Source organism: Erigeron canadensis, chromosome 1 (genome assembly GCF_010389155.1).
Source record: "Erigeron canadensis isolate Cc75 chromosome 1, C_canadensis_v1, whole genome shotgun sequence".
In the NCBI taxonomy this organism is placed as follows: domain Eukaryota; kingdom Viridiplantae; phylum Streptophyta; class Magnoliopsida; order Asterales; family Asteraceae; genus Erigeron; species Erigeron canadensis.
Window position 1 is genome coordinate 7,274,927 of NC_057761.1, and position 72,089 is coordinate 7,347,015.

The window sequence follows — 72,089 nt, forward strand, 5'->3', positions numbered from 1 at the left end:
TGAATTGTTTCAATTCTATAACCTAGGTCTGCTTCGATGGCTGCTGAAGGTGAGAATGGTTCTGGTCCAAATGAATCTAATCCTAATATTGCTACTCCTTTAAATACTAACCCTCCTCCTCCTCCTCCTACTCCTGGAGCTAACCACGTTCATGTACATTACTCCAACTCTCCTGTTCCCAAATTCGATGGGAATGGTGAGACATTTGGTACATGGAAGGCTAGAATGCTCTTGCATTTTGGTGGGATAGAGAGGTATATGTTGAAAATCCTTAAGGATGGGCCATATACACCCATGTCCAGTGGTGTTAGCCCTCTTCTCGACCCCACTGGGAGAAGAGGCACCAGGGAAAAATCTGAGGAACATTGGTCAGATGAGGATCGCAGATTGGTTGATCTTGATACCAAACTGAAAAACATGATTCTTTCTGCTATACCTGAGGAACTAATTCCTACTCTTGTGCTATTTCCAAGTGCAAAATCTATGTGGGATGAATTAGTTCTCCAGTTTGAAGGAGGAAATGACACCATTGTCACTAGAAAGGTTGCTCTCAACAAGAAGTATGAATCCTTCTTTGCTCTTCCCAATGAAAGTTTAACTGGTACTTATACCAGATTTACTGGCCTAATTAATCAACTTAGAGGCTTGGGAGTGGAGAAGGATAAGGATATTCTTCTTGAAAAATTCTGTGATGTTTTGCCATCCAAATGGGCACACATGGTTCTTGTCTTAAGACAAGGAAAGACCTTGCATAGCCATACTCTTGCCTCTCTTTATGGAGCCTTCAGATTTACTGAAGATAATGATGCAGCAAGATTACTCGCTGAACAAGATGCTTTAAACCATGCTCAGAGTTCCAAGGCTGCCAACTTTTCTGGGCAACCTTGTGCTGCTTTAATATCTACTGAGAATGTCCAGTCACATTCTATGAAGGAAATGTTAAACAACTTTTTGAACTCTGGTCTAACCACTAATCTCAGTGATGGTTGTGAGGAAACTGACGATGATGATCTGGTTGCCATGATTGCTAAAACCTTTAATAGGTTTAAGCATAAATCTAATCGATTTAATGGGTCCAATAATGCTTCCAATTCAATCTCAATGGATAAGGCTAATCTTACCTGCTATAAATGTGGTAAGAAAGGCCATTTCATGAAGGAATGCAGATCTAGTCAGATGAACTACCAAACTGGTCCTATTGTCCCAAACTTTGTTAAAACTGATGATTATAAGGCCAAATACAAGAAACTTAAGGCCCAGATTGCTCTCATGTCTCTTGAACAAAATAATGAGAAAGAAAAGAACAAGTGCATGATGGCTCAAACTGAAGGGAAATGGGAACTCTCTGATGATTCATCTGATGATGAAGAAGAGATTAGAGATATGTGTTTCATGGCATTGGAGAGTCAACAACCAGTGGTGAAGGATGATGTTGTATCTGGAAGATGGGTTGATATCATTTTAAAGAAGGTAAGGGATTATGATATCGAAATTGATTCAGAACTGAAATTGGATATTGCTGAATCATTGAATGATGACTTGTTATTTGTTGAAACCATGAGAACTGACTGTGAAAGATATTTAGAAACAGTTTTGGTTGAATTAAACAACATGAAAAGTCAAGTAAATGATTTGCAAAGTGTCCAGTTGGCTCTTAAAGAGTCAGATTTGAAAAACGAGGCATTGGAAAGAGATAACCAAAAACTGAAATTTGATCTTGAAAAAGAACATATGGTTATTAATTCTTGGGTTCAAGCATCTGGTAAAAATTATGACGCTTTTTCTAAAACCATTGATGCTCAAAAAACTGCCTGGAAATCTGGTGATCTTCAGATGGCAGCTGTTTTACCCACAATTCACCAATTGCCAGAATCTGTTAAAATTGAAACACCTTATGATTCCTCTGGCACAATCAAATCTGAATCCACTAAGACCAACCCTGTTGAGGTCAAAACTGGAGCCAAGAAGGCTAAAGCTCCAGTTAAAAAGGAATATGGTGACAATCCTTTACCTCATAAGTCAAGTGAGTCCTCAACTCTAAAGACTAAAACCCCCGCTGAGCCAAAGTCCAAAGGCCAGCAGCCTGAAGAAAAAAACATTTTGGTAAGAATGGAAAATCAAATCCAAAATTTGTCAAGGCAGGTACAAAGTTGTACTGCCAGAATTAAGAATTTGGAAGGAGGTGCATCCTCTTCTGTTGAAAAACAAATTGTCAAAACTCCTCCTCAAAAACAAAAGATAAAACAATCTGCTCAGAAAGGAGCATACATCGAAAAGAAAAAGGAGGTCAATGTTCCACTGAAACCAATTGTTTTTATTCCAGAAACTGGAGAGAACCCTCCAGTTTCCTCATCCAGTTCAACACCTAGTCAAGCACATGGGACTTCTCAGAAGAAGTCCAGTGGACCCATCAAGAAAAGATGGGTTCACAAAAATAACTGATCACTAACTTGGGTGTGCAGGGCGATCGAAACAAAAATATTTGGTATCTGGACAGCGCAGCTGGCCGGACTATGACCGGATGTAAGCCCCTGCTGGAAGAGTTCACTGCATGTGATGGACCTGCAGTGACATTTGGTAATGATGGAAGTGGGAAAACTGAAGGATATGGTGTTGTTGACAATGGGCAGATTCAATTCACTAAGGTTGCATTTGTAAATGGTTTGAAATATAACCTGATAAGTGTCAGTCAACTTTGTGATGATGGATATAGGGTACTGTTCGACATTGCTCAAGGCACTGTTTTTAACAAGGATTGGAAGGTAGTAATGATTGCACCAAGAAAAGGGAATGTGTACATCATGAACATGGAGCCTACTCCAAAAGAGCATTGTTTCTATGTCAAGGCTGATGAGGACACCAACTGGCTGTGGCATAAACGGTTATCCCATCTTAACTTCAAAAACATTAACAAGTTGTCAAGAAAGCAACTAGTTGATGGGATACCTTTGTTTTCCTTTAAAAGGGAGAAGCCATGTCCAGGGTGTGAAATGGGCAAAAAGAAAAGAGCCAGTTTCAAGACCAAACAGAATTTCAGCATCACTGAACCTCTTCACATGCTTCATATGGACCTTTTTGGTCCAGTGAATGTTCAAACTAAAGCTGGTAAAAGGTACACTTTGGTTGTGGTCGATGAATACACCAGATTTTGTTGGGTGATATTTATCAGATCAAAGAGTGATGCATCTGGTGAAATTATCTCTCTCATCAAGCGAATTGAGCTCAAGTTTACCAAGAAAGTTTGTCAGTTGCGAAGTGATAACGGTACAGAATTCATGAATAAAGAATTGGAGACATTTTGCACTGACACTGGCGTTTCTCAAAACTTCTCGTCAGCTCGTTCTCCAGAACAAAATGGTGTGGTTGAAAGGAAGAATCGCACATTGATTGAAGCTGCCAGAAGTATGTTATCTGAATCTGGTCTTCCCACCTGTTTTTGGGCTGAAGCTGTAGCAACTGCGTGTCACACCCAAAACCGGTCAGTTTATGTCAAGAGACATAGGAAGACTGCCTATGAAGTCCTCAGGAATCGTAAGCCAAATGTTGGATATTTCCATGTATTTGGCTGTCCAGTTTACATTTTAAACGATTCCAGTCAGTTGGGAAAATTTGATGCAAAAGCTGACGAAGGTGTCTTTGTGGGGTATTCAAATATTAGAAAAGCCTATAGAGTTTATAATTATAGACTCCAAAAGGTACATGAGACAATTCATGTCACGTTCGATGAATCAAATGAAGCAATCAACAAAAGACCAACCCTTGATTTATCTTCAGTTGTCCCAGTTGATTTTGGTGTATCTGATCAGGTTCATCAATCAGTTAGTACACCAGAAAATGTTTCCAAACACCAAGTCTTGGAACCAGTTAAGGTAAAGAAGAACTTCTGTGACACCTCATTCTATCCTTCTATCAGTTTTAACCTACCTGAAAAACTGGTAATTGGATCTGATGTGCGTGCCACAACAACATCAGAACCAGTTCAAGCTTCTCCAGTTCTTCAAGAGATACCTTTGTTTGAAGATAATCATGTTAACTCTTCAGTTGACAATAATGATGAAGTTGAAGTAGTTTGGACTGATTCTCCTCCTGTTGCTGCAACAGTTGGAGATCGTCAGGTGTCTTGCACTGATGTTGTATTACACCAACCTAGTCAATACACTAAATGGACTGCTGCTCATCCCATTGAGCAGATTATTGGCAATCCAGATAGTGGGGTTCAGACTAGAAGAGCCACAAGTGATCAATGCTTGAACGTCACCTTCTTATCACTAATTGAACCGAAGAAGATTGACGAGGCTATGGCAGATCCAAGCTGGGTTGAAGCTATGCAAGAAGAACTCAACCAGTTCGAAAGGAACAATGTTTGGGAGCTTGTTCCTTGTCCTCCAGGGTTAAAGAGAGAACCCATTGGAACGAGGTGGGTCTACCGGAACAAGATGGATGAAGATGGCAACGTTGTCAGAAACAAAGCTAGATTAGTTGCCAAGGGTTATTGTCAAGCAGAAGGTGTTGATTTCGATGAAACTTTTGCTCCAGTTGCAAGACTTGAAGCCATCAGAATTTTCTTGGCTTATGCTGCTCACTTACAATTCAAGGTTTTCCAGATGGATGTAAAAAGTGCGTTTCTGAATGGCACATTGGAAGAAGAAGTGTATGTTACGCAGACTCCAGGCTTCATAAATGAAAAGCATCCACATTGGGTATATAGACTGAACAAAGCTTTATATGGTCTTCGACAAGCCCCAAGAGCCTGGTATGATACTCTAACTAAACATCTTCTCAAAAATGGTTTTCAAAGAGGTGCAATAGATAATACCTTGTTCATCTTGAAAGAAAAAGGTGATATCTTGCTGGTACAAATTTATGTTGATGATATTATATTTGGGTCAACTGATGATGGAATGTGTAAAAGGTTTTCAAAAATTATGTCTCAAGAATATGAGATGAGTTTAATGGGTGAATTAACATTTTTCTTAGGTTTACAAATTAAACAAACCATGGATGGTATTTTTATTAACCAAGAAAAATATGTCAGAGATTTGTTGAGAAAATACAAATTTGATTCAATCCCATCAAAAACCACACCTATTTCAGCTCCATTAAATTTGGACTCTGACCCAAATGGAAAACCAGTGGACCAAAAAGAATATCGTGGAATGGTTGGTTCACTGATGTATCTAACTGCCAGTCGACCAGATATAATGTTTGCAACATGTTTATGTGCCAGATTTCAGGCAAATCCAAAAGAATCACACTTGCATGCTGTTAAACGCATTTTCAGGTACCTGAAAGGGTGCCCTAGCCTTGGTCTTTGGTATCCCAAAGGCTCAGGGTTAGATCTAATGGGTTATTCAGATTCAGATCATGCAGGTTGTAAGATTGATAGAAAATCCACAACTGGTGGATGTCATTTCCTAGGGGGAAAACTGGTGAGTTGGACAAGTAAGAAGCAGACTTCAGTCTCAATGTCTACTGCTGAGGCAGAATACATTTCTGCGGCCAGTTGCTGTGCCCAGATTCTCTGGATCAAAAACCAGTTACTTGATTATGGCATGAAATTTACAAGAACCCCAATCTTTTGTGACAACACCAGTGCTATTGCTATATCTCACAACCCAGTGATGCACTCAAAGACAAAGCATATTGATATCAGGTATCACTTCATTCGTGATCATGTTATGAAAGGAGATATTGAAATACATTTCATCCCCACTGATAAACAGTTAGCTGATGTTTTTACAAAACCTCTTGATGAAAAGACTTTTAAACATCTCATCAGTGAACTGGGTATGTTAAATCCTCATTAAACTGAAGAGGCCCTTCAGTTGAGGATGGTCCAGGTGATCCTTGATTGGTTGGAGATTGAACGCCTTGATGTACTCAAAGACTAGTCATTGATCAAATGGATCACATTTTTAGGGGGAAAAAGACTCAAAATATTTTTCAAATAAATTATTGAAAAATGCAACTGAAGGTCATCAGTTGAAACTGGCATCTAAATTTTCTTTTGGTTGCTAGTTTGGTCTTGTCTCAAAATGGTGGTCAGCCAGATTTCATAACGTTGTGTTTTACTTGGTGGATACTTGTGACACGTGATGTTACTCGAGTACTAACCTCGCACTCACGAACGTCACCTGACATGTCTTACGTGTCAAGACTTTTGCTGAAATGTACTGCACTTTTTATGGGTATTGGTGAAGTTAGTGGGTAAGTGGGAATACCAGCCGTCGTAGCATTAAATGCTTGATGGGAAGTATTAAATATTTTTGAATTCTCAAAATTTTGGAAAATAACTTTTTACAAATTATTTCAAACTTTTGGAGACTAAAATATCTTTTCGTATATATTTTGGCAATATTTTTACTGCCTATATATACCCCCCACCAATATATCCGTCTCATTTACTTCTCTCAAAATTCCTTCATTTACTCTTTCAATCATTCACAATTCGAGATCCTTTTCTCTCTTTCTTCTTTAAGTCCAAAACCCTAAATCTAAATTCACAAATGGCTCCTAAATCTTCTTCTTCTTCATCTCGTTCTCGTGATGTGAATCTACTCACTGCTGAGTACATTCCATCACAAAATGTTATTCGTGCCACTGGTGCTCCCATAAGCTCTAAGCTTATTAAACTAAATCCAAATAATCCAATGGCATCTCTTCAAGGGCTCCAGGCCGCTGACTCTCTTATCGGGAGAATCCAATCCTTTCTTCGGATTTCTCCCCTCAGCGATGCCTTCTCTTTGAATCCACACAAGCTATTCCATGATTACTTGTGTGAGTTCTGGTACACTGCCTCTCTTTCTGAGGACTGCTCATCCATCTCCTTTTCTCTAAAGGATGGGTCAGTCCCGTGTACCATCACCACTGGAACGTTGAGGGAAGCCCTTAACCTCAACTACTGGAGACATAATGAAACTCCAGTGGTGATTTCCTCCAATATCAATTTCCGCCAGGTCTTCCTTGATATGGGAAATAAGGAGATGGTGGAGGGGGATGTGTTGAAGACCAAGGGGTCCATTACAATGAAGGGGCTTTCACCATCCTGGAAGTTCTTTATGGTCCACTTGGTGGAAAGTTTGGGAGGGAGTTCTGGTGGATTGGACCAGATAAACTCCTTCCAGGCAGAAATGGCGTACTGCCTTTGGAATGGGCTGAGGGTGGATTTTGCAGGCATTTTGTTCAGAAGCCTGGTATTCAAGTTGAAGGGTAACAGGGGTCCTTGTGTTCCCTTTTCAAGGTTTCTGTCCCTTTGTTTTATTCAGATTCTGGGCAGAGACGAGTACAACAACACGCAATCCTCGTTCTCTGTGCCAGAACTGTTGAGGAATCTGGACAACCTGGTGTCCACTTCTGATGAAGTCCAGATGTCCCCGAGAATGATTTTTGCATTCTCTAAAACTGATGCACCACAATCTGGTGAATCAGAAAGGCAACTGGGCGGGCCTCAAAATAATGAGGGACCCACCGGTTCGTCTACTGAAGTAGTAACTGTGGCAGAAGCAGGAGTCCAGGCAGTTCCTAAAGCAAGAAGATCCTCTAAAAGCAGGAGATCAAGATCTGGACTTGCTGCACCTGACCAGTCACAATCTGTGATAGTGGTCTCTGAAGCCGCTGCCGATGATATTGCAACTGAGGATAGAGCAGTTGTGGTTGAGGCACCAGTCACCTCTGTCCAGGGAGAAGATGCTTCGGCAACGGATCCTCAAACTGATGATACCATTGAGGCAACTCAAACTGGTCATCAGGAGTCTGAACAACTTGTTCAGCCACCCCCAACATTTATGGATCTTGGCATAAATGAGGGTGTGTTTCAGCTTGAGTCTTCGGACTCATCTGAGACAGAATCTGACCAGGAGATGGCTGATGCAACTATACTTGATCAGCTCCCTTCTCTCCTTGGTCAACCCCAAGAACCACATGTTTCAGTTTCCCCAACTCATGTACAAAGCTTAGAAATACCTCCAATATTCACCTCTCGCCAATCACCTTCTTCTATGGGTGTGCCTAGAAATAGACACATCCTAACCCCACCGTCGCCGTCGTTCACACCTGAGCATTCTCAGCATGAACGACACATTGAATCTCTTCCTTTCATTTCTACAACCCCTCCTCTTCTATCTACTGATGCTACTGCAACTGGAGAACCAGATATTGTCATACCTCGTCCAGTTGCACCTGTAGCTTTTTCAGCTGGTCCAGTGACACCTTCTCCTCCGTCATTGGACAGCCAGTTCGTGTCTTTTCAAACCGATCTCTCGAACCTTCTTGCGAGGGTGGAAGAGATTCAAAAGACACTGGAGAAGAACACCAAGTCCCTCTCCAGGTACCACAAGGATCATCTGCAAAATATTAAAGTGGTTGACCTGGGGATTAACAAGTTCTCTGCTAATGAGGACTTGGTGTTTGGCAAGCTGAACGAGTTAGTGGAATCCTCCAATCAATTGGCAATATCTTTAAGGGAGGCATTCGCACTGACTCAATCTGGAGTCACATCCTCAATATCCAACCTGCTGAACAATACTGTCAGATCTTCAGAGGTTGATATTAAGAATCTGGAAAGGCAGGTGCAAGAGCTGTGTAGCAAACCTGGCCTAGATGTGACAGAGCTTGGGAGTCGGTTGGCCTCTTCAGTGGGTCTCAAGATCGAAGAAACTTTGGCTGCCAGTGAGAGTAACTTGATAGAAAAGGTGATATCTGAGATCACCAAGATTGCAGTGCCCCAGGTCGATCTCACTCCAATTACATCTGAGATTGATCGGTTGAGGTGCAGTCTGGATACGCTGGCTAGCAAAGTGTCTGAACATTCAACTGCCATATCTGATCTGACCACTGAAGTTGGCAAAGGAAGGGCGGTTGAGCCTGACAGTGCTCAGGAAGTCCCTGCAACTGGGCTCTCTTCAGATGATCTCTCCATTCTCAAACAAATTTTAAAGAGTCAAGAGCAGACAAGTGGAAATGTAATGACTCAGTCTCAAGAGATAAATCATCTTTGGAGGACAGTTCGCATGCTTTGTGGAGTCTTCAAAGAGTGTAAGACAATGCAATCATGGCAGCCTCTAGATCGCCTGCCCTCTAGTCATGCTGATTTTGAAGCCATCAGGCAGGGACTAGATGCTGCCAAGGGGGAAAGGTCGGTACATGCCCCTCACACTCTTGTGAAGACTTCAAGTAAAGGGAAGGAGATTGTGATGGCTACCAGTACTGAGGCTGGTGAGCAAGGGTTTGAGGTGTTTGATGATGTGGTGGTAGGGAGTGTTGACAAGGGAAAGGCCATTGCTGATGAATCTTTGGAACCAGCCACCGATGCACCAATGTTGGAAACTGGCAATGTCGATTTGTTGCCTCCAGTTACTGAAAGCGAGAGCCAGAAGTTAGCAAGAGTGGGATACCTGGTCAAGGAAAGGAAGAAACAAATGAAGGCAAACCAGTTTGAATCAAGAAAAAATCTTCCAACCCCTCTTGTTGATATCACTGATGCTCAACTCCTTGGCTTGACACTTGTTGAATACAAGAAGATCAAAGAAGATCCAAGAATAGTCAATGCACTGAAGGAGATGCTTGAAGTGGAACTGGACAAACACTACCAGGATGATGAGGCTGAACTGGATGCAAAGTGTTTGAATGTATCGGTGGAAAAGGCCAGAGAGATCAGATCTGAAGGGATTCTCAAGAGAACTGAGCAGGTCAAGAAGGCGGTCACCAAAGTGTTGAATCCACCCAAGTCCAAAGGAAGAAAACAAAAGGCCTTACCAAGAGATGCAAATCTGAGGACTTGGGTAGAACCATCTGAACCCACAACTGATGATATTCGAGCTGCTACACAAAAGCTGAGCACGAGCAAAATCAAACTGACAAATGAATCTGAAGCTCGCACATATTTGTCAGATGTACAGCGTCGAAGGCACAATAGAGGCAGGATTACTGATGTTAAGGTTTCAATTAAGCCTGGTGCCAAGCATTTTGTTGTTGAGGTACAATACTTTGGTGGACCTAAAAGGACTACTGAGAACCCGGATGTCAATCAGTATGGTCATTCCGAGCATGTTGAGATGTTGAGGCTGTTGGAGGGGAGGCAGAGGAAGAATAAAGTTGAAAGAGGCTGGGAGTATGTATTGCAAAATCTCATCAAGTTCAAGGAAAACATTGAAGAAAGATTAGGCCTTGATCCTGAGGATACTCAGCCGATTTCATCAGTCTCAAAGAGAAGGAAAACTGGCGAAGGGCCATCTGTTTAAGTTTTCCTTCTAACTATTATCTGCTTGTAATTTTGTGTACTCTCTTGTAATTTATTTGAAATTGTATGTATATACAAGTTGCCAGATTGTAACCTACAAGTAAGATATCTGATAAGATCTACAAACACTTAAAACAAAATCCAAGACATTTGATGATCTATAAAAATGTCTTGGAAACTTAATAGGTTTTATCAAATTCAAGTATTTCAAACTTAAACTTGTATAGAAACAAGTTTGAAAATACTTGACAATATTTCAGGACAATTAGGGGGAATTTGTTAGGTCCAGTTTTAACTAAACTGGAGCTCTCCAGTGACATCTGGAGAGCATGAGGAATTGTCCGAAATATTAGAAGTCCAGTTGCATTGTACAGGTTTAGCAACTGATGACTTCCTCCAGTTGAGATCAGACGACTAGAATCTGAAGACCTTCCAGTTGAAGTCAAAGACAACAAATGGAAGATAGAGATTGGCAATGGCAGCGAAGCCCAGTTGACAATCTACCAGATCAATCAACTGGAGAATCCTCCAGTGTAAATGCTCTTACAAAGCTTTACACTGATTACGAGGAGGACCTTTTTACTCTACATCCTTTTAACCGGACAATGATATTGTCTTTGGATAAAGATACAAAGATGTAGAGTGGTTGAATAAAGTAACCTTTTGTCTTACTTTATTTAACACACACAAAGGATTATTTAAACAATACTTTTGTGTGCTGTCAACCATATTTGTACATCGAAGTTGAGATCCCCATGCTCAATCTTCGACTATAAATAGAGGTCCTTGCACAAGCTGTTTCAACAACTTTGCAAATACATATATTCTGCAATATTGGTGAACTTGTGCAATATTCTCTCAATCGCAAAAAGAAACATTTCACAACTCTAAGTGTTTCGATTGTTTAGGAGAATTTCCAAGTTTAGATCAATTGTAATTCATGGGTTGTTAGGATATTTACATTCTTGTATTATCTTGGTTCCGCAACAACCTTGTATTTTATTTAAACAAGTAATAAATAAAATACACTTGAAAATTACATATTGTCTCACCAGTTTATATGCTCGTCATTTATATTATTGCATGTATTAATATTCTGTCACTTTAATACTTAATTCCAGTTAACCTGGTATACGATCAAACTAAACTGGTCACATCCAGATTAATTGATCGTGTTGCAAAGTTCACTCACCATCGACATAGAGGTGTCTTCAGCACCCATCTAGTGATAGTTGGGACTAAAAATCGTTTCTAATTTCGACAAATTGACATTTTCATCATCTACATAATATGTTTAATGTATCAAAACTAAATAAATTATATTTGGATAACACAAATAACTAACAACATAATATAACTTTTTATTCTAGACATAAACTTAAAAAATAGCAAATTCAAACATGATATTACACATAAAGTTACAAAAACAGAACCTCTAAAATTTTTATACATGATCAAATATTGGATTGTATAAACTCTAAACCTATAATCAAACATGATACTACACATACAGTTACAAAATTCAAAAATATATATATCAAATCATATATGTTTTTACACATACAGTTACAAAAACCTATATCTCTAAAATTTATATACACAATCAAATAGGATTGTAGGCATAAGGACACAGCTAACAACAGCATCAACACAAAATGATAATTGATTGTAGAATGAAAGATAAAAAACTAAAATCTATATACAAAATCATATATGATTTTACACATAGATTTAAAAAAACATATACCATTAAAACCTCTATAAATAATCAAATATGATTCAGTGGAAATAGTTAACTACATAATCAGTGGATTGCAAGCATAGAATTAAAAATTAAAAAAAAAAAACATAAAAAAAAAAATTAAAGCCCTAAAAAAATCATATAAAATAAAAAAATATTAAAAAATGAATAAATAAAGATTAAATGTACCTGAATTTGAAATTGACTTTTCAGAATCATCAATAACATTTTTCCTTTTCATATTTAACGATTTAGACTGTTCTGCCATGATTTTTTAAGATAACAAATATAATATTTTACGGAAGTGCGGAGATAGTGGAGGAATTGTACAAGGAACGGAAATAATTGTACGACGGTAGGATATAATAGATTTGTATCGGCGGTGCGACGGTAAGAAATAATATAATGGAAGTATAATGAAGAGAAAAAGAGATCAAAATCAATCTCCGGTTTTAGTTTGTGTTTGTATGCGTTTGTGTGTACGTGTGTGAAGATGAAGAATTTTGGGGGGAAAAAAAGTATATAATGGATTATGTGAAAAATACAATACTACCCCTACGTTTTATATATTTGCTTGAGAACATATGTGTAAAATCATATATGATTCACAACATTTTTATAAATTAAATCATATATGATACCACTTATGGGTTTTTAAACATTTTTTCCTCCTAAAAGCATTATTTTTTCAAGAAGTAGGAATAAAATTAAAAATGATTTTGTATGAATAATTCACACTATGTTTAAAATCATAATGATTTCAAACGGTTATATTATTATGCGATTTATTTTTGGTTTTGACTCTATTTAATATAAAAAAAATCATAAATGAGTTTCTAAAGTTTTCTCCTAATGTATCTGTAAAATCATTTTTGATTTTGCATAGGTTTTCTAAATGATGCATAAAATCATTTTTGATTTCGTATTGTTTTTTTATGAATGAGATGAAAGTTAGCTAAATGTCCTACACAAAATCATATATGATTTTGAATAGGATTAACGATATCAAACTCATTTTTTTTGTCTATATTTATAAATGAAATGATATATGATTTTGTATATATATAAACTTCATGCTTTAAATTATTTTTGATTTTATATGATTTTCTTTCTATGTAACTCTTTTTAAATGATATACAAAACAAACGTTGTACATATCAGAAACCTATAAAAAATTATATATGATCTTATATGGATAATTCACCCTATTTTTAAAATCATATATGATTTCAAACGGTTATATTTTTATGCAAGTTATCAGAAACCCTATGTTTGTTTGCGTTTGCGTATACGTGTGTGAAGATGAACGAATATGCGGGGAAAAGAAATTTATAATGAACTCTGTGAAAAATACAATACTACCCCTACGTTTAATATATTTTATTGAGAAGATATGTGTAAAATCATATATGATTCACAACAGTTTTATGAATTAAAGAATATGATACCACTTATTGGTTTTTAAACATTTCGTTTAAAATCATTTTTGATTTTAAATAGGTTTATTTGTATGAAACTCATTTTTCTTTCTACATGATTCACATATTAATATATGTATGACTTTCTATATAGTTTTTCCTTTATTAATGTTTAAAATCATTTTTGATTTTGAATAGCACAATTTACTCATAAAAATTTGATTACGTAATTATGTAACAACCAAAAATAAAAACTTGAATACGTATTTAATGCACATAACCGTTTGACATTTCAAAAAAAAAAAAAACAATCGTTGTATTCTTAAATTTTGAATACTAACCGTTATATTCTTGTACTTAACTTCTCTATATAAACCATTCTTTGAAATAACCTTTTTAAAAAAAATTTATCTTTCTAGATAAAATATCAAAAATGGATCCTTCCTTTGTTTTGCCACGTCCACCATCCCCAAAAGTGCCAATTACTTCAGTCAGAAACTACTATTCTTTAAGGGGTGATCACTACAACCAAGATATTCGAAAGCATACCGAATTCATAAATAATGCTAAAGACCGATCTATTATACTTATTAATGAAATGGAAAATATTCTACTAGAAATTGATGATATAAATCGTCAACATGATACTGTTATGAAAAGGTTTTTCTTTTCTCCTTTTTATATGTAAAATAATTTTCTTATATACTATAAAAACTGTTAAATTTTTAATTTTTTTTTTTTTGTAGTTATCTAGTTCCAATTTCCGAAGAGATAGTTGAAGAAAAAAAATACTGGGTTTCAATGTTCAAGAATGTAATGGAAAAAAAAAGGAAGAATTTGAAGAAAAGATTGGAAAATTCAACAAGGAAGAGAATTATATTCGAAGAAGGAAACAAATTGTTGAAGAACTTATAAGCTATGCTCCAAAGTATTAGATTTAATGTTTATTATTTGCTTTAGAATTTTATATAATGATAAATGATGTAATATTTTCACGAATTATGATGAAATGGGTTTAACTCTGTATGTTTAAAATCATATATGATTTTAAAAGGGTATCTTTTTATGGAATTCATTTTGATGTTGACTCAATGTACACAAAATCATATATGATTTTGTATTGTTTTACCTTAACACATTTGCAAAATCATTATAGATTTCGAATATGAAAGTGTATGCTAAAAATCATTTTTGATTTTATAAATGATCTCTTTAAGGAAGCCATTTGCTTTAACTAAAATAAAATCATATATGATTTTGTATATGTTTTCCCAAATGCATACGTATAATCATTGTTATGGATAATTCAAAAATGATTTTGTATAAGTATGAATAAAATCAAAAATGATTTTCTATGAATAAATTAACACTATGTTTAAAATCATATATGATTTCAAACATGATTTTAAACGGTTATACAAAATCATTATGATTTCTATCGTTTTCCTCTAATGTATCTGTAAAATCATTTTTGATTTTGCATAAGATTCCTAAATGATGCATAAAATCATTTATGATTTCGTATTGTTTTTTTATGAATGATATGGAAGTTACCTAAATGTCCTACACAAAATCATATATGATTTGGTATACTTGCTTCACTAATTACGACTAAAATCATATATGATTTTCTATATGCTTTCCATACAGAATCATAACTTATACAAGATCAACTACTGAAAATCAAAAATGATTTTACTTATACATGCGTAATAGTTATAGAAAATCATATATGATTCTGTATAGCACAATTTGCCAAATAAAATGAGTTTCTTACATTGAAACTTATTCATAATCATAAATGATTTTAAGCATACATTGTGAAATACCTATATAAAATCATATTTGATTTTATTACAAAAAAAATATTTAAAATCATTTTTTAGAGTCATATATGATTTTCTATATGCTTTCCATACAAAATCATAACTTATACAAGATCAACTATTGAAAATCAAAAATGATTTTACTTATACATGCGTAATAGTTATAGAAAATCATATATGATTCTGTATAGCACAATGTGACAAAAGAAAATGAGTTTCTTACATTGAAACTTATTCATTATCATAAATGATTTTAAGCATACATTGTGAGATTCTATATAAAATCATATTTGATTTTTGATAGGTTTCCTAAACGATACATAAAATCAATTTTGATTTATCTGAATTTTGAACACAAAATCATTTATGATTTTCAAACTCTATAAGTAATATTAATCATAATTTTGAATAGCTTACAAACTGTTTACAAGACATACACCATTCAAAGTTTCCACAAGTCTATCAACAACTGAAACTTCCAAGTCTGAATTTCTATATAGAAACATTTTGTTTTTGCATTGCAACAAAAACCTTTCCAATCTTTTTCCAATCTCTTTTTTTTCCATATTCTTCAACCCTTTGAATATTACTTGAAGCAAGATTGTTGGCTTGATGTACTTGAATCATTTTGTTATACCTTATCCTGAGATTGAAAATTTCTTCAGATTGACCTTCAGACTCTTTCGGAATTGAACAATCCCAATTCTGTGGCTTTTGACCATCAAAACATTCCATGTGACGCATCAAAAAGATGCCACAATCAACAAAATTTTTCTTTGTATTCCATTTTAGTTTCATTTGCTTTAACTTGAGAGAAATAATCTTGTCGGCCATTGGATGTTTCTTGTGATTCAAATACCTACAAAATTGGTTATGCTACGCATAACAGAATATTTAAAATAAGAAAAATCTTGTCAAGCACATAAAAAATATATAAATATAAAATTACATGAAAAATAATTAATACTTACAACAACATTTATGACATTGCTATACTTTGCTTCAAAATTGTTGCCAGCATGGATGTTGTCAAGCACAATTAATTCTGGTTTCTTCCTCAGGTCGTATACGAAACAGTAAAAGTGCTGTGAACGATACATGGGGAAGAAAACCTGTTTACAAGTGAAGATAAAAAGCAAAACAAATATCGATCAAGAACCATACAAAGTCAAATGCAGTTCATATCAATAACCTATACAAAATCAAATATGATTTTGTATATATATCACAAAAACCTATACAAAATCATATATGATTTTATGCATAAATTTGTAAAAACCAAATTATTTAGATATGAAGAAACCTATACAGAATCAAAATTGATTTTGTACATACCAGATCAAACTGTTGAAAATTACTCAAATCTTCATTCTTTCCAAAGAACGTACGCATATTGATGTCAAACAACTCATAAAGTTGTTCCTCTGTTTTCGTCTTTTTTTCACTAAAAAATTCTTCAGACTGGTTGTTTAAAGAATATGTCAATACTATTGATAAAAACTGAATGAACAAGCAAATAGAAATTTTAGAAAACTACGAAAAAACCTTACAAGTATTGAAGTGTTGAGAAATATTTTTCTAACATCCACTTTTCCTCTCGATTGTTCTTGGAAGTTCAAGAGAGCTGACCAACAATCAATTACAAAAAACATCCACATATGATCCTGGTTTTAAAGTTTGCATATTCAGACGAAACGCATTCAACTCTCCAAAGTACTTGTCTGACGTGAAAATCATTTCCCTAATATCAAAAAAGATAAATTGAAAATCAACAATTAAGGACTGCAAAATATTTATTGTAACATATAAAACTATAAGTGAAATAACAAAAGATGAAACTTACACTTCATCTGCTTCATCATTACAAAACATTTCAACTGCATAGACAACCTCTGATCTCTTTAGCTTATCTCTAGCAGGTGTGAGAGTAAACACAAATGGAGAAAGCAAAGCAGCAGATGGTTTTGAAGTACGTTTTTCAAAAACTGCCTGCATAACAGCTGGGCTTGAAATTGCAGTTTCATTCTGAGTATCAACCACCAATTCAGCATTCTCAGTTTGGATGTCCACTAAAGTGTTGGAGGTTTTCAATGCCAATAACAACTCAGCATCCACATTTTCCACGTCTTCTGACTCTTGAAAATTTAACTTTTCATCAACAATAAGATTCATTTCCACAGTCTCTTTTAAATTTACATCTTCCACATCAACCAACTCAACTGTATCATTAACATCAACATTTGTCAATTCTGATGCATTATCTTTCATTCCTTCTACCACAAAATCTCCAGGAGTCTTTGACACTTCTAATTCGAGGTTTTCATCAGCCATTTTTTCATTATTACCTCCATCTCTCAAAACTAACTCATCTTCAACCTCATTGTTGTCATTATTATTAAGAAGGTCACGCCAATTACCACCTTCTTCATTTGTTCCCTCTTCAGCACTTTCATAATCGTTACTTGGAAGATTTATCGAATCAACCACAGAAACAATCAAATTAGTTGCATCCACCTCTCTTTTCTTTAACAAACCATCAACAACCCTTTCATCCAATGAAAAAAGTTCGGCCATCTTCTTTCGGCTCTCTAAGAAAAAATCATCAGCGCCGAACTCTTTTGATATATCGTTAAAAGTCACCATTAAAAACTGCTTCATCTCAGTTAGAACACTAAAATTGTTATCAATCAACTCCAGATAACCCTAAATCATCACATATCACATGTTAGATAAATTATTGTGCTTCACACAAAATCAAATATGATTTTACATAGGAAAACATAGATTAAAAATTTTATAGATAATCCAAAATCATATATAATTTAACAAAGAATAATAAACTACCTTCTTCTCATTCATTTCTAACAAGTTCTCATCTCCTTCTTTGTTGCTTTTTGTAATTTGCACAACTGGAAACGTCCCAAACGCTCCTTTCTTCATTTCTTCAATTCCTCTTGCTTCAATGAGAGCATTTGTCCAATTGTTGAAAATTGGTTTTTTTGCACTGATCGGTTGAGAATCTGCTTTTGTAGAATCAAGATACAATAACTACAAAAGAAATACAAAAAGGAATTTCTTATAAATCACATAAACATTAATACACAAAACTTATTAAAAATCAAATTTGATTTTAAGGTTAAAGTGTGAAAAACATATAAAAATGCACTCACATATATAAAAGTGTAGGGTCCATCGTATGGTTTTGTGTACGGATTTTGTTCATTCCAATGTATTTTACTACAGCCCAAACTTTTCAACAGCTCACCACACCAATCAATTTTTTCTACCTTTGTTTCCCTGTTAATATAACGCAGAACACTCCAATCAAGACGACCACTGCTGTCACATTTTATCATTGTGTTGTAAAACACCATCAGGAAGTTCATTTTGAACATGTGGTCAGCTTCTTGATAATTCATATAATCTGCAATGGTAGAAGCTCTAACTTCTTTTTCTTTTACACCTTCATCTGAAAATTGCTTAAACCATTCTTTTTCAAATTCTTCTGAATACTCATTTGAATCCAAAGTAGTACCTTCAGAAGTGGAAAGCCCAAGGACGTGATATATAGCATCTCTGTCACATATAATATCTCCTTTAGCCGTCCTGATCACCATCTCAATTTCTTTGAAAGATTTGACAATGTAATAACCGAGTTTTGGATTGAATTTGGTTATTGAGAAGCCAAACAAACCTCCAAATCCCATCTCGGAAACCATTTTCTTCTGAGATAAACTCAGTGATGACATCATTTTTGCAAGAGGTTTTGGTGATGTCCTCATTCTAATCGACAGTAGATTAGAACCGACACAATTTGAAATTGGATTTGCTAATGTCAATTGCTTTGGATTATCATTTTTCTTCTTCTTCTCTTTAGTTACAATTTGCTTCTTTGAAGTATTTTGATTATCACTTTTATTCTTCTTCTCTTTACTAACTCTTTGCTTCTTTGCAACTTTAATTGTGAACGGAACAATCTCCCTTGAATTTCCTTTTTTAATTGATTTAAGTTCCGCCAACGTGAGATTTAGATCATCTACAGTACATAAAAATCCGTATAAGATATTTTAGATTTTAAATTGTCAAATGTGAGTGATATATAAATAACTATACAAAACATATACCTCTAACATCTAAATACATAATCAAATATGATTCTATGCATAATGGCACAGGTAACTAGAAAATAAAAACAAAATTATATATGATTTTAAAAAATAAAGTTAAAAACTCAAATCTATATACAAAATCATATATGATTTTAAACATAGAGTTACAAAAACAGTCACCTCTAATTCTATATACATAATTGAATATAATACTAAGCATAAGGACACAGGTAACTAAAACTTCAATAGAAAAGCATATTAGATTGTGTAAACAAAGTTACAAAACTGAAATCTATATACCATATCATATATGTATTTAAACATACAGTTACAAAAACCTATATCTCTAAATTCTATATACACAATCAAATATGAATCTGTTCATAAGGAAACAGCTAACTACAGCCTCATTACAAATTAATATTTGATTGTAGACTTAAAGTTAAAAAACTCAAATCTATATACAAAATCATATATGATTTTACACATAGATTTAAAAAAAACATATATCATTAAAAACTCTACACATAATCAAATATGATTCAGTACACTTAGTTAATTACATAATCAGTTGACTGTAAGCATAGAATTAAAAATTTAAAAAAACTAAAAAACTAAAAAAATAAACTAAAACCCTAAAAAAATCAAATAAAATTAAAAAAATATAAAAAAAATTGAATTAATAAAGATAAAATATACCTGAATCTGAAATTGAGTTTTCAGAATCTTCTATTACATTTTTCCTTTTCATATTTATGGATTTAGACTTCTCAGCCATGATTTTTTAAGATGATAAATTTAATATTTTAAGTGACGGAGATAGTGGAGGAAGTGTACGACGGACAAAAATAATGGAGGAAGCGTACGACAGTAGAATACAGATATCAAAATGTAAAGAATTTGTATTGACGGTACGACTGTAAGAAACAATGCCGGAGAGAAACAGATATCAAAATCAATCGCCGGTTTCAGTGTGTGTTTGTATGTGTTTGTGAGTACGTCTGTTAAGATGAAGGATTTTGGGGGGAAAAGAAGTATATAATGGATTCAGTGAAAAAGACAATACTACCCCTACGTTTTTTTAATTTCCTGAGAACATATGTGTAAAATCATATATGATTCACAACAGCTTTATAAATTAAATCATATATGATTCACAACAGCGTTTATAAACATTACGTTTAAAATCATTTTTGATTTTAAATAAGTTTATTTGTATGAAATTCATTTTTCCGCCAACATGATTCACATATTAATATATTACTTTCTATAGATTTTCTCCAAATTTTGTGTAAAAAATTTTTTGATATAAATAGTGGATTTTGATTTTTTGATATAAATAGAGTTTCTATAGGTTTCCTCTAATGTATGTTTAAAATTATTTTTGATTTTGCATTGGTTTCCTAAATGATGCATAAAATCATTTTTGATTTCCTATTGTCTTTTTAAGAATGAGATGGAAGTTACCTAAATGTCCTACACAAAATCATATATGATTTTGTATACTTGGTTAACTAATTACAACTAAAATCATATTTGATTTTGAATACAATTAATGATATCGAACTCATTTTCTTTTTGTCTTCATCTATAAATAAAATCATATATGATTTTGTATATCTTATCCCCCATCCATAAATAAAATAATTTTTATGCATAATTCAAAAATTATTTTATATAAGTATGAATAAAATCAAATATGATTTTGTATGGATAATTCACACTATGTTTAAAATCATATATGACTTCAAACGGTTAAATTTTTAAGCAACTTTTTTTAGTTTTGATTCGATGTAATATACAAAATCATAAATTAGTTTCTACAGTTTTCCTCTAATGTATCTATAAAATCATTTTTGATTTTGCATTGGTTTCCTAAAAGATGCAAAAAATCATTTTTGATTTCCTATTGTCATTTTAAGAATGAGAAGGAAGTTACCTAAATGTCCTACACAAAATCATATATGATTTTGTATACTTGTTTGACTAATTACGACTAATATCATATTTGATTTTGAATACGATTAATGATATCGAACTCATTTTTTTTTGTCTTCATTTATAAATAAAATCATATATGATTTTGTATATCTTATCCCCCATTCATAAGTAAAATAATTCGTATGGATAATTCAAAAATGATTTTATATAAGTATGAATAAAATCAAATATGATTTTGTATGGATAATTCACACTATGTTTAAAATCATATATGATTTCAAACTCTTAAATTTTTAGAATGTAACTTTCTCCTCGAGTTTTACTTTGTAGCTTAGGGTTTAGGGTTTGAAGTCGTAGGGTTAGCCGTTAGGCTAACCCTACGACTTCAAACCCTAAACCCTAAGCGTACCGTATGCACCCGTCCCCCTCTTGTAGGCTTTAGCATTTTAGGGTTGAGCATTTAGGGTTTTAGAATGTAACTTTCCCCTCGGATTTTACTTTGTAGCTTAGGGTTTAGGGTTTGAAGTTGTAGGGTTAGCCGTTAGGCTAACCCTACGACTTCAAACCCTAAACCCTAAGCGTACCGTATGCACCCGTCCCCCTCTTGTAGGCTTTAGCATTTTAGAATGTAACTTTCCCCTCGGATTTTACTTTGTAGCCTAAACGGTTTTAAAATGCACCCGTCGCCTACTAGTTTAAATCATTTTTTATTTTCATTACTTATATTTTTTATAATTAAAGATTATTTTAGTATTTTTGATATATTTTATTTTTTAGGAAAACTACAAAAATGATACAATCCAAAAAGATAAAGAAAATATAAAAAATGAAATTACACACACACACACATATACGCACATATCTAAATTTATTTTAAGAAATTTGATTTTTATGAAGTGTTAGATCGGTTAAGTTGCTTAGCTGATTCTTTAATTACTGATCAAATTCTATCTCGTTTGGATAAAACTAAATTCTCAATTCGAACAGGTACTCTTTCTAAAAGATGGGAACACCTTTGGAAATCTGTTCCTTGTCTTTTTCTTGATGATTTTGCATTTTATACTTCTCCTATTCATGGTTTTGATGTTTTTGAAGTTTGTGATAAACCGTTTTTAAGTTTTTATGTTGCTATTGATAAAACCCTAAATCAATATGAGTTGGGAATTATAAATAAGTTTGAATTAGATGCTAATTTTGATAATCGATTTGTCTCTAATATCAATAGTTGGATAGAGTTTGTTGTTAGTAAAAATGTTAAAGAATTCAAAATGTATCTGAGATATGTGGAAGATGAAGATCAGTTCTCAATCGCTGTTCAATCATTTTATTTGAATTCACATTTCACAAATATTGAATTAGGTTTCTGTCTTCTTCATCCAACTGTTTCTATAAGATGGAGCAACCTTAGGCATTTAACTATTGAAAATTCAGAATTAGATGAAAATTTGATTGCTAATATTATGTTTGGAAGCCCTTTGTTAAACAGTTTGACGTTACGTTCTTGTATTGGTAAATTGCTTGATATTAGCTGCACTAGTGTTAAGAAATTGGTTTTAGATGGCTATATTGTTGAAGACGATCGATCGTATCTTACTATCAATGCTCCTTTTATATCATCATTAAAAATAATTGGTAGTTTGTGGATCTCAAATATATTGTTACAAGATGTATCTTGTATACTCGAAGCGGAATTAGGTTATGTTTTGCCACGTTTTTTTCCGATGGCTCGCAAGCATGATGAAGAAGAGTTGCTTAAAATGCTTCTAATAAAACTACAACATGTGAAACATGTCAGAATAGGTGTTTCTTGTTATGCGGTACGTGTTTGTATCTGTTTTCTTTGTTATATGTATTTTTAGAAATCAAATTTGATTTGTTTAAAATGACCAAAATCTGCAGGCTCTGTCTCGTTTGGAAGTCAAAGGATTTGTTTTACCATCAAATTTGATTGGTGTAGATGTTTCTTCACCTAATTACATTCATAATGAATTATCTGATAACGAGTTAGTTGAACATATAGATTTTCACTGAATCAGGAGGAAGAGCTTTATGAATATTTTTTATAACTGTTGTTTTATTTAAAGATAAATTTTTGCTCATGTTAATATTTTTTCTTATGTTACATCTTTCAATGAAGCATGTGTTGTTAACAATGAATATCATATTTGATTTTAAACATGTTATGTTAGAAATGTATACAAAATGATATTTGTTTTTAATCGTAAGGTATAGAAAATCATATATGATTTTAAACATACTGTGTGAAAAATATACACAGAATCATATTTGATTTTTAGAATAAAGTTTTTAATGAAATATACAAGTGGAGTCAATAAGTAGAAACATATAGAAAATCATATTTGATTTTATGCGTACTCTGTGAAAAAGATATAAAAATCATATTTGATTTTGAGAATAAACTATTCAATGAAATATACAAACGAGGTCCATATGTTGAAACATATACAAAATTATATTTGATTTTATGCGTCTTTTGTGAAAAGGTATAAAAATCATATTGATTTTACGCATACTGTGTGAAAAAGGTATGAAGAACATGTTTGATTTTGAGAATAATATTAAAAAATAAATAAATTTAAAAGATAGATTTTCTAAATCTATTTAAAGATAGATTGTTACTCATCTTAATACTTTGTCTTATATAGAATCTTTCAATGAAGCATGTGTAAGAAAGGTATACAAAATCATATTTGATTTTAAGCGTATTGTGTAAGTAAGGTATAGAAAATCATATATGATTTTAAGCATACTGTGTGAAAAACATATAATTGGATTTTACTCATACTGTGTGAAAAAAGCAAACAAAATCATATTTGATGTTGAGAATAATATTAGAAAAAAAGGAACATTTAAAAGAATTCGATATGAAAAACATTTTATATATCATATTTGAATTTATCAAAAAAGAAAAAAAAATTAATCATAATTGGATTTTATTTAAAGATAGATTGTTACTCATCTTAATATTTTGTCTTATGTAGAATCTTTCAATGAAGCATGTGTGAGTAAGGTATACAAAATCATATTTGATTTTAAGCGTATTGTGTGAGTAAGGTATAGAAAATCATATATGATTTTAAGCATACTGTAAGAAAAATACACAGAATCATATTGGATTTTACGCATACTGTGTGAAAAAGGCATAGAAAATCATATTTGATTTTGAGAATAATATTAGAAAAAAAGAAACATTTAAAAAAAGTCCATATGAAGAAACATTCTCTAAATCATATTTGAATTTATCAAAGAAGAAAACAAAATTAATCATAATTGGATTTTATTTAAAGATAGATTGTTACTCATCTTACTATTTTGTCTTATGTAGATTCTTTCAATGAAGCATGTGTTGTTAACAATGAATATAATATTTGATTTTAAGCAGTGTAATAAAGGTATACAAAATCATATTTGATTTTAAGCGTTTTGTGTGAGTAAGTTATAGAAATTCATATATGATTTTAAGCATACTGTCTGAAAAATACACAGAATCATATTTGATTTTACGCATAGTGTGCGAAAAACGCATTCAAAATCATATTTGATTTTGAGAATAATATTAGAAAAAAAGAAACATTTAAAAGAAGTCCATATGAAAAAACATTCTCTAAATCATATTTGAATTTATCAAAGAAGAAATCAAAATTAATCATATTTCAGAACCAAATTTTAATACACAATCTCTAGACAATTGATCAACCAATTAAAACTATAATCCATGAATACAATATTTGTCATAAAGAAATAAAATACTTGTCTAATTGTTTGAAGCTCCTTCAGTATTCACTTTTTCATTGAATTTTTGTTTCTTTTTTCCACATGTCCTGCTGTTGTGATTCGTATCTCCGCATGTAGTACACTTTCTCTTTCTTTTATTGTTTTCTTTTAGTCCTTTCTCCTTACCGCCATTATACGGTTAACAGTTCCACATCCCTTATACACTCCAACTGGAGGGTTTTTTATTTCGTTTGAATCTGGTTTTTCAACACCCATCATTCTTGATATCACTTCATTTTTTTTCTTTGGTGGTTGGTTTGCCATATCAGCCTCAACTTCTGACTTCAACGATTTGACTCTTTCCAGAAACTCTTTAAGTTTTTCATCATCGTTCACAACAAGATGTAAGCAGTCCTCAAAAACTGAACTTGCTTCAGCAACCATCTTTTGAGTACCAACATTTCCATTGTCAAATCTGTTTCTACTTGATCTCAAATCAGGTGGTATGATGCCTTTTGTCCACCGCCTCATAATGTATTGTGCATGTATTTCATCTATATTATTGTTCTTCAAAACACTAAAACAATGTCGGCAAAGGAGACCTAAACGGAGATACTGTCTACAGGTACACACAACAGAACCATCCTCAAGGTTATGCAATACCTTCATTGACATAAAATTATTTCAGTTTTGAATCAAATTTGATTTAAATATAACATTTATTTAATAAAATAATAGCTTTACCTTATACTGAATCACATTTTGTCCAGTCTCTTTCACTTTCCTCTTTAACATCTTATTAATGATATAAATTTGACACTCTTCTTCAACAGTCATTTGGGCAACTAAACAATCATATAGACCAGCTTCTATTTCCTTCTGTATCATCTCAAAAATTGTTTTTGTGTACAGTTTTGAAGCATGCATTTCTATTTTGAGTTTTGTGTTCAATATTGGAGTCTTCTTTATTGTTTCAGCATCTAACTTTTCTTGTTTTGACCTTTGTTTCATCATTGCTGATTCAAATCCACTCATGAAACTCACCAGATTTGACGCTGATCTTGTGAAATGAGAAAAAAAAGCATTCTCGCTTTCTGACCTTGATGTTGTTCTCATCAGGCCACACATTAGAGTGTCAATGAAGTAAGCTGGTATCCACTTTGATCTGATTTGAAACATATACTTGAACCAATTGTCATTTTGTAATGAAAAATCAATCATCAACTTCTCCCATTTTTCCTCGAAAGTTTTTGGTTCCATGTGAATATTCCAAACTATACTGTCAAACCTGCTCTTGAAGTCTCTCTCAGTTTCATCTTCTATACTTGGAGTTGCCTCTCTTATCTGTATATAATCAAAATTGATTATTCACTGAAAAAATCATAATTGAGAAAAACAGTATATGTGCCACCTTTTTTGATTGATAACAGACGTCACCTTTGTTGGCAGTTTTTGTGTTATGTGCCACATGCACAGCCTATGCTTTGCAGTCTTAAATATATTTTTTATTCCAATCTCCATGGCTTTGTCTTGATCTGTTACCACCATTGTTGGCTCTTTCTTGAAGTTATCCATGAAACATTTTAGGAGCCATGTGTATGTTTCTTGCTTCTCATCTCTTATCAACCCAACAGCAAAGGTTACACATTTGTTATGGTTGTCTATTCCCGTGAAAGGGACAAACATCATGTTGTACCTGTCATCAAAAACCATATTCATGTACAATCAATTTTAATTCGTAATCTGTTATTGTTTAATTTTATGTTCATAATCATATTTGATTATGTATAGAGATTATACAGAATTCTGTTTTTGTATGTGTATGTGCAAAATCATATTTGATTTTAAAAACAAATATTTAAAATCATAAATGATTTTACTCATACATTTGGGAAACCATTTAAAATCATAAATGATTTTACATATATGGTGTAAAAAACCTATACAAAATGATATATCATTTTATACATATAGACAATAAAGTGATTTTAAGCATACACTATGAAAAATTTATATATGATTGATGTATAAATTCGCGACAAGGCAAACGAGTTCTATGTAAATAAACCTATTTAAAAATTAAAAAATATACCTGTTTGTCCGATACGTTGCATCAAAGGACATTATGTCACTGAATTCTTCATAGTTACGCCTTGCTACATTATCGGCCCAAAAGAGTGAGTGCAATTCAGATTTGTCAACCTTATACTCAAATGCAAAACCAGGGATATGTTCTCTCATTTCCATCATTTTGTTAACTAAAATTTGAGCATCACTTTCATTGATGTACACATTTAGGTCCCTCTTCCAGTTTCTGAAATCATCAACTGTCCCGTTTACATTTAACGAGCTTCCCTTCAAGTTACTGTACAGTTGATGAGCTTTTGTTGGTCCAACGTTTGAGATGGAGGCATTGTAGACAAATAGCTGCTCTGCATATTTTAGTTGTCTATCTGTTTTGCATAGATGTCTATACTCTCGCGGAACCAATTCATGATTATGAATTGCATGGAAATCAGCTATTATGTATGTTTCGTTCAAGTAATCCAAGTCAAATCTCACTCTAGCTTTACATCCAGTGGATTCCATGCTGCTTTTTCTAACTTGTTTTTCATTTCTTTCTAAACTATCTATGTTAACCTTCTTTCTTTCTCCAGCTCTGTGACAAAGATAGTACTTTTGTCTTACTATTCCCGACAAATTAGTTTTCTGGCTCCCTTTTCTGATTTCAAAACCAGAATAATAAGCATACTCGTGGTACATCTTACGACATCTTTCAAGTGATCCATAGTTTCTTCCTATCACTGGTTGTCTTTTGTAATCAACTATTGGGACAAAAAACTGCGATCCGTCCGGCGTTTGGAATGTTTGAGTAACATTTGTTTTAGGTGTTTCTTTCAGCACGGGAACTGTATTAGAATATACAGGTCAGAAATAAGTGCATTCAATGCAAAATCATATTTGATTTTACACTGATAGTCTTAGATAGAAAATTATACCTTAAAACCTAAAACTTGAACAAAATCATATATGATTTTGTGTAAAATCATTTTTGATTTTCAATAGCTTATTTTGTATATGTTTTTCACAATCTACGTCTAAAATCAACTATGATTACAGGAATAACATCACACGTAAGTAAAACGTCAATACAAAATCATATTTGATTGAACTAATAAAAGTTACAAAATAAAAATCTATAGAAAGTACATACAAGATCATATATGATTTTACAGATACAGATAATTAATCAAATATGATTCTGAACAAATTTTTTTATCTATAACAGATAATTTACAAAATCATATTTGATTCAATACACGAAATTACACAAAGATAAACAATTATACTGCACAAAATCAATTTTGATCCTAAACTTAAAACTACCAAACACATGTGCTTTGAAACATGAATAATCATATTTGATTCTACTACATACTTTTAGTTAAAATCTTCATAAATAATCCTAATAAATTTTAAAAAAATTCATGATAAAATTTAAATAAAGAAGAAAATAGATTAAAATTACCGGAAAATATATTTGAAATATCTGCATAATTTTCTACTTCCGAAATTATTTCTCTTTCATCAACTGAATTGGATGTTGATGTTGACGGAGCTTTGGCCGGAAATCTAGTTGGATTGATTGAATCCACCGAATTCGATGAAGATGATGACGGAGCTTTCGCCGGAGATCGAGTTACAATATTAGGATCGATCGATTCCATTGAATTCGCTAAATATGTTTCCGTTGTTGTTGCCGGAGATTTCGGAGGAAATATTGATTGATTTTTTGTTATTTTGATCGGAGAATTTTGGAAAGGAGGAAGTGTTTTTCATGAAGCAACTGAGTTTTATTTTTTTTTGGGAGAAAGAAGAAAATTATAATTTGTCAAATTACCTTTCTACCCCTCCGTGTTGTTTTTTTTTTTAATAACAGACGTTGATCACGTTTGATCCAAGGGCTGAGATGCAGGCCTTTGGTTTCACCACTTTTTGTAGTTTCACATGAGTACATCTCTCTATATATATAGATATTAGTTATACTGTAAAAGATAAAGATATACAGATAGCTATGCTATTATGTTACGGTATATAGGAGTTATGTATTAGGAGTATATACAGAACTACATATTTATATATAATTCATTAAAAGTTGTTTATATCACAAATAGTCCCTATGATTTGGTAAAAGGACAATTATACCCTCACGTGACATGCACATGAGGGATTTAACGGCCAAATTTAACAGAAGTTAGTGTCAGGGGCTTCTGGCAATGAAAATGAAAAAGGTAGGGACCAGTTGCAACGAAAAAAAGCACAGGAGGCAAAATACGAATATGACAAACGACATGGACCATTTGTGACATTTTCTCTAGATTTTGAGAAAAAATATATAAGTATATTTTAAAACGCAAATTAAAATAATTCACTCAAAAATGATAAAATGACATCTTAAGTTAGTGATTAAACATTAATATATAAAAGATTTTTTTTTGAAAAGTGTGGATCATTTGCTCGCAACAGAGGATCTAGTTTACGTTGTCTTAACCAGATCCGTGCTAAAGACCCTCTCACCCTCAATACCTAGTATGAGGAGAAACTCCCAACTAAACATTAATATATAGAAGATTTTTATGTAAGTGAGTTTTAGATCTTATTTTTTTTATATAGCATTTGATATTGGGTAAAATAAACAGTTAGATTTTATGGATACTTTAAAAGGTTTTTGGTAAGGACCTAACTACATTACATGTTTTAATGTAAGAGAATACCATGCTAAGGTTATCTCCAATGCTAAGGACGCCCTTAGGCGTCTTTGAGCTGCCACATCATATCATTACAAATTTATATATATATATATATATATATATATATATAAATCCTTCAAATCTTATAATTTTATCTCTAACCATACAAACATATATCCTAACATATCTTTTTATTTTCAACTAAAAACAAAATTATATTAGGTAAGAACAAGTAAGGGCATGCCCTTAGATAAGGGCATCCTGTAAAATATCTTTAGTTTTGGACAAACTTTAACGACAAAGGATATCCAATGACACCCTAAGACACCCCATTGGAGATTATCTAATGTTAAAAAAAGAAGAAAAAAAAAAGAAGAAAAGAAAAAGAATACCATGCTATGTAAAAACAAGTCTAGTTTTTTTTTGTAATTGTTAAATTAATGAAAAAAGTGTATAGTGGTATTATTGTTATCTATATCTCTAATACACAGTAGTTATCTTGATTTTTTAAATTCATCCACATCAACTTAAAGTTATCTCTAAAATTGCCACATAGGATTCTCCATATTTTTTTTCCACATATTTTCATTAAATAAAAAAATGTTACAAATATGTTAAATATGGCAAATATTTATATAGAAAAAACATATATATAAAATATATAATTATACCAATCAAATGAATATTGAAAATCACGAATAACATTTCATGGTATTTTTTTACTTTTTTTTAAATAACCTTTCATAATTAAATTATAATTTATAACCCATGATATTTTATTACTTTTTTTATTTTATTTTATTTTACTATATATCTCATGGGTATACCCAGGTTCCACAAGTCCACCTCAAATTATATATTTTATAACCTATCCATATATTTTGTTTTACTGTTTTGTTTTCGTTGTTACATATATTATTTATTTATGATAATCATGAATTAAGTTAATATACATTTGGTTTTGAATTTATATCTTTTTTTTTTTCAAAAATTTATTACTACTGTAAATAGTTTTAGTTATTTTTTATTATATATTTACATATTGCATTGTGTTAATAATCGATCAATATCAAATAACAATTGTTATTCGTTTCGTTTTCTTACTTTTATTGACTCCAAAATTTTTGTTGGCTATCATTTTCACAAAAAATAGACGGTTTAAGTTTTTCTTTTTTCATTAAATTTTATCTATTTATTTACTTTTTTAATTTAATAAAAAAAACATAATGCATTAAACAACCACTCGAATGGTTAATTTAATGTATTAGTCTATGATATAATAAAATCATTATTTTGCCATTCAACAAAAAAAATTATTACCCATAAAATGTACGGATTTATTAATATATATGTATATTTGTGATTAATTTTATAAATTTAATTTTAAGAATAATTTATTCAACCCATTTTCACAATAAAAACCTGATATAATATATATGGATCTTGAAAATATTAATATAAAAGTGATAATAAAATATGGGTAGCTTTGTTTTAAGGTTTTGCAATTTTTTTTTATCTTAGTTACATTAAAGTTTTTAATTGTAAGCTTATTTTTAATTTTCACAAAAATAACATTAAAATTTGTGTTAATATATACTACTACAACAACAATAATAATAATAGATACATATCAATTAATATCTCTTAACATCTTTTACTCTTATAATAATAATATTTTATTATATAATAGATTTGATAGATTACCATTGTTATTAGTTATACCAACTCAATGGGAAAAAAATTCATATAATAATCATAAAAGAGAATTAATCTTATACTAAAATACCTCATGCTTATAATGTGTACTAGCACTAATAACCATACGATGCATGTTAGTTATATAGATTTAATCATAAAGAAATTCGAATATGCCTTATACATTATTCGTGAGTATGAACTAAATGTGGTTAAAGTAAACCGATAATCGAAACTAAAGTTATAATAAACAATATTGATAATTATAATATATTTTTAGTTAAAGTTTTGGATTTACATCAAACTTTTACAATCACATCAAAATCGTAACTTGTAAAAATAGTGGATGACGACAAATAATCTTGTAATTTCGGATCATAAATTCAAAATTTTGAAGTTTTCATGTTAATAACTTATTATAAATAATATAATTGATAGGGCATGAAGAAACAAGAAAGAAAAAGATACAGTTTTATTAATGAGAAAATAATCATTCTAATAAGGTAATAATATGTTTTGTCTTAATAAGTCAAGAGTTAGAATTTAATTCTAAGTCGTTTAATTCTAAATCTAATAAGGAAATCGAATCTATATATACAATTAATATAAACTAGATTATTGTCTCGCATAATACGCGATTAAACATATAAAACTTATATAATATTACTGCATTATAAAAAAAAACATACGTTAACACTCATATACTACATGTTGTAAAAAAAAATTATATTATGATAACGACAACTTTTTTGTTAATTATGTAAGTCACCATAAATTTTACTTTATTATAACATAAAATGGTTTAAAATATCATCAACCTTTACAAAGTCTTACTACTATTCACTTTCATAGTATTCTTAATTTTTAAGCTCATTCCATTTTCAACCTCATGTGCTTAGTTTGAATACAATAGTAAAAACTAAACGAAAGCGTACCACCTCAATCGCTTTCATAGTAATCATCGAGTTGATTAGACTAAAACTTGCAATAGTGTGACCCAAATCAATATGTTAGATACTCATTCAAACTTCAATGTTATAAAAATTAAATATAAAATCAATTAGCACAATTGATAAAAATATAATAAAATATTAAACACAATGTTTCTATGAATGTTTTAAAATTTGAAACATTTTATGTTGTTTACAAGAATATCAAACAACCATAATTTAAAATTACATATCTAATAATTTATCTTACTTTAAAAATATCATAAACAATCCATGTATTTAATATTATGCTTTTTAAATTTTCATATAATAATAAATATTACTACATACTTAATTTAAATATAGTTAACACTTTGTAGCTTCTAATGATTATTAATAAGTAGATTATTAAAATAAGTGTTCACAAAAAAAATTTCTAAAACTTTTAAATGTTTCAATTGATGATGTTAATTTATCCATATAATAATTCATATTCACATTTTAAAGAATACAAAACTATATAACTCAGTATATCACCAATATATCAAAATAATTTGTCAACTTCTATATTAAAACAAACTTTCACATATACTTATTATTTAATATTTAATAAATATGAACCAGGGTTGACTATTTATATAGTCATTCCGTACATACTGTATCTTTTTTACAAAACATCAATGGTATAATATATATAATCATTCCGTACATCGTTTGAGTATCAAAAATAGTAATAAATACACGTAATACGTCACATGTCGATTTATAAAAGCCTTAATCATATTTTAGTTTATTGGTATATATATTGCATTAGCCACAAATATTCCTAATGCAATAGGAATTTTTTATATCAACAAAACATAAATTCAATTAGATTTGGTATACAACATAAAACCATGTTTTACTATAAATCTAATTTTTTTAAGTCGGTTAACATCTATCTATAATTCTATGATATATTTATATGAATATAAAGTTTAATTATGTAAAGTAAAAGGACTACTATTGTGCTTACTTAATAATAAATTTGGTAATGTCATCATTTTGATCCAATGGTTATAACTAAAAGTTTGAAATCGGTTCTTGCTTTTCCATAAAAAAAATTAGGACTTTGTTATTATATATATATATATGGGAAAGAGATCAAATAAAAAGGTATCTTAAGGAGAGAAGGGAAAGAAGGTCTTATGAACCAATCAGAACGTGACATGTGGATTAAAAAAAAACGCGGTGACATTTTTGTAAATAAATCAAACTTTTGTCAGCCTGGTTCTGGATCAGCCTGGGTTTGGGTCAGCTTGGGTTATGATCAGCTTGGTCAGCTTGGTTGGTCAGCTTGGGCTCTGATCAGCTTAGGTTCTGATCAGCTTGGTTAGTCAGCTTGGTCAGCTTGGTTGGGTCAGATTGGTCAGCCTGGGTTATGGGTCAGCTTGGTCAGCCTGGAATCTGGGTCAGCTTGGGATCTACATTTGTGTAGATTATGTGTAGTTTTGTGTCAAGCTGACCCAACCCAAGCTAACCAAGCTGACCCAACCTGACCCAACCCAACCATAAGCTGATCCAAAACCCATTATCTACATTTGTGTAGATTAATCTACATTTGTGTAGATTGTGTCAAGCTGACCCAACCCAAGCTAACCAAGCTGACCCAACCCAACCCCAAGCTGACCCAACCTGACCCCAAGCTGACCCAAAGCCCATAATCTACATTTGTGTAGATTGTGTCAACCTGACCCAACCCAAGCTAACTAAGCTGACCCAACCTGACCCAGCCCCAAGCTAACCAAACCTGACCCAATCAGACCCTGACCCCAATCTGACCAAACTGATCATGCTAACCAACCAAGCTAATAAGAACCCAAGCTGACCCAACCCAGAACCCAAGCTGACCCAAAACTCATAATCTACATATCTACATTTGTGTAGATTATGTGTAAATTGTGTCAAGCTGACCCAACCTGAACAGACCCCAACCTGACACAACCTGACCTAGACCCAAGCTGATCGGAACCTAGACTAATCACTGCAGAAAAGTTTGATTTATTTACCAAAATGCCACAGCGCATTTTTTTAAATTTGACACATATCGCATTCTGATTGGTTCATAGGACCTTCTCTCCCTTCTCTCTTTAAGACACCTTCTTCTAGGATCTCTCCATATGAGGCTGTTAGGCACTTCAGTTGGGTAAAAAAAACCCCCACATACCTTTTTTTTAACCATAAAAATGATGGGGGGCCAAACATTTATTCAAAATATTAAAATATTGGTATTTGAGAGGTTTTTCACCCAAGTTGGGTGCATGATAGCCTTATACTCACTTATTATTCATTTTTCATAAAAAAATTATAACTTTCTTTATCTTAATAATTTAAATACCAATCAAATTATAATTAACATAATAACATTTTAATTTTTAGATTAATCACTTTTTGGAACTTTTAACTTTATAAAAGTTGAAACTTTTATTCATTATACATATTTTAATTAGATTACTCTAGTCGTGCGTTTCCGAAAATAACTGTAATAATATAAGATAGCTCACACTATACTTTTATATATCAAAATTTTATATAGAAGCAATATGTATTAAAAGAAATACGAACTTTATATGTAAAATGATACGTTTTTTTAGACTGACAACTTAGTTATTAATAAAATATATAAAAGTTATTAATAAAATATATAAAAAACAAAAACACTGAAGTAATATTTAATTCAATGAAAACTTAAAATACCCTAAAACTTATTAAAAGGATTTAAAGTTTTGCCAAACAACATTTTTATTTTTTAAAGGAATTAAATTGAAATCAAATTATAAAAAACCAAAGTTATAAGATGGTATCATGAATAAGGTATACCATATAGCTTTATACAATATGTTATGATATAATATAACGTATACTATTATTTTAATATGTAAATTATTTATTTATTTAAGTTTGCCAACTAAGCACTCCATGTAAGATTTAATAAAATAAATATAAACATTTAAATAATGCTTGTTTATCTAAAAATTAACAAATAAGCAAAAATCCTAATTGTAAGCTAGATAAAGGTGCCATCTTCGATTTTTTATATCCTCTCATAGTTATATAGAAAGACATCTTCGATTATTTAATGGATATGGAAACTAAATAAACAATAAATAAGTAAGTAACTGCTCAGTGCCGCCTTTCGCGGGTTTTGAGCCCCAATACCTCGACGGTGTATGGGGAAGGTTAAGATGTAGGCAGACCTTATCTCTACCTAAGTAGAGAGGCTGCTTCCAGTTTCTACCTAAATGGTAGAAAAGGCCCTCCAACCTTTGCATGGGATGAGGATCGAACCCATGATCTCTGTCTCCAGAGGCAAGGGTGTTTACCACTAATCCAACCATGTTGCTTAATTTAGTTTATCATAACTAAAAAAGACGATAGACTACGAATTAATTTAGTTTATTTTGGTAGATATAAAGGTTTTAAACTACTAGTACGGTACCCACGCAATGCGGCGGTGGTTGTGGCAGTAATGGTGTGGTGGTGGGGGCGACTGCTGGTGGTGGAGGCGGCGTCGAGTGGTGTAGATAATTGATGTAAAAGATTAATGAAGATATTTTGGATAAATGACCGATATTATAATTTAATCATTGATGGTATTTTGGATCATTCTTCCATAACTTTTAAAGAGAGAACTGTTTTATTTATTAAATAGTATAAAAGTATAGATTAAATGTATAAGTGAATTATGATTAAGAAATAAGGGTAATTTGGGTATAAAAAGTCCTGAATTTTCTAAAATATGAGAGGTTAATACGTTCTATAAGGGGTTAAGGGCAAGGATGTAGTCGGCTATTTATATCGGCAAAAAAGATCGGCTATCATTGGCTCTTTGGCAACCCTATAGCACATGCATCGACTAGTTTTGGCTATATATATCGGCATGTTTTGGTCGATCCTTGTGAACGTTGCGAGCGTGCCTTTGTGACCGTTTTTTTTTTGTTCTTGTGCCAAAATCATTTGTATCACCGGAAACCTAAAAAATTGATTTGGGGGTTGATATGCCTTATTTTATACCATTTTCCCGTGTATTAATTAGTTGTTTTTAAGTGGTTTTCGAGTCGTTTTCGTATACATCTAGTGCGTTTATCGTATTTGTTAGTGTTTCAGGATATTAACAGGTACTTGAGCATATTTTCTGGAGAAAACGACATTTTGAAATGAAATGAGGGCTAACGGAAGTTTTACAAAGCACGAGATTACAAGGCACGAGAATGAATTAGGAGGGCTCGGTTGGAAAAGACAAGTCTTATTATATCTCTATGAGATGAGTTATGACAAAAATGAGTTAAATAAAGATCAATTATGAAAAGAACGTAAATTCAAGCTGAAACGAAGAAGCATGCCATAGAGGTTAATGTATGTGTCACGTAAATCTTGAGTAAAAGACTCCGACCGAATACGTGGGCATCAAGCCTAAAAGGATAGGCAGTCAAACGGTAGGCTCGACCCAATATTAAAAGGAAAGGTTGGTTGGGCCAAAGAAACAAAAAAAAAAAAAAAAAAAAAAAAAGAAAAAAGCAGATCAAAATCTCATATACATAATTATTGTTTTGTTTGTGAAAGTCAGTGTCTAGGGGGAGAAAAGAAAAAGCACCTCAACATTAATGAGCAGCTCAATTTAATTAGGAGGGGCTGCTCCCTTTGTTGGCTTGGACCAGCGGCCAAAAAAACAAAAATCGAAGCAGCAGACGCATAAAAAAAGTCGAAGCAGCAGCTGCATATCATCAACTCGTTCGACTTCTTCACTTTGTTATTTTATAATTATTAATTGCAAGATTATATTGTCATACAATTTTTATTATGGATTTTATTTATTTGATAATTATTAGTGTTATTTATCTTGTTATGAGTGGTTAATCACTTTATCATCCATCTTGATGAAGTGAGATAATATGTAAGGATTGCACAATTTAATTGATTCAATGTTGATTTCATTTAACGTTATATCGAGATCTTAACGTCTTTCTTCCTTATAATTTATCTTGAATTGATTGGTGGTGTATGTGTGTCTTTAATGGTAATTATTGATTACATATATGTCATTTTGATTATTTGGGTACAAATAATTGGATCTATATAACGGGTACGGTAGATAATCGTTCAATGATAATATGAATTAATGTGTTAATGGTTGGGTACAATTGGTAGATATAATTGTTATCTTAATAACCAAAACCATTGTTTGATTAGAGAAGTTATAAAAGATGTCTTGGGGTACCGGTCTTTGTAATGAAACTAGTTTAAGCAAGAGAGTCAAACAATGTCATTAACTTGACGGGTACAGGGTTAGTGCTTTGTTTGAGTCTCGGTTATTTAATCACCTTAATTTGGATTAGAACTTCATTTATGTGCAATTTGAGCATGTTGTTGAGCGGATTCGAGATGGATGCCTTTTAAATTATTGTTTTCAATCACAAACTCTCTTTTTGATTAATCCCGAGGGATTACTAACTGATTTTACTAACTCTTTGCAACGTCACAACTCAGTCAGAAAACCCCTTCTTTTACTTGAACTACTTTATTTGAACAATTGCTTACTTTAGTCCTTGTGATCGACCTCAGATTTACCATAGTAACTATACTGCATACGAACGGGTTCACTGCCTGTAAGTGTGTTGTAGTCAGTCACTAGGTGATTCGTGTTTATAAATTTTAAGACTCGATTTCACACATCAGGAGTTTTCGATTTTGAGGCTAGATCTATGTTTTTCTTGGCTTCTATTGTCGAAATACATGCGGATAAAACTTGCCGATGTTCCTAACGTTATATTGCACCCTTTACGGTGAGATTGGAAACCCCTTTTTGGGGTTTCCGGTGGTTGTCGGCCAGAAACGTTCACTTTTTTAACTGCAAAAACTTTGTTTGGCTTGTGCAAGGGTGTAGTTGGCTATTTGACTACTTGTTCGGTTTTTCGGCGACCCCCTTTTTTGGGGTTTAATCCATTAGGGTTTTCTATTGCTTTGTTGGTTCGGTTTTCCGGCGAGCCCTTTCTTGGGTTTCCGGTGAACTACTAGTGTTGTTGCATGTTGTATTGGTATTCTGACGAGCCCTTTCTTGGGTTTTCCAGTTAACTATTGTTGCTGCTGCTTACAGCGACCGTGGTTTTCCGGCGAGCCATTTCTCGGGTTTGTGGTTAACTGCTGCTGCTGCTTACGACAACTAGTTTATCGTCGAGCCCTTTCTTTTGTTTTACGGTGAACTGATGCTACTGCTTATATGTATATTTATCTTTTTACATTGCCGTTAATTGGAAGTTTGTGATTAGCTTAGCACTGTTAACTTAGCGGTAGCGTTGCCGAATTTTTCCTTGGTAGCGTTGCCGGATTTTGTTCCATTAAAGTAATAGGTAGCCGGAAAAAGTTGTTTTAGCCGATGATGGTATCGTTGAACAGTTAGGGTGCCGGTGTTAAGTTAAATGGACGATGATGTTACAAATGTTCGTAAAAATGGGACTCGGATGATCCGAGACGTATTTTGGCGGGATAAACCTTCAGGTTAACAGCCATAGCGTCTTCGACTTCTGAAATTCTCGACCCCCAAATTCTGAGCCCAAGTTTCTATTTTATAGAAAAAAGATCACTTTTTATGTTTTCCGGCAACTTTGATTATTTTCCCGTTACCTTTTATATGTTTTCCGATATTAGTAAATTGGCAAGTTTTGGCTAGTTTTGTTTGCTACACCTTGCAATTTGGCAAGTTTTTGGCAACGACACGTGTCGGCTTGTCATTGATCGAAAACTTGCCAAACTTGCAAATTTGCCAAAATTTTGACACTACACCCTTGTTCCTTATAGATATGAAATCAAGTTATACTGAGATACCGACATTGCGACAATCTAAAATGAGAACAATTGAACAAATATTGTACTCGTATGATATTTTGATTCAGAGTTACTTTTATTAGGCTTAGAACCGGTTTGTGTAAAAGTAGACTTCAAAGTTCAAACTAATGACTAGTCATTTGAATATACTCGTAATTGATTTCTTTAACGGCTATGGATTTCGTCTCTTTGTAATAAAATGAGAAAATATAATATTTTGATAAGACTAGCTAGGAATATGTAATTGAGTAATGGTTGACCAAAAGTCGGACCATATACAACGAGTCTTGATATTATCCGGCATCGATTTGAATTTGAATTTTCAATTCCAAAGTTTGGCTATGACATAAAAATAATTACACCTCTTCTTTTTCCATAACTTCGATATTGAATTATATGTTACTTGATAGAAGAATTTCTACCATCCAGTTAAAATTAAAATGGTAATTGATGGCATAAGTTCATGTAGACAAATTTATCGATGCTTGGATTGACATCAGGCATGAGCAATAGTCAAAACCCAACCGAATCCCGCCCTGACTCGAAAACAAAAAGTGCAGCAAATTAAAACCTGAACATGGGCTGGGTTCGGTTGGGTCATTTTTGGTTAAAGTCCATTATGCTCGTCCCTAATTGAAGTTAATTAATAAATTGAAATTGGATCCCCACAAATTGTATCTAAAGCCAATGTTTTAAAAAAATAGTATTTTTATCATATCAGTTTGCAAAAAAACTCTGGTATTACCGGTATTATCGGTATTACCGGAAATACCGGCCGATACGACAATTATAATTTATATAATTTATTTTTTAAAAAACTCCTACAAAACTTGTTACAATTTAACGTAAATAATTAAATTACAATTATAAGTCACTCAAAATTAATACCAAATATGTATTTCATAATAAAATATAAGTTTTAAAGTTCACAAATAATAAATAAAAACATTAAAGTATTATAAAAAAAAATTTAAATAGAAATAATTAAAATACCGTAAATACCGGTACGGTAATACCAGAAAATACCGAAAATATCGCTAATACCGGTCGCTATTGAATAGTGAAAAAACAAAAAAAATACCGGGCTTAAAATACCGCAATACTCTCCGATACCGGCAATACCGGACGGTATTTAACCGTATTTAAAACATGGTCTAAAGCTGACTTTGACCCAAGAAAACTTAAATGCACAAAAATACAAGCAAGGAAACCTACCAAATAGGGACTTGAGTAAAGACCGGGACAGGCTTACATTGACCATAAAAATTGTTCATTGATGTTGAAAAGCGAATGTTCATTGACCATAAAAATTGACAATATGCATCCATAAATTTATAATTAAAAATATCAGATTTATCTTATACTTTCAAGTCACAATATCCAGAAATCATAATCAGTTTAGCAAAATACATGATGAAAATACAAAATTCTTTTCGTATAAATTAAGTCAATAAATACAATTGTAGGGAAAACATAAGAAACCACAAGTTAAAATTAGTCGCTGGTATCCCGATCATGATTTTGGTAACCCGACCAGATTATTAATGACATGGGAGCCGCATTTTACTCTATCATACATACCATTATAGACTGGGATACAAGAGGTGTAACATTAAGCCTATTAAAATAACAAAAATCATGAAGCACAAGGTTGTATTAATATTCTTGTATGATAATACTAAATAATTTACCAACATAATCGTGCCACGTATCATTTGATGAGTTAGTGCTTAATTAGTTGATGACTTGATGACATATATGTTTCGTATGCATGTATGACAAGCAATAACCTCTCATGTGTTAAGCCTGAGAATGCATATATAAATCGGTCAATCTTTTCGAAAATAAAAGTTTTTGTCCCTTTTTAAAAAAACCAATCCATTAAGGGACAATCATTTAAATTTTTATTTATTGTAGTATTATAGCAAATAAAACCAATTAATTAACCTTAAAATAGGAATAAGGATTACCTTATAATGTAAATGAATAAAGTAAAGAACTTTAAAGGATTTGAAGTAAATTCCTCTATAATCGCACACTAGACACCTCTTATATCGTATGTTAGTACCTTGATCACGAACCGAACAACCCTTTGTTACTACCCCTTAAATTCGAACCAACCAAAAACCCGAAACCCTTTGTTGTTTGGTGTTTCGGCCGAAGCCAAGAAGAGGGGGAAGAGAGGAGAGAATAATGTGTGAATAGAGTGCTTAAACCCTTAGGTCGCGTTTGGTTCGTAGATTCTGATGGAATTTGATGGAATTGGAATTAAATTTCATTCTTTAGTGCGTTTGGTTGCTCAATGATGAAGGAATATCATTCCGTTGGAATGTCAACATTCCCTCATTTGATGGAATCTCCATTCCATGAGGATGGGGGAAGGAATCTCATTTCGTCTCTCCCTTAAATCTTCAAAAAATGAAAAACATTCCATCAAATTCCATTCCATGAGATTCCAATTCCTTCAATAGATTACATTCCATCCAAAAACATTCCGTGAACCAAACGCGCCCTTAGATTTAAGCCTCTATTTATAAGAAGATATTAGGGCATAATTACTTGGTGATCAAGTCAAATTAAGGCCTCTAAAGAGCCTTCAAAAACCGGCCCCCCTTAAGTCCAATTAGAGTCCAACCCTAATTAACTTATTTCACAATTAAACCTCCTTCTAATTAATTCAAATACAATTAACCCTTTAATTTATTTAAATTAATCATTTAGTGATCAAACTAATTAATATACTACTTTAATATATTAATTAATAATATAGAGTTACCGTGTCATTTTGTGTGACCCCGTAGGCTTAAATCATTTCTGGACATACGTTCATTTTACGTGATCATATACTAACACATTCAGCTGATACATACTCGCAAAAAATGGTTTATTTTTTCTTTTTTCTTTTTTATCCAAGTTCACAATATATTCATAAAAAATCACTCATGGTACAACATAATAAATAAAAAGGTTTTTTTTTTCTTTTTTCCTAAAATTACACTTTTAGGTTAATTAACTAGTAATGAGTATAGGAATAATGTGGAGGTCAAAGACGCAATGGAAATTTAACAAACCTAACAACATTAAACTTTATTTTATTTAGTCAACAATGCGACGGGAGTGGAAACGTTCAAAAACGTCTCAATCAACGTCCATCATATTTCTCAACCTTGTATCTTATACTCGGACTTTTCTTCTTACAATACATATACGAGTAATACATATATACATATAGGAAATATTTTAGAATTTCTATATAGGGTATGTTTGACACAACTAGCTGTTAGCTGGTGGTTAGAAGTTGGTAGCTGTAAGCTATACGTTAGATGTATTTTGATGTTAGCTGTTAGAAGTATTTTGATGTTTTTAGAGCTTTTAAAAGACACAGGCCATAAGCAGCTACCCTATCATTTATGTTTATATTAGATTGGATATATAAAAGGTCCATCAAGTATAGCATGAAGCGGAAAAAAAAAATATAGCATGAAGCGAAAGTAGTTGAAACATCCGAATGTCCCTTACACCAAAAGCTTCTAGCTAGTCTGAAACGCTGGCTTGAGTAGCATTTAAATATGTAGCTTTTTGTATGAATTAAAAGCTTGAAGCGAAATTTATCAAACACAAGTTTTTAATGGATAAGAGCTTTTTCTTAAATGTTTGAAGCTTAAAGCTTCTAAAAATTTGCTGCAAAACATACCCTAATTGAACTATTGCGGTATATATTTTCTTTATTGAAATACTAACTATTGTATTGAATAATTTTATGATCTTTAATAGGCAATAAAAAAAGTTTAGATCGGTGAAGAAAATTGATACCTTTAAACTAGTAATGGAATCGAACCCATTATTATTTTAAGGAAGAGTCAAATAAATACTGTCGGCTAAATGATGAGTGCCCCTTGGGTAGACTATATTTTCTTAATCGGGCGTGCGCGCTACTGAAGGGTGCACCCTTAAAGATCGAACTCATGACTTGTGCGAAAATCCCAAGCCCATTTGACTTTAGTTGCTATATATATAAAATCATCTGATATATTAATTAGCCATACATACATTTTGATGTAAATCGTGTGATAGTCAGCTTATCTCTTTAGCTGCTCCGGCATGAAACACAATCTATTTTGTCAAGGCCAGCTTTTGAAGTTTAATGAGTTTATTAGGCGGTTATTGTGGAAGGTTATTGGACGGTCACCAGATGAAAACGGGATTGTAATCAAGCGAGACACAGGAAATAATATGACCGAAACTTGATGAGCTGAGACAACTGATTTAGATTCAATAGAACCTCACCGATCCAACGGTTATACAAATTCAGACTTAATATGGCTCAAGTTAAAAGCCAACTTGATCATACAGTCCAAAATCAAAGTCAATGACCCTGAGAAATAGAACTCACCGCGAACCTTATATAGAGAATAAATATCATTACATACATCATCACAAATGCTTAGACACACACAGTAGCTTATTTAATCTTATTATACTTTTGAGTTCCAATGAATGTTTGTGATACCAAGTTACCAACAATATTAAACCTTGTTAGAAGAACTTCCTCCTGATTCGAGCAAGAATAACTATGATTTTAACCATTAGCCAAGCGTAAACATTGACTATTGTCTTAAAGTAAGCTACCCTCCAAATCCTAACAAAGTACAAGCCACTAATAAGACCAATGAAACCGATAATGAAACCCGAGAGAATGCCACTATATAACACCACAAACCTTCTATACCATCTTTACCTCCATCATCACCAACATGAGTATACGGTAAATTGTTACAACCCCTCATAACCCTAATTTGTCGTTTCCTTCATAAATAGCAGGATCAAAAGTTTGAAGTTGATTTCCAACCGGAAATGGGCCAGATAAATTGTTGAATGACAAATTCAAATAGATTAGAAAATTTAACAGGTTGTTGATTTCCAAATTCAAAAGTTTGAAGTTGATTTCCAAACCTGTACGAATTCGACCAAACAGGTTGTTCATCGACAAATCTAAAGCTTCCATTAACTTTAGATTTCCAATGGTTGACGGATTTTGTCCACTTAACAAGTTTCTTGAAAGATTCAAATTCTTCAATGCTGCAAGGTTCATCAAACCATCGAAATCTCTCCAATGATCGATGTTATTGTTTGAGAGGTCTAAGGATATAAGAAATCCGATTGTGTTAGTGTATTTCAACGGAAGACCCTTTATGTGAGTCAAAATATATTCGTCATAGTACAAGTCTTTTCACTTTATGTAAGCAACAAAATACTCTTCATAGTATTGAGTGTCATAATCACTTAGGTTAAAAATACTACTCTTGATAATACCGGTAAAGTTTCAAAACTAATGAGGGATTGTTCCATGTATGTTATTGTTTGCCAAGTTTAAGTATTGAAGAGTATTGATTTGACAAAGTTGTTGTGGAATTTTACCTGTGAACTTATTTGATTGGAGATTCAAGATTTTAAGACTTGATAGCTTAATTCCGATCCAAGAAGGGATACCACTTGTTAACAAATTGTGCCCTAAATCCATGGTGACCAATCTTGTCAAGTTCTGTAAAGATGATGGGAGAATACCCTCAAGTTTGTTGTTGTGGAAGTGGAAGGACTTAAGATCTGATAAAGAACCCAATGAATTGCGAACATCACCTATTATAGAGTTATCTGAAAGATCAATCACTAGCAAATTATTCAATCTACCTAAACACACGGGAAGAATTCCAAAAGAGTTATTATGAGATTAATCCAGAAACTCGACACAAGCACCTTGCATAAGTTTGTCGATATTCTTCCCGTGAAACGATTTCTAGATAAATTAATAACTTTGAGTTGTGGATTGGTGGTTCCTATCAATTTGAGGAACATTTCCATATGTTTGGCAAAAGTAGCTATAACCGGTAGTTGTAGCTTTTAGTTCGAGCTGTAAGCTGTAACTTTTAGTTAGAGCCGTAAGTTGTAGCTTTTATTTTCTAAAAATGTTTGGTATGATAGATGTAGCTGCAACTTCAAGAGATATTTGTGTAGTTTTAAAGATTAAAAGTTCATTCGAAAAGCTAAAGCTCCTAAAAAGCTCTCGAAAAACTTGCGCCAAACATGTTGTCTAAGAGATCAAACGCCTCTACATTTGATGGTGATGTAAATGATCCCTCAAATTTGAATACCTTTTCTGGAAACACTCTTTACCAACGTAGCCGTCAAATCTTGGCAGTTTTCCACTAATCTGGTTGAATGACAAATCCAAGATAGAGATATGAGAGGAGATGTTATCAAACCATTCTGGCATAATATCTCTAATGCTCATTGGGATGAGTTTGAGGAAGTGAATTTCTGAAAGAACCCCAACCAATAAATTATTATTGACAACTAGGGGCTTGAAAGTTGCCCGAGACTCATTGGGATGTTCCCAACCAAAGAATTATTAAATACAATCAGGGATCGAAGATTTGAAAGCTCGCCAAGTTCAGTCGGAATGTTCCCACTCAAACAATTATTATAAAGATGAAGCACCTTTAGCCTTCTGAGTCGTGTTGTGGGTATGCTTCCACTCAATAGATTGCTACAAAGATATATCTCTTCTAGCATCGAGAGTCGTCCAATACTTGCGGAAATGTTTGCACTCAACTGATTATCATAAAAACTTATCCTTTGAAGCATTGATAATTGTCCAATGCTTGCAGGTATGCCCCGTTCAACTGCCAACTATGAAAGTCAAGTTCCACAACATGACCGGTTCCCATGTCACAACATTCTACTCGAGTCCATGTTAATGGACGATCCTCGCCCGTGAAGTGTTATGAACACAAGTAGTGATTCTTGCTCTTTTTGGTTACATACGAAATTTGAGGAAGTCGTGATCATGGTGGTGTTGTTGCACCATATCTTTGGAAGAGCAAGAATTATAATGTTAAATTGACAGGAAAAGTGGTTTTCATTTTGGAGTAATTAAAATAGAGTAAGTTGCATAATATAATTCAGAAGCAGCGGAGTGTAATGCATATTTATAATATTATTAGTACTAATACTCGTACGGTAATGCATATTTATAATATTATTAGTACTAATACTCGTACGATGTATGATAGTTATATAGATTGTTTTATAAAGTAATTCGAAAATGCCTCATACTTAATTTGTAATTATGAAACAAATTGTGGTTAAAGTAAACCGATGATCGAAGCTAAGTTATAATAAACAGTAAAAATAAATATAATATATGTTTAGTTAAAGTTTTGGATTTACCTTAAAATTTTAAAATCACATCAAAATCGGAAATTATAAGCATACAGAATGACGACATATAGCCTTGTGATTTCAGATTGTAAACTCAATTTTTTGAAGTCTTCATGTTATTAACTTATTATAAGTAATATAAGTAAACATATTGATCTACCGGATTAGGTACCAAATAGTACATGGGATCAAGGGTTTTCCATCCAATTACTTTGTTAGGAGTGACTAAATTCTCAAAGGTGTTTGTTTCAGACCCTTCTGAGGTCATCATTGTTTCATTTTGATGTACCACGCGGTAGTCAATTACATCTCTTTGGCTGATCCAGCATGAAACACGATGAGTTCTGATTAAGTGTTTGGTGAGTTTGCTAATTAGGTCGAGCCTTCTGGTTGTTGTGTATGGAGAGTTTGAATTATTGTGACAAGTAGATGTGGTATTTCAGCCGTCATATTCAAGTTAGATACCCACAAATATTGGTCGTCATGCGGCTCCATCATTGATAGCGCTCGTGATTGCGTAATTGGAGGTGTACGCGAGGCATGTTTTCCATTGTCGTAAACAGGCAGAGCTATAATATTTTGTTGTTAGTGGTAATGTAGGTTTCGTTTTGGTGGTTTTGTTTAGTATTGGGCTGCTTAGGTCATGTGTTAGGGGTAGTATTACTTGTCATTTGGGAGGAGGATTGTGTTTAGAAAAGAAGTGCTTCAATTTTCATGGATCAATATATAAAGAGATAATTTAAACATTTAACTAATACTACAACTTGTTCCAAACAAAGAAGCTAACACCCAAGTAGTTTTATTAGATGAGACACTCATTTATAACCCCTACTTGTCCTCCAACCGACGCAACACCCACTCTGCAAAGCTTTGCTGCCTGCAACATTCAAATGCGAAGTATCTTAATATACTCTAATTTAAGGCCGTTAGTCTTAAAAAACAAGCAAACAATGAGTGTCATGTCTTCTACTAAAATTGACTAATAAACCAAAATGGAAAATTTTGAAGTCAGGGGCGCTATATATGGGAAGTTTGATGGAACGCCTCATGAAAATCTGAATTTTGGCAACAGTACAAGAGCTTTTTGACAACTGAAAAGGTATATTACAACATTAAAACCATCCCCATTCCCCAATAATGAAAATTAATAAAATATAATAAAGATGGAAATATATGAGCACGATTAGTAATTCAACTTACTTGCGCTCCCTATGTTTTGGGCTTGGGCGAGCATATTTCAAGTATCCGTCCCATGGAACCATTTTAATACCTGCACGAACTGAGATGATGTCCCTCACCCTGCAAAGTGCAATAAAGAAATGCCAATTTAGACAACTTAAATGTTAGTGGCATTTATAGAATCAAGTCTAATTGAAGCCATGCCTTTCGGCAAATTCAATAGGTGTTTCTCCTGGCTTCATATTTTGGGGTTCCAGGTACCAAACATCACACACCACAGCCCATGATGTCATCAACTGTAGTAAATGTGTTGTGAAAGATTGTCTGCAAAATACAAGCCATTGGCAAAGAAAAGTTAACTATAAACAAACATTCAACACAAGACTTTAGTTGGTTGTTGAAAAGCACGGATTATTTTAAACCCATTTGCTTAAAACAAATCTTTATTGCTACCATTCCCCTAACTAAGCCCTTAAAGCAAACACACCTTTACATATATGAAATTAGGATAACGATTCTCACTTTTTGCTATTCCAAAACGCATCAACAAAGATTTTGTTGTACTTAATTGCAATTGGGCAAACAGTGGATCCAAGTTCAAATGCACCCTGAAATATATATGTATATAACTATATAAGAGTACACAAAAAATTATAATGTCCATTTCCTTGATATGATTCCTCATTAACTTTACATAATTGTAATTTCGATATTTGACGGATATCTAAACATTTGTTAAACTATGTGCCTCTTAAAAAATAATTTGTACCTTCTTGAACATAACAGTATACTGATTATTTACACAAGTTCCTTCAGGAAATATAAGAAGAGGGTTGTTTTCGGCACCCTCAACGTGTTCCCTTAACCTGAAAATTGCAAGCCAGTGTTACCACATCTTTTAAAGTTGATAATAAAACAAAAGATATAAACATATTTGCATCATAATACTGTACATACTTTCTTGTTACAACCTCACGATCTTTTGCTTCCGACCGATTGAACCATATACACCCCACACTGTCCAAGATAGTGCTTTGTATAAGTCCTACACATAAAGAATCATTAGTCACAGTTTCTTTATTGCTTGCTTTCTTTCTTTTAGTTGAAACTTTAGACAAAAATATTAGAAATTTCCACTATAAATCCATCAGTTCTAACTATCCAGGAGTCCATAATTCCCATTGTGCTAACCATCTCACAATGCCCCTCATCACAATCATAGGTCAAACAGAAGACCCATTATACAATTACTCAATTGAAGTGTTGACCCATTATACATAGTAAAATAGAAAGAAAGGTGAAGACATACCAACCCATCCTGGATGTTTTTGCATGATCACGGCAAATGCCGTCATTTGCTCTAAAATGATGAAATCGATCATGGACGTATGATTGGCCACAAATACCTATTCAATAACCAGACATTCAAAAGTATGAAAATGGATCAGAGACAGCTAGCTATACCCATTACCCAGCTTAAAAATATATACCTGCTTGGGCCTTGCGCATGGCCTAGGGCCATGGTATTTGACAACTCCGGTCCATGATGCGACAAAGAAGCTACAAAGTAACTCCACTAGACCTCTCTGGAAAGAAATAATTAAAATGAGACACTGGCGAGAATGTCAGAAATATTTAATTTTTAACTAGGTTATTTCAGGCATGTACTATAGACAGAAGATCAATTGACTGCTTAAACCACACTACTTGGGTATTTTCTGCAAACAAAAAGGGCCAAGTGTTTCTCATATACATTTCCACAATTTCACCAGAATTACTCATCTGTGAAAAGTCTGATATTCTGTTTTATTTGCATTTTTGCAAGAGCAGTGGCTAGTTGTAACAAGTATGTACCAAAAAGTCGATCACTCAATATTGTTCTAGTCTCTAAATGATTGTAATGCCACCTGTAAAATCTGTATAAGTTTAACTTCAGATTAAATCACATTCCAAAGCACGGTTATATAAAAGTTTTGGATACTTTCGTGTTTCTGTTTTTGCAAATCAGTGAATCATGTAGCAACCACAGACTAATTAGTGAAAGTCATTTCCTCATCTGAACAAAGAATAAGCATCTCTTGTAAAGATTACTTCACATAGATTTAAAACACCTAAAGAACATTTATACCTCTAACTTTTTCCTCAGCTTATCATTCCCTTTTAATAGCACATGAACCGGGATGTAACATGAAAGAAATATTATCCAACCTAATGTCAGAATCAACACCCTGCAAAACAAACAAGAGCATATTGGCCACTGAGACTCGATGCATATCTTACCATAATTTCAGACATATAAAAGAGCATTAATAAACAGCAGAGTAGAAATATCCGACTATCATATTACCATAACATTTTGGATCTAGAATGTATGCGAAACATTCAAATCTCTGAAATTTACATTCAAAGAAAGCAACTGACCTTCGACAACAGACCAAATAAATAAGCAAAGGGATAGCCTCAAGTTAGGTATGTAGAACACTGACACGGTTTGTGTTGGGTATTACTATCTATGTATATTTTTCTTCATAGCGTTCATATTTAGGGCGATGACAATGGAGCTCTCACTTTTTTTCTCACCCTCACTTCCAACCAATCTGATATCCCTTATGCCACCTTAGCTTCCTCTCACTCACCCCTCATTCGACTATTTTGTTGGCATCCCATCTCTCACTCACCCCTCACACCCCATTATACCTCATATATAAAAACCACACAAATAATTATAAGACAAGAAAAGGACACTCCAAACGGTCAATTTCGTACTTCCCCTCACCTTCCCCTCCGCGTGAAAGTTTCTCTCACTTTGCTCCCCTCACTCCTCCCCTCACCGTCGGCGACTCGGCGGCGGCGTTCCCGCGCAGTGAAGGGAATCTCCCACTCTCGTTCCATTCACTGCCAATGACTTACACATATATGAATTGCAGAAATCTTGCTGGTTTCTTTCTGATGATTGCATGTGATAGACACACATATTGGATAAAGGACTAAAAGAAAGAATAAACAACTTTATGCAGACTGGCATTCAAACACGCACAATTATCAATAAATAGACTATAGCATTTCAAAATTTATATTATAATAACAGAAGATAAAGTAATAATACTTCATTATAAAATGAATATATCAATATATAGTATAGCATGCGGTTGTAATCCTTGATGATATTCTGCTTGTTGAAAAAGTTTTATAATAAAATTGAACAGGTAGGCTAATGTGGCTGTCCCTTATGATGACTTAAATTATGCAAATATGCATAAAGGGCAATCCGGTAGATCATTCAGGCATCAACTTCTTAGCACCTTCATTCCAATTTAAGTGATATGAAAATAAGAGATATACCAACCTTACAGGAAAAAGAATTCCATATCTAACTACGACTCCCAAACACCACAGCGGGAACAAATATATATTCCAGTTCCAAGGTTCTGGAGGATTTGACTTAAAACATCGTGTGAAGGAGTCCTGTTCATGCACAAAGTGGTTATAGTGAAGGACCTTTTGCAATTCAAAGTAATATGAGTGAAATATCTTCGATGAGATTGATTAATAATAGTACGCAACAATAAGGTGATAACATAACATGATAAATCATTATTGTATCACTATTACTTCCAGTATCACATGGATTTCACAGAAATTGAACGAACGGATGTATTATCGTAAGTGTACAAAATGAATAGACAATATGTTTTGTAATAAAAAGGAGCAAATAGGTAACTCCATCTATGTATCTTACCAAAAAATACATGTATACTCCTATCTTAAAGAATCCAATTTTTGGCTACATAAAATAAATAGAGCCTGTGACTGAGAATTAAACACCTAAAACTCTCTTTAATAACGAATTTGTATACCATAATTAATCCTACCGGAATCTAAGAGTGATAGCTAATGAGAAATTAGAAAATTTGGACTACAATCCTGTTGCAAATATGTTGCAATTTTTGTCGTGCAGAGACAAACAGAAACTTTTGCATTTTCCTCCACCAGACGAGAGTAACTAATATGCCATGTCTCCAAATCGATATTCTTGGATTTCTTGCATATTTGTGGAGATTCATATCCACTAAATGTGACGCAAGTTGTCATAAATTAACCAACAATTGCAAGTATACAGTCAGGTTTATGAAAAACATGGAAATAATATAAGTCCCCCAGAAGTCAATGTGTAGAAATGTAAATAAAAAAACTTACATCGACAATGGCACCACCTGCTTCTGTCAGGGTGGGTGAAATGTCCAGTAAATCGCGCCTAAACAAAGAAATCATTAAGTCATTCATCAGTTCATTCAAATAATGCATTCTGCAAAATTGCAGGAACACACAAAGAGGAGAAATTAATATTACAATCGAAGCTTGCCGAGAGGTTCTTGAATGGAATCGGGATGAAGGTAATCTTCAATGTTGGGTCGATCTAGGTCTAGTTCCAAGTTCGATGATTTTAGCTTGCTCATCTTCCAACTACTTTTAACAGATTTAAGAAAGACTTGTTACAATACCATATGGTCACACCTGCAAATTTGTAAATCCTAAGAATGTCAAATTTTTTAAAAGTACTTGCAAAACTTACATGATACGTGGAGAGCGGAAGAAACTACGTTGAAATCTCAACAGTTATATTTCTCTAACTTATGAGAACTTTCTTGCAATCATTTATAATGCTACAACAATGAAACAGTTGGCTTTATAAGGTAAAAATATTCATATAGGTTGGAAATCACCAAGTCTGAAATTCAAAAGTCAAATCCGAAAAAACCAGCTTAGCCTACTTAAATAGAGGTAGTCAAAGTCCACCAGATATAAAAAAATACAAGATAAAAAATAATCCCACCTATGTTGCTCCAACAATTAGATATCAAGGTAAATTATAATACACTCCAGAACCACTTCTTAACGATTCAAACAAGAAACACACACACAAAAAAAAAAAAAAAAAAAAAAAAACAGCCTTACAAAAGGTTCAAACTAGAACCTTTTGAAGTAATATACATATGTTAATTCACTTTTGAAGTAATATACATACATACATATGTATATATATATATATACACACACACAATTATACATATATCTCTATTCGAAAATGAGAACAAAGAAAGCGTTGAAGAAAACATAATTACATTTTAATATTAATTGACAAACAAATGGATTGACTGTGAATAGTATGGACTATATTTAAATGTTAACATATCAAATAACTTGTGTTTTCAGCCAATTGTTATCAGGTCTCATTTGAACTGCCATTACTTTTCTCATGTAAATAAACACCAAAGTTCTTAATGTTTTCGTTGTTGTCCAAACCAACCAACAGTTAGTAGATCACGCAACACTATGACAGTTAAAGGAAGAATGAAAACTTTGTACATTTTGATTAAGGTTTTTTATTCACACAATAATGGAATCATTCGTGTGTGTTCTCTTATAAACTACCAATGGGGTGAAACCCTAGTGGTACCACCATCATGTGACCACATGGGACCACAGATGAAGGCTAGAGGTCACAGGTTCAAAACTTGCCAAAGGCAAGTGGAGAAAGTATATATTGTGATCCCAAGTGTGAGGATGGTGACTTACCAGACATGAATTCTATGCGGTGTGCACTCTGGTCTCTGGGTACCAAAACGGTACATGGGGCCAGAGGGATCCCACCCATTTAACTTTTTTTTTTTTCTCTTATAGACTAACACAAATTCCCCCAAAAAATAATACACAAACCTAAGTGTCAGTTATCAAAAACTCTAAAGTAGAAGCTACAATTTTCAAGTTTGAAGTGAAATTATGTAATCAGTATGTAAGATCAAATTAAAGGAGTTCAACTATAAATAAAAACAAGTAGCGTTTGATCAAGTGGAAAACCTACGCTTTTGCAGATAGAGGTCAAGGGTTCAATTCTCACTAGCTACAAAATGGTCGGAGGGCAAACAGAGGTCAAGGGTTCGATCCTCACTATTTATAAAATGGCCGGAAGAGCTTCTAGAAGCATCCTCTCAACATTAGGATACGAGTAAGGCTGTCCACGTCTCACCTCCCCAAACCTCGTGCAAGACGGGATTAGGTTCGGTGTTAAAAGAACTTGTGAAAAACTGAAAACCACTGAAATCGATCATATGGCCAAATAAAAAACAGTAAATCGACAAGGGAGACAAGCAAAATAACTGCAGTAAATTTGAATTGGTGATGCTGTAATATAACTGAATTTAAAGAACAAGAAATTACATTACATTACCTTTTGGGCGGGCGGAGTATACTGAAGTGAAGTGTAGAAAGAGGGGGATTCTTAAAGTTTACTCCGTAATATATATACGAGAATATAATAATATAATTTTTTGTTGGAAGGTTGTTGGGATTAGTCAAGAAACCAGGGCGGGTAGATATGCAACCCAATGCCCATGTTAACCGTTTGAATAGGGTTAGAAGCGGCATTATGTAACTCGTCCCCATTCATTTTTGGCGTTTTCGTCATTCAAAGACAAGATAACACCAGTGAGTTCGACTTGTTTTTGGACTCTTACGTCACTCGTTCCCATAGAGACGAGTTGTTTATGTGCTTTTCTTTTTTCTTTTTCTTTTTTTCTATATTATGAGTGTAAAATTAAATAAAATATGGGATTAAGATTAATACTGAGTATTGGATTGGTTTAGGGACATTAGTCCTTGAATAGTGTTTTGCTAATGACTAGGATTTAGTCGTCCTGAGGACTAATCCTTAGTATAAGGTTGCCCCTAAGGAGCCATGTCAAGAGATGTATATCATAGTCTCGATCCTTGTGATGTAGCTTGTTATTAAGACAGGTTACGAAGCACGAATTAAAGCCTACACAAAGACCAATATGATGTTGTTTTGCTAGTAGTCTTCTCACTGTAAGATCATCTTGAAATGAGATAAAGCATCTTACTTAATTCAATCATTTGTGTAACATCAATGCATCCGTATAGAGATGGACTATATTGAAGGTAGAAAAAGCTTAGTTTATACTTTAGAATAGGCTTTTCCAACCCATGTAATTGTAATTCATTTAAAAATGTAAAGTTTTTATTAGCGATCAGAACAAAATAATATGAAATATAGTTATATAGACCAATGTAAGTAATGATAAAATTTTGAAACATTTTCCTAATAGAGAAATTTATATACTATCGTATTTGTTTAATGCTTTCAAAAAGAGCTAAAAAATTTTAAACCATGTAACAATTGTAAGGATCTCATCATTATTGTTACTTTTTGCGCTGATACAAGATTATTGTTACGAAAATTTGTGTTATGGGTCATCTTTTAATTGAAATTCCGTCAATGACCAACATAACTTATTGCAAATAGGTTAAGGACCATTGTGATTTTTCATAGATTAGCCACTAATTACATTGGGTGGCTACAACGGGGGATGAAAGAAAGGAGTAGAACGCTAGAAATGGAAGTTGGCTGGAGTGAGGCAGATAAAAGAAAGTGTTGCAATACCAATAGTGATAGAAATTGGGTACTGTTGGAGCACCCCCTTCATCAAATAATACATAGGTGTTGAACCACTTAAAAAAAAAAACAATTGGGAATTGGGTAACTAGTACTTGTTTGGGCAAAAACAGGGACCACAAATATGAAAACCAGACCATTCTAATTTACCATCCTGTGTTTTTAATGTAGATAAATTAAATATCTTAAAAAATTTATTTTTGTAGAATTTAATCTCTCCAATTTAATTCTAAAACCCATTAAAAATCAAAACCATCATCAACTTTATGCAAATCTCAAACCTAATCACTGCCTCATATAAAGAGTTCAAATCTCATATATTTTGCCCATTTAATAAATAGATAAAGGCACATCCAACAACTTCTTTTTTAGATTTCAATTTTCTACATTCTCAAATCTCATATACTAATCCAGTATGTCAATTAAATTAAAAAAAAAAAAGACAAATCCGACATACTTCTTTTCTAAATCGGTTAATATACAACCATCTACAACAATAGAGTTAAACTTATATAAAATTCAACAACAAGGGTTCCTTCGATCCATGGATGGGTCTAAATATAGGTTTCTTTTGTTTGGTTTTATATGTTTGTGGTTACGTCTATCTCATGAAGAATATTATAGTTGTTGCCGGAATTACAAGGGGAGTAAGTATGTATTTTATCTTTTGATGGTGGGCAACAGACTTGTTGCCGGAACTAAATTATTATAGATGTGTGTTTTACCTTTTCTATGATATTTTTTTGACATCTATAAGAGATTTGGGTTTTTATGAAAGGATAGATACGAGTATTTGTAAAATAGCAGTATAATAAAAACAAATATATCAGAAGCACTAATTACAGCTGATGTCCAACAAAAATAAATAACAGTGTGTATAACAAAAAGAAATTGGACCACCCTAGTTTTAAACAAAGGGGGTGTCTATAAAGCATGAGCCTAGAAACTTGTTCGTTGAAGTTGTTGTGGTGGTCGTATTGGCAAAGAGAGGTTGTTGAATGACAGGATATATATCGATTTCGATTGAAAGCATGGAAGGTAGAAATTGTCTTTGTCTGAGATATAATTGTTCACTATTATACTGACACAACTTTAAGAAAATCACTATTAATTAATAAAATAGTTTCATTGATCTAATTTTGAAATGAACATATATTTTAAGGATAACAATAATACATGCATACTTCTTATTTGTCATAAATCTTTTATAAAAATTACTTATTTGTCATTGTCGCCTTTTTTTTTAAAGCATACTTCTTTTTTGTTTAACTTGCTTATAATATCATAAATATTTTCCTTTTTAACGTAACTTTTTTTTTAAATTTCTATGATGTTAGATGTTTTCTGTTTTGAAAACTTTAATAATTTTTACATTTCTGTTAAATATCAATTATTTAAGAGAAAATGTCACAAATGGTCCTTCTGGTTTGTCGCATTCGCATTTTGCCCCTTGTGCTTTTTTTTCGTTGCAAATGGTCCCTGACTTTTTCATTTTCATTGTCAGAAGTCCCTGGCACTAACTTCTGTTAAATTTGGCCATTAAAACCCTTCACGTGCGAACCACGCGAGGGTAGAATCGTCCGTTTAGTTATCACAGGGACCATATGTGATAAATATATATATATATATATAGGGGAAAGATAATTTGAGACCACCTAAAAAAAGTCCAAAAAAGGACCATTGATTTTCGTAGCTTACACACCACCATCATCATCTACTACGATATACAAGACTTTTTTATAAAAACACTAAGACTTTCCAGCGACGGACCCACAGAAAAATCATGTGTAAGTTAACTTACACATGATTTTCTGGTGGGCCGGTCGCTGGAAAGTCTTAGTGTTTTTAAAAAAAATCTTGTATATCGTAGTAGATGATGATGGTGTACAAAAATCAATGGTCCTAGTTGGTCCTAAAATAAGAGGTGGTCTCAAAATATCTCACCCCTATATATATATATATATATATATATATATATCTTTATCTTTATCTTAGACCTTCAGCAGCTTTATTCTTCAATCTCCACATATATTCATCCATTCCTAAACAAAACTTTTTAGATCTCTTCAGAAATTCCATTTGCTTTTTTCAACCAACTCTAATCTAAAATAACAAAACTCTAGGTCTATATATAAACATCAGTATACATATATTAAAAATAAAAAAAAAAGTTCTAGCCATCAATCTATACGTAAATATGCGAAAAAGATCCATCCACCAACATGTATATATATGTGTGTGTCTATCCTTTACCGACGAGATGAGATCCAAAATTTTTCTTCTCTTACTCCAATCTATCATTTACCAAAGATCCGATCGTTAGAAATTTCTTTGGATGGGTTCGGGTTGAAATCTGGTAGTGGGATTGGGTGTTGGATGGGTTTAGGTTCGTGTTTGATGCAGGCTCGGCGGTATACCAGAGGTGGAATTGTGATGGCGCGGTGGTTACATGTTTGTGAATTTATTGAATGAAATATAGTTGTGCAAATTGAATTCAACATGGATATGGAGTCAATAATTTGAGTTTTTTCCATATGGATTTGTTTGACTAAGAAGAAGCTCTTAATTGCAGAAAAATTGCAATTCAATTTGTTAGATCTAAATTTCAATAGTCCCTTGTTCTTGATGGTTTTTGTTGGTCACAAGATAGAGAAGAAAGGAGGATGAATAAATGTTTTGTTGGATGGTTGATGTAATAATAGACATGTATATGTATATACGTTTGGATTAGGGCTCAATCATATCAGGTTTAGAATAGTGGTTTTGATGCTAAAGAAGATGGCCTTTTATTACAATAATAATCATAAAAATCATATAAATTTTTGGTTCTATGTTCACGATATTTAATAGATTGATGGGTGGATAATGAATCAATATTTATATCTATCAGTGCGTATATCTATATGTATATATATTTTTGTTTGTTTTTGTATTTAATTTATTTATGCCTAAATATGATTACAAAAGATATAAAATTTATATAGTGGATGAAATGGTGATCAGAATCTGGGTTGTGTATTATAGGAAGATGATAAAAATGGGTATAAGGAATTTGTTGGTGGTGGTGGTGGCCAGAAAAAGGGAAGGAAGAGGAAAGAAGAAGAAGAAGAAGAAGGGTGTTTTTTTTATGTAAATCGACGATTATACCCTCACTAACAGTCTTGAACTAACGAAAGTTAGTGTCAGAGGCTTCTGGTAACGAAAACGTAAAAGGCAGGGACCAGTTGCAACAAAAAAAAGCACATGGGGCAAAACGCGAATGTAACAAACCACAGAGACCATTTGTGATATTTTCTCATTATAACACCCATGATTTTTGACCGTTTGACTTTACGCACATTTCGACTAACAATTTTAGTTTGTAAATATAATTGAAGTCATTTGGTAAGTCACTTATGTGCAATGTGATTATTTAAGTCAAATGGTTAGTTTATTGAGTCTTACGGTATTAAATGGTGTTTAGATAAACTAGTAATTTATGTAGACGGGTCAACCCATGACCATTGATCCATACCCAACCTTATCTCTTTCTCACAAAAACCTTCCACCCATCCCCCACCTTCCACTCATTCTCTATCTATCTTCCTCTCTCTAAACAATCCAAGAACACACACACATACACACATCTCTCTCTCTCTCTAAATTCTTGGGTTATTAATGGTTGTTTCAAGCTAGATTTACTTAAGAATAATCATCATCTTAGCAACATATCAAAAGTTTGGATCTTCAAAGTGCAAGAATCTTCCTTTTAGGGTCAAATTCGGGTTTAACAACTTGGAGAAGGTTTTGGTAAGTTACATTTCACTCAAATCCCTCATTTTATGTTCATTATGATGTTTCTAGTCAAACCCAAGTGTTCTTGAGTCAATTTGCAAGTCAAAAACAAAATGGGTCAAAATTAAGGTTACAAAATGGGTAAATTAGGTTAATTTTGAATCTAAGCTAAAAATGGATGTTTTGAATCAAGTTTTGAAATGTGTTGTGTCTAAATATGTTCATAAAAGCTACACAAAAAAAAACGCATTCAAGCTTTCCATGATTCGATTTTAGGTCAATTAGGGTTTTGTCAAAAGTCAAAACGTGTGAAGAACTAATAGAACACGAAATTGGTGCTATAGAACGAAGTTGTGATGTGGGTTATGTTCATTAATGTTTAAAAATGAGTTTGAAAGAAGATCCTAGTCGAATTTGAAGTCAAAAGAGGTTTTGGTCGAATTTGGGTGTGTTTGGTTACAAGGTTTCAGCTAGTCAAGGATGTGCAGACCTGTTTTGAATACGCCGTAACTCATTCGTTAGAGGTCTTCAAGAGTCAAACCTTACATTTTTGAAAAGGTCATTGAGCCCTCTACATTTGTTAAGAATTAAGTTTTGTCTCAATTGGTTGTCTTGTGTGCCAAAAGTGGGTCGCAAAACTGGAAGTAGGCAAGGAAAACCGAAAGTAGTCTACAAACCTATAGTAGTCTACACAAAACTGAAAGTAGTCTACACAAGCTGAAAGTAGTCTACAAGAACTAAAATAGTCAACAAATATGAAAGTAGTCTTCGAATGAGTGAAGTAGTCTACAATGGAATCGTTTGAGTTGTTGAGTAACCATTGGTTTCTTGTTTGAGTCCCTTGAGTCGTTAATGGTTAGAAGTCATGGCTACAACAAAGTGAGACTCTTAATTTGTATTGTAATGTATATATTGATAGGTTGTGGACATTTGGCGAACGTTGGACATTCATAGCTTGATATAAACTTGTTATTTCTTGGCAAAGGTGAGTTCCGTAGCTACCTACTCAATTGAGATTCGGGCTGAAAAGTGTACACATATGTGTTTGTTTGATGTTTGGTTGATTTGATTGACGGCTTATTGATTGACTGATTGATTGTTTGGATTAATTGTTGATTGATGCATGGGTTGAATGATTATTTTGATTGATGGATGACTTTGATTGATTGTCGGATGGTTTGTGCAAATGGTTTGTGACATTGTGATATGATTAGGATAGTAGTACATACATGGAAGACGATGATACCTTTAATGAGTTGTTAGATGTGGTGGGAAGGCTGCGGGTGACCCTGTATACAAGCATCTTCAATTCATTAAATGTAAAGTCGTATGAAATGTATTGTTAGGTCCAGATTTACTGGAATCGCTCCAGACGTGACTACTGGGGCCCTCTGAAGATTTGTCCAGAAATTATGTGAAGACCAGTGAACAACTTACTTGTACAGGAATCTGGATTCCACCAGATCTGTTCACTGGACTTCACTCCGGCCAGTTAAGATCTTTCCTCTGATAAACATTCTCACTGAAGTCGAAGATTGAAGTCTAAAGAAAGAAGTCTAACAATGTAACACCCCACCGTTGGCGGAAATATGCGGTGTCATGAAAAGTACAGCACGACATGGAATTACATAAATACTGCTAAATGAAATAGAATATAATAAATATATTCCCAAAACATGAGTTCAAAGTCATAACAGTGCTAAAATAGTTTATTACAACCAAGTCCATAAAGAAATAATCCAAGGCATGTAGCCTTAAAGTCTGACAATAAATAAAGGAGCACTAAACTCCGAAGTCCAAGCTTAGCATAGCAGTCTTTATCCCTGATTAGCCTGAGTACCTGAAAAGTATACTAAAAAGTGTCAACACAAAGGTTGGTGAATTCATAGGTTTTATGTCAAAACTCTAGTCAAAGAAATAAGTCTTTAGTCGATTCTTTTAAGTCTAAACAAGTAATAATTCAATATATAACAAGTAGAGTTACGCCATAATAAGTCCAAATGTCTCAATGTCTCAAATTCCGGCCTTACGGTACCTGCCTTAGTCCAAAGTCTCAAATTCTCAAGTCTCCAATACACACAAAAAGCACGTCAATTAAGCACGTCATTAAGCACAACAACAAACACATAATCACATACATACAACAAGACAGAAGTACGTCAAATGGCATAAGTAACTCTATACGCACAGGCTTAATACTGAACATAAACAGAAATCGACAAAACTGTTTAAAAAGAACAAGTATACTTTTCACCCCAAAACATGTAAAAAGAGGGGCTACGAAACTCACCTGAAAGAAGCACACGTATAAGTACCCTAAGTCAACGAACAAGAACAGGAATAGTTAGTACACCTGAAACACGCTCAATATCTGTCCAAAAGTCCTACATTGTCCACAAGTCACCCAATAAGTACTTACTTAGATGTACATGTCTATGTCCTATATTAGTATCTTGGGAAATGTCATTATGTCTCGTCAAATATCAATATATATTAGTCATGTTGTCCTTGTAAATTGTCCAAAGGGAAAAATTCGTTTAATAATGTCACTTATATCCAGTCAAGTCTTCATATGGAATATTATTATAAAAATGTGTTGAGTCCAAAAAGTCGTATAATTTATATATAATCTTTATGATTTATATATAATATTTATAAAGTCCTTTCGTTTCAAATTAATCTTCGTATTTATATATGTATATATATATATATATATGTTTTTATTAAATTAGTCCTTCTATGTATATAAATTTATATATAAATTTGTCCATTTTAAATTAATCCGTATATATAGATACACAAAAGTCTGAATGTCCATATTATTTCAATTTCACGTCATTTTGGATCCAATTATAATCATGGTTCTAATTAACAAGGATCCAAATCTGAATTTTGACCAATAATACTTAATTTTGACTTTGACTACCTTTGACTAGAAAACCCTAATTTTGACCAAGTAAGAAACCTTAATCAATTTTGACCACCAAAAGTCCAAATTAAACACACATAACCCCAAAAACCTAATTTTTAACCAAAAAGCATTTCCCGACCGGTTTGACCGGCGTTGACCGATAAGAACACGGCTCCCAATATGAACCAAAACGAACAAAGAAGAAGAAAAAGGTGACGAGCAGCCGGTTGACCGGCGTTGACCAGAACCTAACCCAAGAACACAACCGGATTCGGTCATAAGGATGTGTTGCAACTCGATTTTAAGACCAAAACATGTTTACAATCTCGGATACACACTAGATCTAACCAAATCCGACCAAAACAACACCTATATCACGGTTTTTAGCAACTTTCAGTATAAACACACATGAACAAGAACCGAACCCATTGTACAAGCATCAAATCTTACCAAGAATAAAGATTTTGGATCAAAGATTTCGAATTTAAAGAAGATTTCGGTTCATAGTTTTCGCAACTACAAGATTTCGCATCAAAGAACTTGGATTCAAAGGATTTCGGGTATATACAACCGAAATATATATAATTTTAGTCAAAAACTTGGATCTATATGTATATGTATAATCAAAACCGATTTATATTTATTTATATTTGTAAACGATAAAGTCTTAAAGTCTAATGGCGTACATAAACGAAACGAACTAAAACGACCGTTAAAGTACTCTGGAAAATACGCTTAGATGACGGTTGCCACAGACAAATAGCGGGGCTCACTGGCTGACTTACCAGATCTCCTGACTGGAATCCTTAACAGTGTTCTAGACCTTACAAATCTGAACACTGATTACGAGGAATTGACTTTATGCCTTTACATGCCTTTACCAGGACAATCCATTTGTCCTTTGTTAAAAGCCTTACACGCATGTAAATTAAGGTGGTTGGTTAATTAGAAGACAAGTCACTATTAAGTGACTTTATTCTTGTACTTTAATCAATGCATTTAAGGAATTAAAGTAATTTCCTTAAATGCATGTAACCATATTTGTACGGCAAAAAGAATATTATATTTATTCTTTTTGCCTATAAATACCAAGTCACTTCCCTCGTCCAAATTATACGCTTTTGCAATTTGGTGCTTTTGCTCAAATATTCTCGATCTAAACAGTTATACTTCACAACTTTAAGTATTTCGATCAAGGAGTTTATTTAGCAAAATTAGATCACTTGTAATTCATAGGTTGTTTAGATACTTACTTTGTAATATCTTGTTCCGCAACAACCTTGTAATTTATTTAACATCAATAAATAAAATACACTTGAAAAATTACATTGTGTCTCACCATTCACTTTTCTTGCTTATCTTTATATTGCTTAAGTACGTATTACTTTATATATATATTCTTGCATTTATATTTATTGTAATACTAGTCCAATCTAGTGCTTACTTGACTTTTCATATTCATACTAGTCCTATCTAGTGTGTACTTGACTTGTTGTATTCTACACTTGTAGGTTAAACCATCGAGAGGGACTTCACATGTATGTGCATTGTGGTTTGAATGATTGACTTGCCGTACTCCCAAGTGCCTTGCACTTGAGAACATGTTGTTGTACTTATTGTTTGGTTGATGTACTACCAAGTGTCATGCACTTGAGAACATTATGGTTGTGGTGGCTTTTGTTGTTGTTGTGGTACACTTATGATACATTGTTTGATGTCTTATTGTTTGGACACACATATTATGTTTTCTCTATTTATTGTGATTAGACATTTGTGCGAGTACTAACACATGGCAAGGGTACACCATGAGTAACCCTCCTTGCCTTCATATGTGATGCGTTGATTTGCCATAAGTTATGATTACTCACACATTTTACATACTGTGACACGTTCATTCTTTATGCATATTGTGACTTGAATGGTTCCTTGTGAACTATTACTACAAACTCACCAACCTAGTGTTGACCTTGTTTAGTACACTTTTCAGGTAATCCAGTGAATCAAGGACAAGAAGTATGATTGACGATCGCATTAGTACCTGGGCCTGGACTTACTGAATCACGGATTCATTTGCCCTACTTTTGAACTTTATGCTTAGGATCGTTTGCCATCTTTTGATATTATTTTGTAATAGTTTGATGGCTACTTGCTCCTTCGGCATTTTGTACCGGATGTAACTTGGTTGGATTCACCGAATCCGTTTATATGCATTTAGTTGCTTAACGATAATTTCATGCATACGCTATATCTTTTCAGTAGCATTCGGAGCCTAGTTCGGGGTGTTACACATTATTTAAAGAATATTGTCATAACAGATTATATATAATATTTTTACTTAACGATTATTTTGTAAGATATTATATCTATTATTAAGTTATGATAATTTTCTTTAAATGATGGATATACCCAAAATTTTGAAAAAAAACCTTTTATTGTTGGAAACATTTTGCTCACACTAAAATTTGTAATAATAATCTTAAGATCTCAACTCTTTCAAAGTATTAAACTATCTATTGCTAGTGTTGGTTCTATTGGAAAAGAGAGGTTGATAAAAAAAAAAAAAAACCATTTCTTCTTTTCTTAATGTGTTTAAGTTGACTATGCATGTTCAAGTAAAATCACATAGGAAAACTTTTCATATATATATTAGATTGGTGTCCACGCAATGAAGGGTCGGCGAGGCGGTGACGGTGTCGTTATTAACGTAAAAGTAATTTCATTGCGGTTGGCGATGTGATGAATTTTTGCAGTGGGATGTGAAAGGGGGGATGAAAGAGACGAATTTGTTTTAAGAACATTTTAGTCACAGTCTATAAAATAGAAACAAGAGTGTATTAAGATGGAGGGTAAATTAGACATATCATGTTCTTAAATTTAAGGGAGTGGGGTTCAGTTTGTTTTATAATGAAGTATATATTTATATATAATATAATAAAGAAACCATCAGATTTTTGACCGTTAGTTGGACCTAACCGCCTTCGGTATTCCTCCCAAACTCAAACAAATCCCACCATCACCCAACCACCGGTGACGATGTTATCACCCAGCACCCGCCGGAAAACCACTTTACCAAGACCACTCTCTCCTCCTCATTCTCTTAAGAGGTTGTAGTACTAATTCATTAACCAATTATGAATCTTTTGTAAATTAGTTTTTTCTTATGTCATCGTTATATAATTAAAATTTCTCAATAAATCTATTAAAGTAAAAGTAAAAAATATTAGTTTTCATACCAAACAAAACTAAATGAATATTGGCTTTTTAATTTCGTACTATTATTGTCAATCGATCGTTTTGTTTTTTTCTAAAACATCTTGGAATTCATTTGTAAGACAATAAAAGTTTGCATTAATTGAAAGGTTCAGGGTTCGGGGTTCGGTTATTTAGCCAAGACAAATTAGATAAACTCAACAAAACCCCCTCAAAGTCTCTAAACAACTTTTGCTTGATTAGTTCATCGATAAAACTAAACACCCTCTAACTCAACTCTTTACCAGCTCTACCACCGAATCTTGATATATAATAAGTAATAACACTATTATTTAACAACAACTTGCTTTTTATTAAATACTGAGATCATAACATGTTAGGGTGTTATGGAAATACTCAATCCGGTGAAATAGTTTACAATTATCTAAACTGTCATTGACATTTAAATTATTTTATCCTGAATTAGAGAATATATAATTCACATAGCAGTTCAACTGACAAATTGTTTAAGCTTATCGTTTAGTTTTGCATGAGCTAAGAAGTTTTGATGATATTTAATTATCTATTAAAAAAAAAGTTTTTTATTCGACGGTTTCAATAATAAGCGATTATAGTTAACAGAGTTAACTTTTAAGACACTTTTGATCGAATACAATCCATTTGAAAGTATTAATATTAGAGGAAATAATTAAAATCACAAACAACTTTTATTGAGAGACCAATATATATTGCATTATATGGTTATATTATACCAGTGAGGTAGTTACACAATGTGGCGGTGATAGCGGCGAAAAGTGGTGGTGGCTGTAAAGGCGGTAACAAAGTGATTATTAATGTAAAAAAAGGTAGTGTAGCTAGTTTAAAGGTTAAATGATGTATGTTGTAAATAAATTTCATTAAGAGTATTAAAGGTAATAATTTAAATTAGTGAAAAAAAAGAAGAAATAGCTTGGATAGATACTTAGATAGGGTTGGAAGATATTTTAGGGATATTTTGGATAGATGTAGTATGTGAGTTGAGAATGTGTTAAAAATTAAGGGTAATTTAGGTATTTTAAAGATCGAAAGTTAAAAATGGAAGAATGATATTTTGTTTTATAAATGAGTATAGATAACTATTTGATGCATGTATTATTGTGGATAGATAAAAAGTGTTGTGAGTTTATCACTATCTTTAACATTAATATCAACTTGACAAAAAACATTCCATTTGAATTTTGACCTGCCAACCCTCCTACTCACCAACCCTGTATCAATCACGTCGACCTAGTTTCGATCCGTGTTAAAATTCCTGACCTAAAATTTATTGGGTTGAGTTACATTTAGAAATTTTCAACACGCCAACCCAATCGATTTCGACCTAATTAATAGTCTTAACATTTATAAGCCCGGCCATTTAATGAATACTAGCTAAAAGTTTGTTTTAACGTTATATATAATCTTTTAATCATTTTTTTCAACGACGAAAATTATATTAATAATAATAATAATAAAACTACATGACGCTAGGTTTAAGGAGGTACAAATACAGACAAAATTACAAGATACGAACAACTATTCAAGAGATATAACATAACCAAAAACTAGAATATTCTCAAGACTTTAACTGCGAAGACTACATAAGAGATGAAAAACTCATGTTAATTACGCTAAACAAGACATGAGAAAAATATCCGGTAACAGAGATCGTATTACTGGTTTTCAATAAATGACGTTTTTTATGTTGCCCCCATAAAAGTATCAAGGGAAACATTGGAACCCAAGCTAGTTAAGAGGGTGTTTGGGGTTATGATATAGAGTGATTATTTGATTATTACGTTTGTAAAACGCAAATAATCTAAAAAAATGTTTGTGTGAAAAAGTGATTATTTGCTATGAAAACACAGTTTTGAAAACGCATAATCTATTTTAAAAACTCAAAATTTATTTTGTAAACGCAACTCCAAACACCCCCTAAATACCTCATCCCAATCTCACAAATAAAGCTTCCGTGCGTAGTTAACTAAATTTGGTTCGAATACTTATTATTATATTATATATATATTATATATATATATATATATATATATATATTTATAACTTTTATAAAACAATAGTTAACCAAGCATTTTAAAGCCCTCTTGCAATCTAAAACTAATTTGAAGAATTGCCACATAAGATTTTATCCTATGTGTCAACTCCATATTTTTCTTTAAATAAACTATATATTTAGAAAACAAATGAACCTATATATGTTAAAATAAATAAATATATATATTGTAAGAATTTAAGATCTTCTCATTAGATAAAATGATAACTTCTCTTTAGTTTAAAAAATGACGTCTATATCTAATGATATTTCATTATTTTTTTTATTCAACATTTATATGAGGTTCCTTTCGTTTTTTTATGGTGATTATATAAAAGTTTGCTCAGGCCGTTGGTTAGTTGGAACTCTCATCGCATTAATCATTAGTGGCAATATTTAAAGTTTATAAGTTTTTTTATCACCACTAAATTATATTCATCTTATCTGAGTTAACAGCTTTGTATAATATCATAACTTTCTGAAAGAGTTATGTTAATTCTTTCGTTCATATCACCATGGAAATTATGTACAATCTTTGGTTTAATTCTTTTATCTTTTTTTAAATTTTATGATAATGGTTAATATAATTTCTTTTTTCTTTTGTTTTTTAACAATACAATTTTCATTGTGATGATGAGAAAAATATTATGATGGTAAACGAAGAGTTAGTTCAAAACAAGTGTATATAACAATTAGTTTAATGATTGGATAATGAATACGTTATTGCTAATTTAATTAAGTGAAACTAAATAGATTGTTCGTCCATATGTTTTTTTTACGATCATTATTGATCCATTCCATTAACTCATTTGTTCACATATTAAGTGTTTCATTAAATAATTTTTAAAGCAAGTTTAACTCAAATCTCACTTTATTGAGCACCTTTTTAAAGCAGTCGCACATTGTGCGGGTAAAAAAATCCTAGTATATATATATATATATATTATTTTATTAATGGAGACGGATTCATGAATAGTAATTCGCCTACGTGGCGAATTACTAAGCGTCGATGGTATATCCCGAACCACTATTCAGATTTTGTCATATCACACCTCATTAGGTTTTTCAACTACATGTTACTTATTGAGTTTTTGCACATTTTTTTCGTTTGTGTTTCCGACCAATATAGTGAAACTTTTTCGTGACCAAATACGTACACCCTTTACTACCGCGTATTTTGTCATATCACATCCTATCCGAGTTTTCAACTTCATGTTAAATATCGGTTTTTGTCATTCTTTTTCCTTTTGAGTTCCCAGCCAACATACTCCAACTTTTTTGTGGTCACATCTCATATTATACCATTATTTAGCTTCTTTCACACTTCACCCTTTCGGTTTTCTACTAATATATTGAAAACTTTTGTTTAACCTTTTTTCCTTCCATTTTTGATTTTTGGTTTATTGCATATATAAAATATATGTATTCAAGTCTATGAACTTTTAGAAACGTTTGTGATATTGACTTTAGATATATTGTATATCTATTTCATATGCCAAAATTTTTAGCTAACATATATAGGGACATGTCATAAATGACAAAGTGTAATCACGATAATTGAAACCTCGCAACGCACATAAGCAAACAAACCAATCAAAGCTAAAATGATTTTTAATTAGGCGGTAGAAAGTTAATCACAAGTTTCTAAAATAACGCAACTGTTTCAACATGACAATTGAATGACAATTTAAGCCCTGCAATGCGAGGCCCGAAATTTGCTAGTTATAAATATAAGGTAAATTGTACAAAAAGATATACTTGTACAAGTTAATTGATATTTAATTTTTAGGTATTTTAGATTTTTTTTTTTAGGGAACCAGAAGAGTAATTATTGTAAAAAAAAATATCAATGTAAAATATATGAGATAAAATCTGAACTATTAGATCATGTTAAAACTAATGCACAAAAAGATTGATAAAGCACAAATATATGCACTTAAAGTATGTTTTGCAAAAAACTTCACGCTGAGGTTGTGACTATGGGTTGAAGCTACATGAAAATTTTCATGATGTATAATGAGTTCTAGTTAAAAAAATATATATTATTTTATTTATTTATTTTAATATTCGTTTTACCTAAATTATTATAACCTAAAGATAGATAAATATAAATACGAGTGTATATACATAAATTTATATTTCTTATTAAATCCATAATCAATGTTGTTAAAAAGTAACTATGAATTTAATATTATATGCTCGATCATTTAATGAACAACAAAATACAAACGATTTAAGAAAATACGAGACATGTGATATGTACGTACTTGTTTTTTCTGTAACATTTGAAAGCATGTAATCTGCATGACTTGTGTCTAAGATTAAACTACTTTGACTGTCATTATTTCTGTGTTCATAGGTTTAATTTGCTAGATAATATGATTAAGTATGTTTAATATATTAGTATACTAGAGTTAAGTACACGAAGAAGTATAAACAAATAATGATAAAATATTTTAATGTTAGACATATAAAGATGACACGCATAAATCAAGAAGAACGATCTTAACTTTTAAATACTTTATACGTAATAATCTTATTTTTGCTAATATTAATTGAGATATTTCACAACGACTAATAAAAGTTTAAATATATATGCACTAACTTATTATCCCGGGCACCGAGACATATCATAGATATCTAGGCAATGAGCATACAAAATATGTATACAAAAATACAACACTACTTACATTTTTATAAAAATTGACAATAAAAATAAAGAACCATAATGTAACACCCCAAGATTTTAAGGTAAAAGAAATTAACCCCTTTTTATAGTTTTGGCATTAAATTAATTTCCTAGTATTTTATTTTTGAATATGGGGTTAATTTAGTTGGAACTTTAGCGGATAGCGGGTAAAATACCCACAATTTTTGAAGTGGGTCGTGGCACCCCCTAAATGTGCCAGCCACATACTCTTTTCTTCAAACTCATAATTCCACTACCTCCATCTTCATTCCCTCATGCAATTTTCTTTCTATTCTTTCCAAAATCAAGGGTTAATTCTTCAATTCAAAGGAAAGGTTATCCATAATAATCATTATCATCATCAATTTCTATCAAGTAAATTTAAAAGCTAGGGTTTGGGTGGTGAAGGGTGGTGGCCGAAAATTGAGAAGAAAAAGGGAAGGATTTGTGGATTTAAAATCTCAAGTAATTGTCTTCCATTGTTGAGGTAATAATTTCCCCAATCTAGCTTTGTCAATTCTCTTGAAAATTAGGGTTCATGAGTGAACCAATTTGGGGGTTTTACTAGAAAAATGATTTATGGTTAATTTTTCCCCAATTCCTTAGTTAACCTAGTTGTCATTGAGTTATATGATATGTTTGATTATGAAAATAATGAGTGCATGTGATAAATTTTAGTTCTTGAGAAAAGATGAGTTTTGACTAGTTATGGAATTATTGATGAAAATGGTAGGTTGAACTACCTAGTGTGTTTGTTAAAGAAAATGAAGCTCAATGACAAATGGGTTGGGTTTTGGGTTTAGAAAGGCTAGTGATTGAGTATGACTAGGTTGAACTAGTCAAGTTGTGAATGTAAGCTTATGCATTTTATGTGATGATCATAGGTTGAAGCTTGTTGTGCATAATCGTTTTAGCTTTATTTTCCAAGTTGCGGAGGAGGTGAGTATTCTTGCATACCTTTATGTATACGTTGGGCCAATTACCATGAGATGTGAATGTTCCAAGCATGGTAATTGGTTCGGCGTTAAGCCCATGTGGGGCATTGTTTATGAGGCCTAAGAACCTCCGGGGCCTAAGAATCCCGATAGTTGATGTAACATGAGGCCTAAGAACCTCCGGGGCCTAAGAATCCCGATAGATATGATTTGTTATGATTGTTTAGCTTATATGGATCCATATATGTGTTGTTAGTGTGCAAGGTGAATATGTAAATGTGACATGACGATGCCATAGGTTACATGTGAAAGTCCTTGTACTTTGCCCTCCTTTGTATCCATAGATGTATGCAAGTATATTCATAAGCCTTTGCTTACTTTTTAGTTGTTTACCCTTTTTATAGGTAGTTCCGGAAGAGGGAACTAGGATTGTTGATTTGAAAGTTTTGATTTAGAGCTTGAAGTGGTTGAAGTAAAGATTTGCAAGATTTGAAGGTATTTAGGTCATTCATGAATGAATGACAAGCTTTTGGGTTTAGAGGCTTAGTTATCCCTCTCCTTTTGGCTCTTGGTACATTTTGGGTTGATGGTCATATTTTGTTATATTATGTAAAAGATCAGGTGTAAAGCTTTTTAGAAAAGATGTAAAGTTGCACTTTGGGCGAGAATTGTGTCAAAATGGGTAAGATGACCCGTTTACTTGTAGAAACTTGGTTTGTATAAATGGATGGTATGGAGACTTTTGGAAATGTAGTGTTAGTTGATTTATGTCAAAACTAAGTTGCTAATCAGTTGTTGGAAGCTCGGTTTTGAGAAAAAGGGGTCGAAAGTTGTTCAATGTGTCAAAAGTACGAAACCTGAAGAGGACGGCCTTTGTGCAGAGGACGGCTCTTGTGGACGGCCTCTGCAGGACACAAGAGCCGTGCTCCTCTGTGATTTTTACACTTTTTTTACCGAGGCTTCGTTTGATTTTTCCGGGACCTGAAACTCATACAATAGACTTATATTAACATTCTAAGAAGGTTTAATTTGTCATTTTTCAAATTTGAGAACTTTGAATTTTGGCGAAAATTGGCCGTATTTTTTCTAAGTATAATTTATCTAATTTGCGTTTCTTTTCTTTTATGTTCATATCTTTGGGATTAAATTGAGTTGAGGCGTTTCACATAAAATCATTATCATGCTACAACTGGAAATTCTAAAATAGGTGACTAACACTCACGCTAAAATGTTTTTACGTAAGACAAAACGTAAATGTGTTGATCAAATAGATAGTAATTATACATCTTACTTGCACTTTTTTACTATACGATAATACGAATGTCTAACTATCATTATTGAACTCATACTATAATAATAACAAAACATAATTAAGAAAAAACAAAACTAAA

The 72,089-nt window shown here is 32.5% G+C and overlaps 3 protein-coding genes across 4 annotated transcripts; 1 reads left to right on the top strand and 2 right to left on the bottom strand.

The window, feature by feature from the left end:
• Positions 1-22,540: 22,540 nt before the first annotated feature.
• On the top strand, positions 22,541-23,303 carry LOC122602574 (F-box protein At5g03100-like). Its single transcript, XM_043775207.1, has 2 exons — positions 22,541-23,089; positions 23,172-23,303. Exons 1-2 carry the CDS (start codon positions 22,541-22,543, stop codon positions 23,301-23,303), a joined length of 681 nt encoding a protein of 226 aa, XP_043631142.1.
• A 1,872-nt stretch (positions 23,304-25,175) lies between these two features.
• On the bottom strand, positions 25,176-28,735 carry LOC122602679 (protein FAR1-RELATED SEQUENCE 5-like). Its single transcript, XM_043775299.1, has 5 exons — positions 28,537-28,735; positions 27,100-27,916; positions 26,445-26,703; positions 25,752-26,351; positions 25,176-25,670 (listed from the first exon to the last, which is right to left on the bottom strand). Exons 1-5 carry the CDS (start codon positions 28,733-28,735, stop codon positions 25,176-25,178), a joined length of 2,370 nt encoding a protein of 789 aa, XP_043631234.1.
• An 18,414-nt stretch (positions 28,736-47,149) lies between these two features.
• Positions 47,150-54,003, bottom strand: LOC122584767 (glycerol-3-phosphate acyltransferase 9-like). Of its 2 annotated transcripts, XM_043756826.1 has the most exons (14): positions 53,870-54,003; positions 52,214-52,304; positions 51,991-52,107; positions 51,838-51,895; positions 50,987-51,105; positions 49,769-49,868; positions 49,131-49,226; positions 48,950-49,046; positions 48,598-48,685; positions 48,410-48,506; positions 48,163-48,248; positions 47,845-47,964; positions 47,662-47,760; positions 47,150-47,338 (listed from the first exon to the last, which is right to left on the bottom strand). In XM_043756826.1, exons 3-14 carry the CDS (start codon positions 52,095-52,097, stop codon positions 47,290-47,292), a joined length of 1,116 nt encoding a protein of 371 aa, XP_043612761.1. In that variant the 5' UTR covers positions 52,098-52,107; positions 52,214-52,304; positions 53,870-54,003; the 3' UTR covers positions 47,150-47,289. The 2 variants fall into 2 exon arrangements, with proteins under 2 accessions (XP_043612761.1, XP_043612760.1); XM_043756825.1 differs by lacking the exon at positions 52,214-52,304 and having other exon boundaries at positions 51,991-52,155.
• Positions 54,004-72,089: the final 18,086 nt, after the last annotated feature.

Bases quoted from the DNA above. Each gene is read 5' to 3' on its own strand.
- LOC122602574 (XM_043775207.1), top strand. From the start codon at position 22,541: ATGTATCTGAGATATGTGGAAGATGAAGATCAGTTCTCAATCGCTGTT. The intron at 23,090-23,171 runs GTACGTGTTTGT...CAAAATCTGCAG, and splicing joins TAGGTGTTTCTTGTTATGCG to GCTCTGTCTCGTTTGGAAGT.
- LOC122602679 (XM_043775299.1), bottom strand. From the start codon at position 28,735: ATGGAATCGATCGATCCTAATATTGTAACTCGATCTCCGGCGAAAGCT. The intron at 27,917-28,536 runs GTAATTTTAATC...ATTCTAATACAG, and splicing joins TATTTCAAATATATTTTCCG to TTCCCGTGCTGAAAGAAACA. The intron at 26,704-27,099 runs GTATATTTTTTA...TTTTGATGACAG, and splicing joins GCAACGTATCGGACAAACAG to GTACAACATGATGTTTGTCC.
- LOC122584767 (XM_043756825.1), bottom strand. From the start codon at position 52,097: ATGAGCAAGCTAAAATCATCGAACTTGGAACTAGACCTAGATCGACCC. The intron at 49,869-50,986 runs GTTGGTATATCT...TTTGTTTTGCAG, and splicing joins GGAATTCTTTTTCCTGTAAG to GGTGTTGATTCTGACATTAG. The intron at 49,047-49,130 runs GTATATATTTTT...GTTATTGAATAG, and splicing joins CATGCGCAAGGCCCAAGCAG to GTATTTGTGGCCAATCATAC.